The sequence below is a fragment of the Urocitellus parryii genome, chromosome 8 (assembly GCF_045843805.1).
Source record: "Urocitellus parryii isolate mUroPar1 chromosome 8, mUroPar1.hap1, whole genome shotgun sequence".
NCBI classification, from domain to species: domain Eukaryota; kingdom Metazoa; phylum Chordata; class Mammalia; order Rodentia; family Sciuridae; genus Urocitellus; species Urocitellus parryii.
The window spans coordinates 99,616,517-99,677,464 of record NC_135538.1 but is presented as its reverse complement, the minus strand read 5'-3'; the positions used below and the strand labels follow the sequence as shown (position 1 = coordinate 99,677,464).

The following is a 60,948-nucleotide window of genomic DNA, read 5'->3' as shown; positions in this document are numbered from 1 at the left end:
GTTTGACTTATTTCACTTAACACAATATTTTCAAGTTCAGATGTACATTGCTGTTTTTTGTTTGTTCTTTTTGGTTATACATGACAATAGAGTGTATTTCGACATATTATACATACATGGAGCAGAGGTGTATTTCTTAAGGAAAAGAATTATCTTTATTTCTCCTTGACCCCAAAATATATTGCATTGTACCTTATTTTGAGTCAACACACAATAAAATGGAATCATGGATTCATTTGAGAAAAAGCACTGTAGAGTGGACAGGGATAGCGAATCAAACTAAGTATGTTCCATGCACTTTCATTTCTCCTGCTCTCTCATTTTTCTTGTATTTCATTCTCTGCAAGTTGTACACTTATTTCTGTAGAAAGCAAGTAGGTCATCAAGACAGCAGGACACTAACACGGCCCTTCCAAGTAAGAACTTCCCTGGGCAAGAGGACTCTGGAGAAAGCTCTTTCTGCTCTGCAGGTACATCTCTTGTGAGACACGCAGCAGGTAAACCCTTGCATTTACTATGTCATCAGAATCCTCCTCGGGAGATTCCCCTTTTACCTCTCTAGAACTGACCCAGCTCATGCTTCTTTCTTTTCCTCAAGTTTCCTGGTCTCCCCTTTTCATGGAGAAGCCAAATTAAAGTAATTTCCTTTCTTCTGGGGTAATATTGTATTTCTGATTAAACTAAATTCTCAAGAATAATAAATACATAGACTCAAATTTGGATGAAAAATTAATCTTTTCTACCAGAGGGTTAAGCTATAGGCAAAATATTTCCTTCATGATTTCTTTGACAAGTTTTCTTTCTTAGTAAGTAAATTATTCAGAAGAAAATTACCTCTGCCCTAAGTCCTTTTGCTCATTAATGTATTTTGATAACAACAACCTCACTTATCCAGAAGGCAAACAGCAGTGACCTCCACACTCCTGATGAGAGTCCTTAAGTCCAACAAGGAAACTGGGTAACACAGAGGGAAAGCTTATGAAGTCCGTGCACGTAGAGAGTATCATCTCTCAGACAAGCAGAGCTGCCTGGCTGTTATAGCATTGGGTAGTCAGAGGCAATATGGTACCATATATCTCAGTCATCCTGAGGGTGTCATTGGGTTACAATACTCAACACAGCAAGTTCATACAAATGGCATAGGGTCATCAGAAAGCCATGCAGTCAAGTTGACATCTATCTGTAAATTGACCAGATGTCCCAATTTGCTTAAGCCTAGGAGATTTCCCAGGACTTGGGACATTTAATGCTGAAACAGGGAAAGTCCCAGGCAAGCCATGATGGTTGAATCACCCTACCTCTATAAAAAAATAAAAAAATAAAAAGTGTGATATATTTAGACAGATCTTATGCCAGAAAGAAATAAGCATTTGCTAAAACACTTGGCACGCAAGGCTGGTAGACCTCAGTTGCTCACGGAATTCACTTATGTGTAGTAACTTAATTCCTGCCACAACAGATAAAATGGATGTTGCAATAGCCAGTGTTTCCCAAACCACAGAATTCTTCTTTTCTTTGAATTTGAAGCATCTGTGAGAGATGTGAGCAAAACAACATGTGTCAGTTTCTGAATTACAGTATGGCTCCTTTTCTCTGGGTTCAGAAGAATTTAAAATAAATCATACCAGCAGGGAGCAACAACACGAAAGCAATTAATTTTTTTCTAGTTTTAATACCATGTTACTGTCTGAGGTCTGGAAGCCCAACTGAGATTTTGGAAGTATATCTCACAGTTAGTTTTAAAATTATGAGTGACATTGAAGTCATACATTTCTGCAGCCCAGTAGAATACTTGCTTTAGGAACAGAATGTTATTATACTGTCAATTTTATATCTTAAAAGAAATTATCTTAAAACGGAAGAAATGTGTTATGGTTTGGATGTTAGTTGTTCCCCAAAAGTTCATGTATAAAATGATGCAAGAAGGTTCAGAGGAGAAATTATTGGGTTATGAGAGCCTTAACCCAATCATTGAATTAATCCCCTAATGGGGATTAACTGAGTGGTAACTGAAGGTGTTAGGATATAACTGGAGGAGATGGGCATTGGGGATGTGGCTTTGAGGTAGATATCTTGTATCTGGTGGGTAGAGCCTCTCTCTCTTTGCTTCCTGGTCACCATGTGAGCTGCTCCCTCTACCACATTCTCCACCATGATGTTCTGCCTTACCTAGAGCCCCAAGGAATGAAGCCAGCTCTCTATGGACTGAGACGTCTGAAACCATGAGCCCCAAATAAACTCTTTCTCCTCTAAAATTGTTCTGATGGGATCTTTTAGTCACAGCAGCAAAAAAGATACTAAAACCAAATGTTTGCCCCTTTTCTGGCAACTGTTGCACAGTTAATAAAACAACACAGACCCTAGTATCTGATGTGTGGAACATGTAAGCAACAAAAAGTGAAGGAATGCTAAAACTCTAGAAGCAAGATTGCCTTCACACTTAAATAATGAAAACATCAAGTGGCAGATCAAAATTTCCTATAAAACTAAAACAACATAGCAAACTATTCATATAGCCTGTTTGTGATGCTGAATGGTGTGATAGTTTTTAAAAACTGGCTACAAATTCTTTGTCCATTATTTCATTAAAAGATGGGGTCTACCTGTCCATCGTATGAATCTGTCTCACTTAAAATCAGAAAAAAATGAAGATGTGAATTTGGTGTCAACATACCTTATATATAATCAGAGATATGATAAATTACTGTATAATGATGTATTAAGAATTGTAATGCAAAATAAATAAAATTTTTTAAATCATTAAAAAATTCAGAAAAAAGCAGCGATGTCTTGTTTGGCTGTTGTTAATGAAGGTTAAGGACAAAAATGTGTCAGATACTCAACATCTTAAAGACTTCCCCACTACCACCAGTACCAAATCAGATCATCCATCTCCCAGGGTTATTTAAATGAAGCTGAATAGGCTCCAGCATCACAGGAAAAGTGTCCATGTTGCTCACAGGAGCTAGCACATAGTAGATACTCAGTAAATGTCTGTTGGATGAATGAGTGAATAAATGTGACCAGGTATACGCATATGAGATATTCAATGCACATAGTTAATAATTACTAGCCTTTCCTGACCTATATGTTAACCTTTTCATTTATTTTTCACACCTACCCTACCAGGTAGGCTCTACCAGTATCTATTTTACACACTGTTAAAAGACCACCCCACTAGAGAAGGATATCCTTGAGCTTGAGAACCAAAACAGTCTGATACCATTTAAGTGTGCCATCCTTTTATGGAGAGGTTGTACTGGGTCCATAAGCTGGATGTCCTTGAATATTCAAACCAAATAATTAATTGTTACTTCTGATCCCATACCATTAAGCAATACCTGATTACAGTCTGGTTCTCAGATGCAGCTCTAAGGGAAAGATGCACTAGCCAGGATCTCCCAGATCACAAACTAATGAGCAGTGGAAGAAAACAGTAGTTTTTTAGAACTTGGTGATCACTAGAGAGAGATAAATCATAGATCTCTCTTGTTATTCTGGTAAAGCAGATTTCTGAACTGGGCTTCGTCATGAACTTGGGCAATTGGCTCAGGAGAGTTCAACATTGGGAAGGACCTACATGAGGGCCAAACAGCCTTCTCAGGTGGCCAGTCTCACCATATATTAGATTAACCTTTTAATTTTGCTATATTCTATATGATGCAATATAGATGCTCAGCAAAATAATGAATAGATAGATAAATTAGGAAAGTTGTAAATTGTAAAATTATGCCAAGCCATCTGTCATGTTGATTATGAATGAAACACTGTGCTCAGATATTAGTATTTTATTATTACATGGTTGAGATTTTTGATTTTGTAAGGTGTTTTGCTTTCTCTAAGTTTTTCTTTTCTTTTTTGATATATTAACACTTGTGATCCTTAATACAGACCCATAAGTTGTTGTACCACTTTAGAGGTGCCACTTTCTTGTGGCACCAAGAAATATTAGGAAGCTCTTCAAAAGTCACAGTGCTTAGCATCGCATGTCTAGCGATCAAGTCTCTGGATTATTGACCCAATGTGTTATTGCAGCATAACTGATACATGCATCTCCCATGCACCAATGCATTGGGAGCCTTAGATGTAATATAGAGGAGATAGATGACTTAGAAGGACACCTCTCTTCCTCAGCCCCAGAGAGACCCCAGCACAGATGCACTTAGCAATGGTCCTAAAGAACCAATCCTATAATTAGCATATGCTACCATGGTTCTAAAGAACTGACCCCACAATTCACCCCTTGTCATCATTAATTGAATGCACTGGTTTATCATTTAAAGAAGAAACAGATCATGGAAAATGAGAACATTTAATTTTTTTTTATTTTAGCCTCACACAAAACGCATCTTTGAATTAGCATTTGCAAATTTGTACATTCTTTCCTATGGAAGAAAAAAACAAATGGAAAACAAGGAGCCAGGGAAAACTTGAAACGGAAGGCCCAATAAGACTTAGGAAGATTAACAAATGTATTGTGTATCTTTCTACAAGCTCGCAGAAGCAAGAATGGGGGGTGTTCTTCGAGTCCCTCCAGGGGAGGCCTGGGTTTAACCAGCAGCCCTAGGAGCACAGCACCCTGTGGTAGCCAGGCACAGGAACACCCTAACAGTGACAGGTTGTGTCCAGGTCCTCATGACACGCCACGTGCACAGCCAGCCAGCCAGCCTTCCCAGAGGGCGCTCTTCACTGTAAGCCTTCCAGCACTTAAAAGGGACATTTTCCTTTTAAGAAAGATGCTGAGTGCCCCCCAAAATAAATAAATATATATATATATATATAAAGTACAAGGGGAAAAAATTTCCTACTACAATGAAAATCTTTCACAAGGACGGAAGGTGAGTCCCATGCAACAGGACTGAGAGGGGTTGGCCTGTACAGGCTCTATTTGGGCTCCTTGTTCACACCTTTGCTAAGTTCTGTCATTTAGGAGATATTTTATTTCGGTCCATCTCACTCTAAGCCCAAAGTAGCAGTTTCAGTAATTTCATCAGCTGCAGTGTTGACTGGTGGTTTTCATAATCTGGAACAGCTTGGTCAACTTCACTCCAAATATGCAGATGAAAGTAAAGGGTACAGGTTTATGTCCAAGAACTCCAGGTGGAGGCTGTTGATCCACACCATGGCCTCCTGAATCTGACCCTCCAGAATCATCTCTAGATTCCCTCATAAAGAGTTTTCAGATCCACACTGAATTCAATTCCAGATTCCATGCAACCCTTCTCTGCTGCTTCCTTAAAACCCTCTGTGACCACATAGTTCATGTCCACCCGCTGGATATGTAGGCTGTTGAGCTTCCATCCACTCATCTTTTGTGATCTCATCAAATTTTTCTACATAACTCATTTTGGTTTATTTCTTGTGAATCCCACCTCCCACACAGACAGTCTGGTTGGCGGAGACTCTGTGGATGTTCTGGGGCCCATGGAGGTGTGGAGTGGAGGCAGAGAACATTTGATTTTAATGTAATCCAATTAATCAAAAAAGCAAATATTGGTTGGGCACCTAGGATACTACACCGATTACTTGGAAGTCACTATGTAACCTCTGCCCTCAAGAAACTTTCAGTCTAGTTGAAAAAAATCAACAATTATAAACAAAGCCACATATAGCAGGAGAGGGGAAGTGTTATAGAAGGGGGACAAATGACAAAATCAGAGGAAGTAGTGGTCACTGCTTGTAGATCATCAAGAAGGTCTTTGCAGGAGCTGATATTTGAAGGAGACATGGAAGGATGTGTGAGATTTCTATAGAGGGAGAGAAGAGAGGACTATGTTTTCTTGACAGGAATAGAAATACAAAAGTATGACTGAGGCTGCATATTGAAAGCCTGCAAAATAAAGCTGCAGAACTGCAGAAGGATCAGCTAGACTTGTAACACAGCGTTGAAGATTATAGACATTAGAGTTCATTGGCGCTGCCTTGAGACCCAAACCACAGCCCCATACTGTTATCTGAGATTTCTGGGGTCAAATTCAGTAGATGAACTGCCATGAGCTTTACAGACACTGTAGAGTAAATAGAAACAGAAGATCTGTATTTTTATGGATAAAATCAACTTATACCACATTTCTAAATAAGAAGTTGATACATATGGAGAACAGATCACTTACCAAAGAAAATATGATTTGATCTGATCCAGCTCCCTCTCAACCCGAGTTGAAGATTGAAGGCCTCTCATCTAGAGTTTCAGACGCTGCCCTCCTCAGTCTTCAAAACTTGTTCTCATTGTCTATCAGTCTCTGGTTGCAGATTCACTAACTGAGAACTGGTGTGGACCCTTCCCAGTCACTTCTGAATAATGGTGCATTGGCTGCCCCCCTCCCCGCCCCTGGGCCCACACTCACCTTTGGGCTGCATCTCACTATTCCTTTGCGCTCTATTTCCAGTATCCGTCAACCAGCCTCACCAACTCCTGACCAGCATCATAGGAAAATAGTAATAACTAGATGATTATTTGTTATTACCTATAAAGACCAGTTACATCACCTTAAGAAATAATTGATTCCTCCATATCTTTTCAATGTAGACACTGAATATTGACTTGAGTCCCCAAAATAAGTCAAATTAAATGGGCTCAGTGTGGGGTTGGGAGCAGAACCTGGGCAGATTCAAAAAAGGAAAGATTTTGATCATTAGAGATAAATGCTTGTCCTCCTAGTATTTAAAAAATAAAGCAAACAAACCGACCTTAATCAGATAAGGCAATCACAAGATTATTCTAAGTTAAAGCAAATGAAATGTAAGCGAAAGTAGAGTTCATGCCCTGGTAACATGGTTCAGACCTGGAATTAAAACAAGAACAACCAATGTCAGTGTGCTAATCCTTCAGAAATACACAATTTCTCCATATTAATCCAAAAATATTAAACTTCTATACAAAACCACCAGTCTTTATTTATCAATTAATCTAACAAAAACTTAGAAGGTGTCTGAGACAGGATAAACACCTCAGGTGACTGTATAGCACCAGGAGAATGAGAAATACTGACAGCCAGGTGGGAAAGAACAACTTACAAAGAACATTTTTGGCCATTCCATGAAAATAAGATTTTATCCTGTAGTCTTTGGAAAGCCATCCATGTTTCTAGGCCGTACAATGATAGAAGCAAACACAAAGGATAACTCTGGAGCCTGTATGAATTGATGGATGGAAAAAATGGATGGAGAAGAGAAACAAGGAGGTTTGTCGAATGGTCCAGGGGAAAAGACCAAATATTAATACTAATATAATATTAATACTAATATTATAATAATAATAAACCCAAGCAACATCCAGAGGCATCAAGGAGAGAGAACACATTGGAAAGGAATTTCTAGTATAGATCATGAGAACTTGGCCAATGACATAAGGTAGCATAAAGGGACATCAAAGATGAGTGAGGCTCCTATTTTGGGCAACTGGGTAAATGGCAGTGTGGTGACTGAGATCATGGGTGGAGACGTTGATGTCCAGCTCAGATCCCCTTTACCAGGCTGCTGCACCCTTTTCCCAGTTTCTGTGAGTGAGGCTTCCTTAGTTGTTACCTACTCCTACTCTGGAGACTCAGCTCTGGGAGCCACCTTCTCTCAGAATGTGGAAGATCACACCCTTCACTCCAAGAAGCCCCAATCACTGATGTTGTGAAGTGGGAAAGTCTAGACTACTTGCCTCAAAGAGAGATAACTATGACAACACACACTCTCCAGAGCTCCCCAAGGGATCAGTCTGAGGTTAGACTCCGCTAAACCACATGTTTGCTTGGCTTCCTTTCCTTCTTACAGATTATCTCCTTAGGCCACTTCCTCAATTAACACCTTGCCCAAGACTGTCTTTCACAGGCTCTGTTTCTAGGGAAGCCAATCTAAGATTGACACAAAATAACTGGGAAGAGGTCATGCTTTAGAGGTGAGATGATGATTTCAATTTGAGATGTTTCCAGAGAGACTAGTGAAAGAAAGAGAGAGAGAGAGAGAGAGAGAGAGAGAGGGAGGGGAAGGAGGGGAGGGGGGAGGGAGGGAAAAGAAAAAGTCTGGACTCAAGTAGCAGACAAACATGACTTCAAATCTACAGCTTAACTTTTTTAATTTTGGGCAAGCTGCTTAATCATGATTGGCTCACAGGTATCTAGAAGTCTTACCATTTTCAGCACCACTTCTAGGTGGCACCTGGGGCCAAGGTCATTTATCTCCACCTTGAGCAGCTCCATCAGTTCACCTTGGGATGAAGTTCCAATATTATCATTTCTGTGTAGGCCTAAAAGGAAAGTTTTGGGGAAAGCACTGATTCACCTCTCTGCAGCCCTTATTTCCCATCTGCAAAATAGAAATTCCTATACCCCAACTCCAGTGTGTAGTGAACAGGATGAAATGAGATAAACTAGCATAGTAGAGGCAAAGATAAGAAGACAAGTGTAAGCCCAGCAAATGGGGTGATCATTAGTGCTCCCTCCTAGGGAGACGACCAGGAGGTACTGCTGTTCCAGAAGTCTGAACTGACGAGGGTTACTGGGCTCTCATCCAAGTGCTTGTTTCTTTTTCTTCCTTCTTGTTAAAGAGAAGCAAGAAAGAATCTGCCAAGTGTGACAGAGCTTTGATTATTCTCTCTGGAGCCTTCATGTATTTTTTACACCAAGTTGAAGGTGGGAGGATTGAGGACAGGTTGAGGAAGAAGGATGAAGCCAGGATCGCTCCCTAACATTGTCCTGCACTTTCAATATTCTCGTAAACGAGCCATGCCCTTCATCTCAGCGCTTTGATGGCCCTGGGCATGCCTTATTTATAGACAACAACTGCTACAGAACTTCAAAGGGGGCACACAGCCAAGGCAGGGATGTGGAGGGAACACTCTGAAGTGCTAAATTCTCAAATTCAGAATGGAAAGGACAGTACACAACAGCCCTTGGGACCTAACTCTGAACCATGCCAAGAATGCCCACTTGTCCCCTCAGTGCAGTAGATGTCCAAAGTCCTTTATGTCAGTCCCAGAGAGCAGCTGTCAGCCAAGGCAGGTGACACAGTGGACTGTAGTTGACTTTCTGCCATGATCAAACTCTCATATTCACCAGATTAATTCATGGTCCATAGAGACTGTGACTTCCAGAACTTGAACACCAAATTTTCACCTTGGAGTCTTTAAAAATCAACAGAACATCAATGTAGATGACTGGAAAATGGCCCTCTGGAAGAGGTCCATGTCCTAATCACCTTACATAGTAAAAGGGACTTTGTGGATATGACCACATCAGGGGTCTTGGAATGGGAAGATTATCCTGCATTAGCTAGCTGGGCTCAGTGTAATCTTAAGGGTCCCCAAGAAGGAGGCTAAAGATCAAGTGTAAGAAATGTGATGATGGAAGGAGAATTAATATTATACAGAAAGGGATCATAATCCAAGCAATGCAGGTGTCTCTGGAAGCTGGAAAAGGCAAGGAAACACTTTCTCCCTCCAAAATGCCCAAAGGAACCAGTCCAGCCAGCACCTTTCTGTAGCCCAGTGATGCTGATTTCAGTCCTTCAGAATGGTGCAATAGTAGATAAATTATTTTAATGGTGCAATAGTATATCGATTATTTTAATCCACCAAGTTTGTACTACATTATTATGGCAGTCCCAGGAAACTGACATAGCCAGGAAAGACTGTCACTTGGCCTCAATGGAGGACCTGTTGGAAGACATGGTACATTTATCCATAACACAATGGATTACTTAAATCTTCAGTTACCCCTTCAATATTTTACCCTTTCTCTTACCCTACCTACTTCAAAATGATCAAAAGTATTCAAGAAACATGTTCTTCACTGGGGCTAGAATATACCCCCCCCCAAAGCCAATACAATTTCTCTTTAGTTCAGGAGGTGGAGTGGAATGATTTGTATGTATACATGTAGACAAAAGACTGAAAGGGTAAATCCATCAAAGAGATAATGAGTAATTGCTTATCAGTAATATTATAGGCTGTTCTTATTTTCTTCATTTTTTCTTACCTTTATTTTCTCATTTCAAAACAAGTATGTATAATCTGTGCCAAACATTTTTAAGTGACATCATGTACAATAGCACTATTACATTTTCTGTGACTTAAAAATTATTTTTTGGAAGGAACTGCCAAAGATACTTCCCAAGGATAGGACAATTATACAGAAAATTCAGGATCTGACTGACATCCTAGGAGCAATATTGAGCCCTTAAAGATGAACATAGAACCAAACTCTTGTAAGCAAATGCTAATGAGGAAAAGATAACCACCCAAAATGTAAAATTTGAGATTCTTCAGTGCCCAACCTGGTCCAAAAAAAAAAATCTTTCTACCAAACAGCTTCACAGAGTAACATTACAGCAACTTCTTTTAATGTAAGGCAATCTTTAAGAGCATATTCTGTGTGATTCAATGATTTAGAAAGATAATCCATGAAAAACCAAGTCCTGTGGTCAAATAACTTTAGGAAAAAACAAACATAATATACTTCTTTAAAGACTGACAAAGCATAACTGCTTACTAAAGCCTCTGAGAGGTACAGAAGAAAGGAATCCTACTTATTTCATCACAGATCCATCTTTTCACTTGGAACTAGCGGTTCCCACATTCTTTGGGAAATTCTAATATACAGACTCGGATGTAAGACGCCCACAATATGTTATCTGAGAGAAGCAATGTACTCCACAAACACCAGGTGAAATTTCAGGAGTTGATTTTTCTATAGTTTGGTAGAATTTAGTAATTTCTAGAAAAAAAGAAGCTACCTGGTCCATGCAGCTTACTCTTTTGTATACCAATGCCTCTTTTATTCACCTAAGAGCATATGAGATGGGCTGGGAGCACAGATTGGATTACAAACATTTTGGCATCCAGGGCCAATTAAAGAGCTTACAGACCTCCTGAGATGTGGACAGCAGCACCATTGTATCTGTGAACAGGACTCTTCCCATGGGATGCTGAAGTGAGGATAGGCAGCTCTGCTATGTCTTCTCAGAGGGTTCTTCTCAGTCATATGGGGCAGAATGATGTGGCTGAGCAAAGTCATCATGCCCAGGTAACCCATCAGCAGGCATCAATTCCCAGAAGATAAGAGGCATCAACATGGAGAGGGTTGGGTCAAGAAGGAGAACAGATCTCCTAATCTGGGAGGCCTTGCCTTTTGCATCAGATGATATTAGAATGGCCATCTACCAATTATCATAATCATTATTGTCAATATCATCAGCTAGTCTCAGGCACTCATTTTAACAATGAGGAAACAGAGGCCTAGAGACGGAACATAACTTGCCTGAGACCCACAGCTGGCTGAGGGCAAGGTGAGGCCCAGTGCTTGGCCCACCTTCCCTATCTGCTCTTGATAAATGGAACTCTGAGGCTCATTGTGGGAGATTTCTCTTGCAGCTTTGGCGTTGCCTCCTTTTTCAAACCTGAGTCTCACTTTACCCCATGCTTTAAGAATGAACTATTTTCCCCAATTCTCCATTTCAGGAGAAATCTAATAATTTATAATTTAGAGAGTTAATTCTAATAATATAGGTATCAGGGCAGAGAGAAGAATGTGATGAAACCAAAGCTCTTTACCTTGTATCCAACCAACCCCAGAGGAGGGAATCCAGGTAAGAACTGGTTCTTTTAATTGAGTGTGAGGCTCAGATAAAACATTCCTTAAGTTTCACCCTCAATGCCCCCAATTCCCCTAACAAAATGGCCATGCAAGTGAAATATTGGCAAAATGAGTTCAGAGTGTTGACTTAAATAATTCAAAGGCCCATAAAATAGTTCTCAAAAGGAAGGGGTTGGGAGTAAAGTGGAGAGGAGCCATGTCACCTGGCTGGTTTGCCTTGACAAAGTTGGGATGGGCCACAGGCACAAGGAGGAAGAGTTTCAGGCATGGAATATGTGTATAATTCCCCAAGGCTTGGTGTTTGTGAATTACTTGGCTGCCTCCTGGAATCCCTATCCATCCCTTTGGTCACAAAATGCACCATCACCCCTCCTGCTCCCTCGCTCCTAGCCCCCCAGATATGGGATCTAAGAAAGGGGCCTAATATAAATTAGGTAACTTTAACAAAGGGTTTGGGCCAGGATCAGGAGCTATCCCAGGCAGTGATGTAAGGTCATCAAGCCAAATTAGGAATCAGATAAGATTTCCCATCTGACCTCCCATCTCTAAGCAGCCTCCCTCTCCCTTTCCCTCTCCATTCCCCATATTGCTCTGGAAAAGTCTACTAGCAAGTGCTGTTTTCCCAGGGTCTTTAAAAGATGTGCAGATGCACAGCAAAAGTCAAGGACATCTTCTACTAAATGACCTCTTTTTACTCTATCCAACTGTGGATAGAGCCACCTTCAGGGACTGACTGTCCTCCACTATGTGTAGTCGGGAAATTGCTGCAAAGAGGAGGAAAGATCCTAATTTGACTTCTGTACTCTCTTAGTCACTGTCTTTTGGATTCTTCCTCTGTCAGACAAGAAGCAATGGATCTGTTTCTTTTGGAGAGTAGAAGAGAAGATAAATATGAACACACTTTGTAAGTATTGTGGCTCAAATGCAAGATTTATTTGACATTATTTGGAAATTTTACTAAGAAGATGTACTTATGGCCAGGCACAGTGGCACATGCCTGTAATCCCAGTGGCTCAGGAAGCTAAGGCAGGAGGATCATGAATTCAAAACCAGCCTCAGCAAAAGTGAGGCACTAAGCAACTCAGTGAGACCCTGCCTCTAAATAAAATACAAAATAGGACTGGGATGTGGCTCAGTGGCAAAGTAACCCTGAGTTCAATCCCTAGTTACCCACCCCCCATAAAAATAAAAGATGGGGGCGCTGGGGTGTAGCTCAGTGGCAGAGCGCTTGCCTAGCATGTATGAGACACTGGGTTCGATCCTTAGCACCACATAAAAAATAAACCAATAAAATAAAGGCAGTCTGTCCATACACAACTACAAAAAAAATTTAATGGGTATATTATCATGTGCTCAATTAATTTTAATTTTAAAGTGTGAGTCACTATGATTTTGTTAACTTACTTCCATGAAAAGTTGAAGTGAATGTAAGAAATATCTGACCCCCTCCATTGGCCACCCCTCCAGAATTCTGCCTTCCACTCCAGTGCCTCGTGACTCATCACCTCTCTTGGGAGCCTTCTAATCCCCTGCACACACTTGACAGCCATCAGTGTGGCTTCTTAAGGGCAATAGGAGATTCCTGAAACATGATCCCCAGCTCCCTGTCCCAGGGACAGTTGTTCACAGTGGAAAATATCTCCCTGTGGTATTCAGCCTGATTGGCAGTCTCTGCTGAGGAAGGGGAAAAATTTGCAAGGGATTTGGTGACACAGCGCCCTCTTGCCCCACCTGCTCCCTCTCTTCCTGAAGGGAGGCAGCTGCCTGTCCTCAGAGTATGCCATCTCCTGCCCAAGAATTAAAAGATTGGACTGTACTTCCAGGTGCTTTGGAGTCAAAAGCTGCTTGGAGAAGCCACATAGAAGACCCCAGAATAAGCAAGGTATTCATCCATGGCCAACAGCTGTTCCTGAGAAATCTGAGTGGGACCAGAGCAAGTCATGCCAAGTTACTGAGCCCAACCAAGTTTGAAGTTAAATAAAATTTAACAGGATAATCAATTGAACCAGTTTTAAAAGAAAAATTTTTAAAAGCACGGAGGAAGAAAAAGGAATTGCATTGTTCATGTACACCCTTCAACACTGAGCACAAATACATACAGAAGTCCCAGGGAAGAAAAGTCTCATCTGCAGCAGAGTTTGGTGACTGTCACCATCTCCTCATCTCTTTTTTACAGCCAGTGGTTGATGGGGCAGACTCTGTGGTAGTGAAAAAGAACTGAGTTTAAAGACAGAATAATAATAGTAATTATTATTATTGTAAGCATTATAATAATAATTAGTCATCACTCAGTGTCCTTGGGAGATGGGTCCCAGGAACCTCTGAGAATACCAAACTACAGGGATGCTCAAGTATCTTATACAAAATGATGTACTATTTGCATATAACCCATGAATATCCTCTCATATACTTTAAATCATCTCTAGATTATTTAAAATACCTACTACAATGTAAACTCTATGTAAATAATTGCTCATTTAGGGGGAAATGACAACAAAATTAAGTCTATGCACATTTGGTACAGATGCAGCTTTTTTTTCCGAATATTTTCTATCCACAGTTGGGTGAATCCATATTTGAGGAACCTATAGACAGAGAGAGCTGATTGTTATGTATAGATTAACCCTGATGAGAGAGTCACAGGTAGGGCCCAGCAGGAAGAAGAAACGCTTCAAGGTCCCCATTGGAAACTTTGAAGACTGAGTACTACGACATTCAATATAGCAAATGAATCTTCCCAGAGAGAAATAGCCATGTTGGAACTATAAAAATATTTGGTGGGTTTTGGTCTCAAAGGCGTGACCTGATACTGGTTTATATTTATCATCCAATTCCATGGCTTCATGTGCTATCTATGTGCCGATGACTCAAACCATCTGAGCTCCTAACCCGAATCTCCAACTGCCAATACAGAATTTCCACTTGGCTATCTCTTAGACATCGGAACCTAGGCAAGTCCAAAGACTTTGAGCCCTTGATCTTCTGCCTGAAAGCTCTTCCTCTTCTAGTGTTTTCTGTCTCCAGAAATAGAACAACCATTCACACAGTTACTCACACTAGAAACCTTAGATTTGTTCTTGATACAGTTTAACTCCCCACTTCTAATCAATCTCCAAGTCTTACAGATTAGGCTTCTTCACTTTTCCAAATCCACCCCCTTCAAAACCTCACTACCACACCCCTCGGCATGCAATTATCATCTCTTCCTGAAAACTCTTCTTGCAAGATTCCCCCTAACCTGTCATTCAATGTCCACTCTCTCACTCCATTTGTCCCAATCTCTAAATGGTTCTTTTTTCAACAGAAAGCTAATTGACATGCTGTTCTTAGAATCATTTGATGACTTTCTAATAGAGTCCAAAATTTGTAATGGGCTCTCCCTAATTTTTCACTCATTCAGTAAATGTTTATTGAGAATTGTTGTGTGCTAGGAACTGCTGAAGCACTGAAATCCAGGAGTGAGTTAAATAGACAATAATCCCTGCCCTCAGAGAATTTGCAGCCAGGTGACAGAGACAGAAAATACAGAAGAAAAGTAAGCAAAATAGGTAACACTTTAGATTGTATTAAGTGTCAAGGACAAAAATAAAAGTTACAAGAGAGGAATTATTAGGATAGAAACTAAAATCTGTGACAGAGAAATTCTTAGATAAAGACACAGAAGAGTGAGGGAGCAAGTCCATGAAGATATCAGCTGAGAAATTTCCCAACAGAGGGAGAAAAAAGGCAAAGACCCTGAGACAAGAGCCTGCTTGGTATGCTCATCATTTAAAAAGCAGGCCAGTGTGACTGGAGTTAGAAGGAAAGATGAGCTCAGAGAGGGTGACTGGAGATAGAGAAGAGGTTGCAGATCACGTAGGACCTTTAGATCATCAAGAGTTCAAGTCTTTTACTCAGCATGAGATATGGAGAAGGAGGGTTCATGAGTAGAAAGGTGACTTATGAACAACCACCATGTGCTCTGGGGATGGGTTGCAGACACTGGGAAGTGAGTGTTAGATAAGATAGTCAAGGTCTGTGTTCCCACCAAGGTGCATCCCTCTTGGGAAAACAGGCAACACACAGTAAGTGATAAGTGAGCAAGACAATCTCAGATAATGAGAAACAGAATGATAAAAGTAGGTATGATGATGCAAGGGGGGTGATAAGGCTGCCTAGCATCCCCAGATGTTCAGGGAAGGCCATCCTGAAGCAGTAGTGTGTCCAGAGGCTGGAATGTCAGGCAGGAGATGGCCGTGTGGGGATAAGGGATAAGTATAGAGGGACCAAAGTGGGCAGGAGCTGCAGTATCTATGGGATGGAAGGGAGGCCAGTGTGGCTGGAGCAGAGCAGGGAAACAAAAGTGCAGGTGTTGACACAAGAGAAGCTGCAGGACCCATGTAATTTATAGAGGTCATGGTAAAGGTGTTAAGATTTTATTTTAAATAAAATGGAACTCTATTAGAAGTTTTTAAATCATGATGTAAAATTATCTGATATATGATGTTAAAACTAGTATTAGCTACAAGCTGATTGAAGGGAAGCAAAAGTGGTTATAAATCGGACAAGAAATGATGGTTTGGAATTAAGTGTTACTGGACAGGAGGAGATAGATATGCAATATACTTTGAACGACTTGCTGAAAGACTGGATGTGAGAAAATGAGAAGTCAAAGATGAGAGCAACCTGGATTTGGGGCCTCAATGATCAAGTTTTATACTCGGAAATGTGGAAGAATGGGAAAAGAACGTAAAGTGGAGGTGAGAATAAAGTTAGTATTGGCTATGTTAATTTTGAGGTTTTTTCAGACTTTCAAACAGAGTGATCAAGATGGAAACTGGATAATGAAGAGAAAGACTGGGGAGAGTTAAACCTGGAATTGTCTGCATATGGATACTATGTTAAGCTTTGGAACTATATAGATCACCTAGGGAGAGATCATAACAGAGCAGAGTTTGAGGTTACCTGGGCACGCTAGTATTTACAGGCCAAGCAAGAGAAATAACTAAGACAAATCACTGAGAAAATGCAATGAGTGACTTGAACACTGCTGAGATGCAAAAATAGTTCTAGAAAATAGTTGGATTTGGCAATGTGAAAATCACTAGTGACCTTGCAAAAGCAATTTTACTACAGAGAGAATAGAAGCCCAACTGTCAAGAAGAGGAGAGGAAAAACTGATGAAAATGCAGAAAAAGACCATAGATAATTTTGTCCAGAAGTTTTGCTCTGGTAGGTCTGGTGGTTGTTTTAATGGGGATCTTGGGTCATTCTTATATGACAATGGAGAGGATCCAAGAAAGAGAGAAATGGATTATCAATGAGTGGCATAATCCTGGTGCATTGCTCAGACTTTGCACTCATTACTTCCAAGTTCCCAAAGCTGCATTCTGGTTGTCTTTGCTGCCATCCAAAGTGATAGATTGTGCCCTCAAATGGGGTCAGTCACTGGGGAAAAAAGATTGTCCTTAAAAAGATTGTCCAAAAATGATTGACCAGGAGACTAGATGATAGTATGGATGGATCAACTCAAATCCAAGAGCAAAGCTGGGAAATAACTCCAAATTCAGACCACAAAGAGCATGGGTCTGCTATGGCACCAAGGTAATATGCCACTGGTTACTGGTGATTAGTCTACAAAACAAGCCTGCTGCTGACTGTGGGGGAAGCTCTCTAAGAATTGACAGTTCTTCAAGGACAGCCAATAACTAATTCATTTCAATACCTACAGCATCTAGTATAACAGTAGGCATATAGGAACTATTCACTAAAGGATATTGGAGGGAGGGAGGAAGAAAGAAGGGGAAGGGAGGGAATTACATAAGATGTAAGATTACGGCTCTTATTACAGTTCTAATGAGCAGTCTGAGTTTTGAGATGCCTCTTTTATTTAAACTCTTCTGTAGCACCAAGTACACTAAAGCCCTTGTTAAAATTTGAATTTGTTACTAACTACCCCTTCTGAACACATACACACACCACTCACACAAAAACACACATTTTATGCACAGATGATGTTCTGTCTTAGAGGTTGGTGGCAGAGGACCCCACTTGACTTGCAGAGGTAAGTTCACAGGTTTGCTTTTCCTCATCTGCAAAAAGACATTTCTAAGTCCATAAAGATCTACATGATAAGCCCAGGGAAGGCCTTTGGAGAAAGAGGTTCCTCAGTGCTCTCTTGGGAAGGGATGCTAGTCTAATGGTAGAGTCACCCTCCCTAAGAAAAGCTGCCCCACTCTAAGGAAATCCAAGGGAAAAAAATAGCCAGGGATGTTTGTCCCCAGAAAAAAAACCTGGAATCCTCCAGCTCTGAGCTGGATGAAGAAGATAAAGGAAAATGTACGGACTGGGGCTGCTCCTGTTTCACTCCCCCCTCATCACCAGTCACTGGCCTGCTTGGACAAGCAATTTATGGCTCCTGCAGCTGCTCTGACAACAGGTTTGGGGCTTCTTTGGTTTCAGCCATCAGCCCAGCCCCGTGCACTCTCCTATATCTGCCACGGTTTAGGAGGTGTTCTTCCAGCTACTCCCATCATGGAGGGCAGATGTTCTGGGGGAGGGAGAGATTACTAGATTTCTCCCTCTGCACCCTGGCCATCCAAACAGCATAGAGTGCTAGCACTGGTTTTCTGTAGATATCATTAAAAATAAAATAGAAAGACTTATACCAGTAGCATGGTATGGTGCTCCTCACTCTTCTGTTTATTCCATGATACGCGTTTGTGGGAATGGAAGAGAGGACCAGTCGATTCCTTTGCCTGATAATAAAACAGAGATGTCAGTAATGTTCAACTCTTTATCTTAATCAAGTAAACCCTCATAATTCAAGTCATTTACCATGTTTCTTGCCAGATATCATTACAAGATGCTCCATCATCTGCCCTTATAACACCCCTAAACTTACCCCTCCCCTCAAACACGCCAATAATAACAGAGACTATGAAGTTCTCTTCTTGTCAAACCCATCACCTTATCTACAGCCATTATCCCTGCTCAAGCACCAATACCTTTTTCCTGAATCATTATCACTATCTCTGAACTGGTCTCACTTCCTCAAACCCTGAAAACTTCTGAGCAGCCATGCTCAGAGGTGACCCCATGTAGGATGCACTTGTATAACACCCTCCCTTTGAGTACTTGCAAAGCCTGGGACTTGGTTTTGGCCAACAAACTATGGCCAAGGTGGTGGGGTGCCACTCTCTTGATTGCAATGAATTATATAAGAATCCACCTTAGCAGACAGGAGTGAGACCCTCCTGCTGATCTTGAAGTAATGGTTGTGTAGTGAGCTGCCTGTGGTGACCACAGGGCCACATGGAACCCTGGGGTTGCCTCTGGGAAAGGAGAGAAACCTCCAGCTGACAGCCAGTAAAAAGCCAGGAATCTCAGTTGTGCAATTGCAGGCAAATGAATTCTGCCAAAAATATTCTGCATGAACTTGGAAGTGGAATTTTCCCCTAATCAAGTCCCCAGATGAGAATGCGGATCAGGAAGACCTTGATTGCATAGTTACACTCCGCTTGATCAGTGAAGCAAAGAACTGAACCATGAGATAAACATATGTTATTATATTAAGCCTATAAGTTGGTGGTACATTTTTACTTAGCAATAAAAATCAAAAAAACAAAAACAAAAAACACTAATAAACATTTCATTCAATAAAAAGGAGGCTTGGCCATTTACTTCTTCAAGCCCCTTATTCCTTTGACTCCTTCTTTCTTTCTAAGTCAATGAGGGATCTTCCTTCAGCTTGTGCCCCCTGAGCCCTGTCACTCCCCAGAGCTCTCTTCCTCCCCCTGAGGTTTTCATATTCTCCTTAATGTCATCTATTTTCTCTAGCTCTATGCTGATGACTCCCAAATTCTGACCTTTCTCCTGAACTGCCTACAGGGCAGATCCAGCTAGATGACACACAGGGGCATCAGATTCCACCTGTCCAAAAGTAAGATCTTGTCTTTTCTGCTAAGCCTGTTCTCCTCCTCTTCTCCTCTCCCCATATTATGGCCAGGACCTAGAGTAATGCTAGACTCTTTGTCCCCACCACATTCTGTGCCCTCAGTAACCAGGATCCACTTGTCTTCATCCTTTTTTCTCTAACATCCAATGCATTCCATCTTTCCATGCTTATTGCCCTTGTCCTGCTTCAGGTCTTCCTGTTCTGTCTCATGTTACATATCACCATGGCCTCCTAACAGGCACTGTTCTTCAAGTCTTGCCACCTTCAAATTCATCCTCTACAGAACTGCCCAAAGAGGCTGCACAAAACCTGATCTGACCACTATGGAAACTCTTCAATACAGCACTATGTAAAAGATGAAGGAACCCTGAGGTGACCTCTAGGAAAGGAGGGAAGCCTGCCCAACCTAGCCTGCACTGGCCTGCACTGGCCTGCACAACTCGGCCTTTACCTACCTCTCCAACCATTTTGCTAGGACAGATTTTAATAGTTTTCTTAAAGCATAACTAATATATAATAAGCAATTCTTATTTAAAATACACTGTTTGATAATTTTTTGCATATACATCTTGGAAACTATCATCACTATCATATTAGAGAAAACATCTATCACTCTCCAAAGTATATTCATTCATATGCCTTTGTAATCTCTCCCTCCCAGGCCTTTCCAACCTCATCTTCCCAAGAAAACAGTTATCTGCTAGCTGCCACTATAGATTTAGTTTGCCCTTTATAGAATTTTTAAATAAAAGATTTGTCTAATATTTATTATTTTTATCTTAATTCTTTAACTCAACATAATTATTTTGCTATGCATTCATATTGTATTTATCAATAGTTAATCCCTTTTTAAATAATCTGGATAGAAATTCTTCATAAGATATAAAATTCTACAAATATCTTTTTGTTCTATCAACAGGAAAATTCAAAAACACAGACTTTTTTAATTTTGATAAAAGCTAATTTATCATGCTTTTGGTATCCCCCCCCTGCCAAAAAAAAAAAAAAAAAAAACTTTGTATAACCCAAGATCATAGCTATTTATATTTTGTAGAAGTTTTGTAGCTTCAGATATTACATGTAGGCTTATGATCCATTTTGAGTTAATTTTATGTGGTTAGACTATAGATCAAATTCCCCCCTTTTTGGCATGTGCATATCCAATATATCCACTTGTTTCAGTACCACTTATTCAAAGACTAGCTTTCTCCACAGAACCTCCTTTCCACGTTTGTTTTTAAAAAAAATCAATTGTTTATTTATATACAGGCTTATTTCTGTACTTTATTCTATTCCATTGTCTATCTTAATGCCAATACCAAAGCTGATTACTGTGACTTTATAGTAAGCCTTGAAATGAGGTGACTTGATCTTTGTGAATTTCAGAATCAACTTACCATTTCCTACTGGGATCCTCATCTATAGGAATTTTGTTTGGGATCACATTTAATCTCTAGATCAATTTGGGGATTATTGATATTTTAACAATATGGAGTCTTCCAACCCTTAAATAGGGTATAGCTCTGCATTATTCGATTTTTCACTTTCTTTCAGCAGTGATTTCTAATTTCTAGTTGGCAATGAAATCTTTCCCCCTTAGCCTCCCAGGACTTAGCTGTCTGCTCTACTCAGGGAGACCATTGGAGTCTGCACGGGTTTCCCACCTCTGCACCTAGACCTGGATGTCTCAAAGTAATAATTAAATAGTAATCTTATAACTCCTCACTTTTCTTTGTCTCTCAAGGACCACAGTACATTCACGAATGTCCAGTTTCTTTAAAAATTATTTTGTGGGCTGGGGATGTGGCTCAAGCGGTAGTGCGCTCGCCTGGCTTGCGTGGGGCACTGGGTTTGATACTCAGCACCACATAAAAATAAAATAATAAATATTTTAAAATTCTCTCTCTTAAAAAAAAAAAAAAGATTTTGTACCTTCTGTCTGAGCTTCTCAGTTGTTTCAGGCCACAGGCTAAGTCCAGCTGCTGCTACCCTCCCTCACAGAAATGGCAGTCTCCACCGGGCTGGTTTTGTCCCCACGACATACCAATCTGCCTCTGCTTTCAGGCTTTGCCCATGCTACTTCCTCCACAGGTCATGCCTTTTCTCCTTAACACCTGGCTAACTCCTGTGTCCCTCCCCAAACTCAAAATGTTAGCTTCTCTAAGACCATCCCCCTGAACCTCATGGCTAGATGATGTGCCCTCTCCTCTTTGCCCCCATATTGTTGTGTGATTGTGGCTTATTTCCTCCTTTTTACCACTTTATATTATTTTTCTGTTTCTATAATCACCTCATCACATATAAACCCTCAAAGAGAGGGGCCAGGGCTCATTCTGTTTCTGTCCTTGGGGCCTGATGAAGACTTTGGCACATAGTGGGTACTCCATAAGTATTAGTTGACCTACATCTTTGGGACACACATATGACCAAGGGCAGGAAAAGTTTGCCTTCTTCCCTCATGAATGACAGACTCTAGGAGGGCAGGAGTGTTCTAAAAACAACAGTCAATTCCAGTAATTCAACTCCATTTTTGCTCAGTGGAGTAAGTCGCTTCTAGATGCTGGTCCAAGAGTCTTTTCAAAAATGGAAAGTTAATGGCAAATTGTTCTCTAGACACTACCAAAAACGTAAGAGTGCTTCTACTTCTCTTTCTCCACAGTGCTAAGTGGTTTACTAACTTCATCAGTTTTGCCTGTCTAATGTGAGGATATAGTGTTTTACTTCCAAAATTAGATGTCATTGCTTATTAGTGAGGTTGAGGAGTTTTAAATAAATCAAGCATTTATTAGACATTTATTTTTAAACTATGCCATAATTCCTATTTACAATTTCAGTTGTGTGCCTATTTATAACTGTCTTGGCGCATCTATGCCCTGCTCTGGACTGTGCAGGCTGACTTGCAAGGGCTACAACAATCAAGCTCAGATTCCGGAGGGAAGTCCCCTCACCCAGGATGCCAGTTCTCCCTAGGCTCTGGTAAACCGTTCCTTCTCCCTATGCCCCCAGACCTAGGGATGATAATAGCTTCTTGTTATTTTCTCATCCTCTCTGTTCTGCATACAACTGTAAATAGCCCTTTCACTAAATTTTTCTTCACTGAAATCCTTTGAGAGAGAAATTGTTTCTTGCTGGAAACTGACTGATACAATAACATTGGCCTGTTTTTGTATTGTAATTTCACATCATAGTTTATAAGTCTGTAGGAACTCTTTATATATAATGTATTATGCATACAATATACACTACTCTTTGCCTAATATATATGTTGCAAATACTTTATTCCAATTTATTGTTTGTCTTATGGTAGTCTTTGTATTTTTCCTAGATATAAGTTCATGTCTGCAGCACTAAAGCTGAATTTTTTTAAATGCACTCTTACTCTCATATTTGATTAGAAAACTTCTTCATATATCATTCTTAATTCTTTTTCTGAGATCAGGTTTCATGTCTCCAGAAGTTAACACAATTTTGATTATATCAGGCTAATTTAGCAGCCAAGTATCCCAGGCTTCTATTGAGATTTGTTTGGAATAATTCACAGGCTTTGGCTATTGTGACTCCTCTGGCTATTGTGACTTGAGTAAGACATATCTAAGTTCCCTGGCAACCTGTGAGTTCTTGTCTTTCTGTTACCAGTGCATCCCCAACTTCTAGCAACTGTGCCTAGTATGGAGTCATTGTACAATGAATGCATTTTGAATGAATGAGTGACAGAGCAGAGAAATGATGCTTCCTCTCTACTCCTGCTCCTCATTTCTGTACTATTCTGTAATGTACCCATAATACATCAACCTAGCTGATGTTGGGCCAATTTCTATTGCTTATGGAATAAAGCTTTTCCATTTCTTCTAATCCATAAAATGCCCATAAATAGGGCCCATGCTCCCTAAGACCTCCTGGAAACTTTGAGTCCAGAGGTGGGCAGGCCAATTTCACAGGCAGATAATTTGTTTGTCCCATAACAAAAATTCTGATAGAGAACAAACTTGCATTTCTCCTTTTCTTCATCTTAAACATGCAAACTCATTTCCCCTTTGCAGGGGTGGAGTTCAGAATCAGGACAGGTTATCAAAGATAGGGAGAAGGAATGCCATCGTTTGGAAAAGGGTTATAATAAATATTTAGTTGATTTTTAGTGTGGACAGGCTATGATGAGGGGCAAGAGAGAGAGAATGGAAGAGGTAGGGAAAGGACACTGGAACTGGACTGGAGTTTGGATACCTGTGTGAAGCACCCAGGTATCTATAAGCAGGGGCTGTCTGTCATGTGAGTAGAGCCATTCATTCATCAAGCACTGATCTAATCATGCAGGATACATCAGTGAACAAAACTTTGATTTAAATTTTAGCCATCAACCTTTCTGTGCCCTGAAACTTTCCCCATTCACTCTTTAGAAATTAAGTATAAGGGAACATGATGTTGTCAGCTAAAGTCCTCTAATAACCATTCTTCTACCTGTAGGGTTAACCCTTCATACACCCCTATGATATTTATAAACCCTGAAGAGACCTCTCTTTTTTTTTTTTTATTGGTCGTTCATAACATTACATAGTTCTTAATACATCATATTACACGGTTTGATTCAAGTGGATTATGAACTCCCGCTTTTACCCCGTATACAAATTGCTGTATCACATCAGTTACCCTTCCATTGATTGACATATTGCCTTTCTAGTGTCTGATGTATTCTGCTGTCTGTCCTATTGTCTACTATCCCCCCTCCCCTCCCCTCCCCTCCCCTCCCCTTTTCTCTCTCTACCCCTTCTACTGTAAATCATGTCTTCCATTTGTATTCTCTTGACTTACCCCTCCTTACCTCTTATATGACATTTTGTATAACCCTGAGGATCGCCTTCCATTTCCATGCAATTTCCCTTCTCACTCTCTTTCCCTCCCACCTCTCATCCCTGTTTACTGTAAATATTCTTCTCAAGCTCTTCGTCCCTACCCTGTCCTTGTTTACACCCCTTATATCAAAGGAGTCATTTGGTATTTGTTTTTTAAAGATTGACTAGCTTCACTTAGCATAATCTGCTCTAATGCCATCCATTTCCCTCCAAATTCTATAATTTTGTCATTTTTTAATGCAGAGTAATACTCCATAGTGTATAAATGCCACATTTTTTTTATCCATTCATCTATTGAAGGGCATCTAGGCTGGTTCCACAGTCTTGCTATCGTGAATTGAGCTGCTATGAACATCGATGTAGCAGTGTCCCTGTAGCATGCTCTTGTTAGGGCTTTAGGGAATAGACCGAGAAGGGGAATAGCTGGGTCAAATGGTGGTTCCATTCCCAGCTTTCCGAGAAATCTCCATACTGCTTTCCAAATTGGCTGCACCAATTTGCAGTCCCACCAGCAATGAACAAGAGTGCCCTTTTCCCCGCATCCTCTCCAGCACTTATTGTTGTTTGACTTCCTAATGGCTGCCAGTCTTACTGGAGTGAGATGGTATCTTAGGGTAGTTTTGATTTGCATTTCTCTGACTGCTAGCGATGGTGAGCATTTTTTCATGTACTTGTTGATTGATTGTATGTCCTCCTCTGAGAAGTGTCTGTTCAGGTCCTTGGCCCATTTATTGATTGGGTTATTTGTTATCTTATTGTCTAATTTTTTGAGTTCTTTGTATATTCTGGTTATTAGGGCTCTATCTGAAGTGTGTGGAGTAAAGATTTGTTCCCAGCTTGAGCCCTAACAGAGTGAGAAAGGGAGGAGGCCAAGGAGGTCTGGTAGGATACTCCAAGCTGAGGAAGAAGGGATGTGGACAACCCTGGAACAAGTTCCTTTATTTTTAACCAAACAATTCAAAATCAAATATGGTTTGCTTCAGTAGAGTCTTCCATTGCTTGTCTCTTCCAGAGCACAGGCTACATGTCAAATATTTACCTAGTTATTTCCTCTTTTTGTTCACATTGACCACATTGAATCAAAATTCCAAAACCTTCTTCCAGGGTGGTTAGGACAGGTTAATGATTGCCTTCTTACAAAATTACTGACAGGTCGGCCCTTCTCAGAAGCCACTTGGACTGAATCCTCCGCTGAATGTCCAGCTGTCCTGTGGACCCCCTGGATGCCAACCTTGTAACTGGTTTGTGTTCAAAGGGCTCAATGCCCTCTCCTGGCCCTAAATTCTAAAATCTCCCTTAGGTTTTTTTTTTTATTGTTTTGTTTTGTTTTTTTAATTTCTAGACACATTTTTCCTTGGGAGGCTGAACTTCCCTCTCACCAGGAGAACTAGGATATTTGAGATAATACATCTACTGTTCTCTGCCCCAGAGAAACTTGGGAGGGGGTTTCAGCATGAAAGCCTTTTGTGCTTTGGGGGAATTTCCTTCTGTGCAACAGGTTTTTGTTTTAAACATTAACCAGGCGGCTGGGCATTCTTGGTCTTGGGGCAAGGCTAAACTGGGGAAACAGGTGGAAGGGAATGTGGCTTTCTGTCCACCCGGGAGGCCAGACAATTTGCACTCAGCATTGTCGTGACACCTTTATGAGGACCACACTCCCACTGCTCCTTCAAATGATTCCCAGGAGGATTGGGGGTCTACCTCCAATTTTGCCTTGGGGGAAAATAATCAAGGAGAAAAAAGTTTTCTTTGCCTAGAATCATTGCAAAAATAGTAGTTCCCAGCCCATAGGAGAAAGGTGGTGGGGGGAGGGGGAGATGGGGGTGGTAACTCAAGAGGCAACTGGAAGGAAGAAGGACAGGGTTTCACCAGTTGTTGCTCACAAAGAACTAAGGTTTTTTATATGTAACCTGAGTTCCCACAGGGCCCCCACATACACTGGAATGTGGCAGCAAATGTGGTGTCATTAACCCAAGTGTCACTAGCACTTGCTCTTATCTACATGCTCAGCAGAACTTTAGCTTCCTACGGTGCCTCCTAAATACATTAAAATTTCTGAGACTCCTCAGGAAGGTTTTTAGATAGAGATAAACACACCAGCTGCCAACCGGCCTCTGCTAGGTCCTACTGACCACTCTTTGGGTCCAGCTGCAGTAATAAGGGTACCATCGTACTCTCTGTACAACATAACTGATATTCTCATGACCTCATCATTCTATAGATTGAATCCATTTTACCTACATTCAATATTAATAAGATACATACATAGAAATGGGACCTATTTATTCTTATGTGGTAAGACTCTTAGATGTAATTAGTGATGAATTTCACCATTTTTGCATGAACACCTTTAAATCTACAGAATTGGAGATTCTCAAATGTTGTAGGCTCAAAACCTGACAAAATTTTTCTTTTCTTAGCTCAGTACAATAATGATTAAGTCTTAAATTGGAAGGAAGTCAACTGGGAGTTTCAGGAAAAGAGTCCCTTGGTTCTTTAAATTTCTCTGTCCCCACCCAACTCCAAGCAAATATTTTTCAGTTGGTTAAACTAGGGATCTTAAAACTGGAGTACACAGGGGCCTTCTGCAAGTTACAAGGACATAAAAAGTTCTGGAAGAACCACTCTCCAGGTCCTTGGTGCCCATATATACTCACTGCAGAAACTCATCCCTCGCCAGCTCAATCTAGTGCTTTTTCTGTTTCTGCCCTGGCTCTATTTCTTCCACTTTATAAGAAGAAATTTATGACTTTGATTCTTCCTGAGGTACATTTTCCTGAGTTTAAAAAAAAAAAAAAAAAAACCTCTGGGTTGCAAACAAAGCAGCAGTTTAAAAATTTGCAAAACATGCTTCATTCAAGACTCAAAGTACAATTGAGTTGGCTGTCTCTTTTTTAATATATGTCTGTACTAAATCTGGCATTAGACATGAAACTTTAGGCCAGCATCAGGATGTTCAGAATTTAGGCTTACAGAAGAAAAAAAATAGGAGTGATGCCATTTTTTTTTTTTTTTGAGTTGGGGGTTACTAGAGATTGAACTCAGGGGCACTTAATCACTGAGCCACATCCCCAATCCTATTTTGTATTTTATTTAGAGACAGGGTCTCACTGAGTTGCTTAGCACCTTGCCTTGCTGAATCTGGCTTTGATCTCAGGATCCTCCTGCCTCAGCATCCTGAGTGGCTAATATTACAGGCCTGAGCCACGGCACCTGGCTCAATTTTAATTTAATTACTCTACCTCTTTAATCTCCTATTACTGAAGAATGTATTACTCCTAAACAGAGCCACATGAGACTAGCTACAAACAATAGTATGACATCCTTAATTTCCAACACCTAGATTTGAAAAATAAAACTTTTATATTTTTGTTAATGAAAACAGAAGGTATTGACAAAAATGTAAATAACATTTTCATGTGCTTATCAGAGTTTGAAAAATCTACTACAAATTAGTAATGTTCGTTGCAAAAGATAGAAAATTATATGATTGTAGAAAAGCTTATCATATATGTAGATACAGATATGTACATTGTTGATGGTTACAATGATACTAGATGCCAAAAAACATCATTTGTTAACTTGACAGTTTGTTTATTAATTCATCCAACAAATATGCAGAATTACAAAATCCCAGGCACCGTTCACAGTTGTTAGAATGAATTAAGAGCAAAGCAAATACTTCTTCCCTCATGGAGTTTATAATCTAGCAAGGAAAATTAAGGGACTTAATAAACTATAATGAATAAAAAATTACCTGAAAAAAAAAACAGTAGCTTAAAGAACACATTTGTAACAGGTGTAGTAGCACACTCTTGTAATCCCAGCAACTCAGGAGACTGAGGCAGGAGGATCACAAGATTGAGGCCAGCCTCAACAATTTTGTGAGGCTCTGAGCAACTTGTCAAGACCCTGTTTCAAAATAAAAAATAGAAAGGGCTGGGGATGTGGCTCAGTGGTAGAGCACCCCTAGGATCAATCCCCAGTACAAGGAAAAAAAGAAGAAGAAGAAGAACATATTCATTTATCTCCTAGTTTCTGTGGGACAGAAATCTAAGCATGACTTAATGCCCTGCCTTACACTCTTTCACTAGGTTGCAATCCAAGCCGCATCCATGGGTTTGTGGTCTCATCTGAAAGCTACACTGGGGAAGGGTCCACTCTAAGCTCATTCAGCAGCTTTAGGCAGCCGGCAGTTCTTAGAAAGTTGTCTGACTGAGAGCCTCGTTTACCATTAGTCTGCTGGCCAGAGCCCCTCGGTTCCTTTGCACGTGAACTTCTCCCACGTGGAATCTTGCTCCGTCAGTGTGTGCAAGCTGAGAGGGCGATATAGAGATCTGCTGGCGAGATGAAAGTCAAAATCTTACCTAACCTCATTACAGAAGTCACATTCTATTAGTTAGAAACAAGTTAATAAAAGGGAAAGGATTACACAAGGCTGCGAATACTTGGAGGTGAAGATCACTAGGGGCCATCTTAAAGGTGCCCACCAGAAAGGGTAAAAGGGGTTGAAACACTAAGCCAGCGATTTTTAATGGTATTCAGAGTGAGTTGTACTAAACTGACAATTGAACAAAATCCTGATGGAGGTATCAGTCGTGTAAATATTTATGGAAAATGTTTCAGGCAGAGGAAACAGAGAGAAGGAAAAACCCTCAAGTGGAAGAAACTTTGTCATGTCAAAGAAACAAGAAGGAGGCCAGTCACCATGGTGACGGGAGTAGAAAGAGCGAAGGAGCTGGGGTGAAGGTGGGAGGTCAGGGAATGGGGGGACAAGGGCTCATGTAGGGTCTTATGGGCCTACATAGCTTTTTACTGTGAGAAATGGGGACGCATTACAAGGTATTGTGCAGAGGATGGACATAATTTGATCTGCTTCAAATGATCACTTGGGCTGCTCACTTGAAAACAAACTATAAGAGGGCACAGGCCGAAGCAAGACTCTGCCTTCTCGGTATGAAAAAGAAGGCAATGTCTCAGAATAAGGTAAGTATGGTGGAGAGGTGAGAAATGACAAGATTCTAGATAGATTTTAAAGGAAAGCCTGCAAGATTTCATGATGACTTGGATTTGGATTAAAAATGAAAACAGGTGCATTGGATGGTTATAGTCAAAACCACTGAAGGATGAAGTTACCATCAAAAAAGATTGGGAAGGCTAAGATGAATAAGCTATATTTTTTTTCTTTGTATTTTTTCTGTTTAGATATTTATGACAGTAAAGTGTATTTTTGACATATTATACATACATGGAGTATAACTTATTCTAATCAGGATCCCAATCTTGGGGTTGTACATGTTATGGAGTTTTGCTAGTCATGTATTTATATATGAACATAGGAAAGTCATATTCAATTCCTCTACTGTCCTTCCTGTTCCCATCCCTCCTCCCTTCCATTCATTCCCCTTTGTCTAATCCTATTCAACCCCCCCCGCCCCCTCCATTCCTTATTGCATATTAGTATCCACATATCAGAGGGAACATTCAGCCTTTGGTTTTGAGGGACTGGCTTATTTTTAAGCCATTCACTCAGCGTGATAGTCTCCAGTTCCATCCATTTACCAACAAATGCCATAATTTTATTCTTCTTTATGGCTGAGTAATATTCCATTGTGTATATATATCACATTTTCTTTATCCATTCATCTGTTGAAGGGCACCTAGGTTGGTTCTACAGTTTAGCTATAGAATTCAGCTGCTACAAACATTGATGTGGCTGCATCCCTGTAAGATGCTGATTTTAAAACTTTGGAGTATAGACTGAGTAGTGGTATAACTGGGTTAAATGGTGGTTCCATTCCAAGTTTTCTAAGGAATCTCTATACTGATTTCTAGAATGGTTGCACCAATTTGCAGTCCCACCAGCAGTGTATGAATATACCTTTTTCCCCACATCCTCACCAACATTTTTTATTTATATTCTTGATAACTGCCATTCTGACTGAAGTGAGATGAAATCTCAGTGTAGTTTTAATTTGCATTTCTCTAATTGCTAGTGATGTCGAATATTTTTTTCATATATTTGTTGACCATTCATATTTTTTTCTTCTGTGAAGTGTCTGTTCAGTTCCTTTAACCATTTATTGGATGGGTTATTTGGTTTTGTTTTTTTTTTTTTTTTTTGGTGTTAAGTTATTTGAGTTCTTTATATATTCTGGAGATTTTGTAGCCTCTGTATTCACATCATTGTTTCCTTTGCAGTGAAGAAGTTTTTTAGTTTGATAAGATCCCATTTATTGATTCTTGATTTTACTTCTTATGCTCTCCGAGTCTGGTTGAGAAAGTCAGTTCCTAAGCTGACATGATGGAAAGCTGGGCCTACATTTACTTCTAGTAGGTGCAGTGTCTCTGGTCTAATGTTTACATCCTTGATCTATTTTGAGTTGAGTTTTGTGAATCGGTTTTAGAATTGAAGATTCCAGAGATGATGAATTTGAGTTTTCCAATGGGATTGTGGCAGGCGAATGTGTGGTTCAGAAATATAGAAAACAGAGCTCTGGCAATTAAACTGACTCTGTATTCCATCACCCTGGTGCTTCATTGAAACATCACTCTGCTGAGCAAAAAAAAAATTGTATTGTAGCAAAAAAATTGCAGTAGGACTATCTCCCTTTCAGATTAATGGATTCCGGGATACTTTCAGTGACTCCCAATTAATAATCCATGCCCACCGTTACACCAAAGGAAATAGAATTAACTGTTGAAAACTACAGTATATTTTTGGAGAAGTGATTTTCCAACCTTTCTCTTTTGTTTGTGTTGATTTGATTTTTCTTGGAAAAAATGAATGAGAACATCTATTTATGGGACTGTTTCAATGCCCAGGGGGTAGCCTGGGGGCTTCAGTTCTCAGATTCTTGCTTTAAATCTTAATGAAACCTTATTTTACTTATAAACAAGCTTGAGTTGGCAAAAAAATTGAGTACATTTGCATAGAACATTGGTTGTTGCCTTCAAGATAGCATATGTTACAAAGTGAGGGGGATTGAATTCCATGTTTTTGAGGAAATTCACACCTATTTATTCTTGCATTTAAAACTGAGAAGGGAATCCTGGAAAGGCAAGTAGTAATATATTAATAACACATATGTTTGCATTGAAAACAATAAAGACAGATAAGCAACATTGAGTAAGTTTATTTTGATTGATCAATTTGACAACTAAGGACTGACTTTCCAATCAGGTTATGATGGCAGGCATTACTCAAAATGGAATGAACTGAATCTATGCTTCCAAGTTTTGGGTGCATATATATTTAAAGCACATAAGATTTTTAAAGTAGTTTTCAAAAATAGAGAGGCAAATTATGCATTAATACTAACAAAATTTAGATTTTTCCAGAATTTTGAATTTATTATAGTAAACAGGATGTGAGAGACTAACTGGTACCATTAACCTTCATGAGTCCTGGTAAGGCCTTCTCGGTATTATTCCAAGAAATTATAAATATGAATGTCTCAAGATCTGCGAAGGATCTGAGATTTACCTTACTTACCAGCAAATAAGCCAACCTGTAACTGATTTATGAATGCTGGCACAAGGTGTGAAACTCCTGGGTCCAAGATTACAACCTTTATTCTTGTCAGCACAGCAGGACACACAAGCAGGATGTTGGTTTGTATCCATTTCCCATGTCCCCTGTGTCCCAAGAGGGTAACAAGGTCGACTTAAATGGATGCTATGCACACCGTGGGTTTGTATCCCACTGCACTGGAGGAATTCTCCACTTTTATAGCAAACAAAAGTTAGTCTCCTGTCCTTCATCAGAAAGAGATGTCACCTTATCTCAAGTTGCTCAGAGAAATGGTCCTGGTAAAAAAGGAGAGAGCCTTCCATTCTTGGCCTGCTCAGCAAGGATGAGCAGGGACAGTCAGGCTCATAGTGGATCACGTCTCCCAACAAAACACTCTCAGAATTGGGTAACAAGTTCATCTGCAAGTTGTCCATTTCCTTCTCTTAACTGTTAACAAAATTGAAGAACCCTATCAAGTCATCAGTGATGGATCATAAATAATAATAATTTTGATAATAGAATACTATATGATTTTTTTTCTTTCTTTTTTCTTTTTCTTTTCTTTTTTTTTTTTTTTTTTTTTGGTGCTGGGGATTGAATTCAGGAGCACTCAGCCACTAAGCCACATCCCCAGCCCTATTTTGTATTTTATTTAGAGGCAGGGTCTCACTTAGTTGCTTAGTGCCTCAGTTTTGTTGAGGCTGGCTTTGAACTCGTGATCCTCCTAGCACAGCCTCCTGAGCCTCTGGGATTACAGGCGAGTGCCACCACACCCGACTACTATATGATTTTTGACCCAAAAAAAAAAAAAAAAACCTCAGATGTGTTTCAAAGTTAAAATATCACAAAAAAATTCCCTCTATTCCCACCTCCTTGTCCATGTGAAAAGGTGCTCTCAGTAATGACATCCATAAATGGAACAAAAGAATAGAGTTGTTGCTGAACTAATGGTGATACACACTAGTAATATCCATCTCTACATGTATGAATGCATGGAAAAATAAGAGCCATATCTATTTCATGAGAGATATATTTCCAAAAAGTGAATTTTTACCTTTAATAATTATTTCTAGCAATGCATATTTGCTATTTTGAGTAATTATGTCCTAGTGATAATCATAATGATAATTCAAAGCAAAAGGAAAATTTTAATACTTAGCTTTAGAATCACAGGAAATTTTTAAAAATTGCCTTTAACTAGAAATTCTTATTCTGAAGTTTGATTTCAATATTTATATATACATTGGTCATGGAGAATTCTAATAGGGTAGTAAATAAAATATTGAGTGAATTTTGTTATGGGAAATAAAATGGTAAATTAACACAGGTTCCAGAAGAAAGAGGACTATTGCAAATTTCCAACCATTCAGAGGAGTTGCTTTTGTCTTTCTTTAATGAGAGGGGTGGGTGTCAAATTGCTGTCGATTGGATTTCATTAGATAGATTTTGGAAAATGATATAATGTTTGAACTACAAATGTCATTATTTACAATACACCAGAAAGTAAGTCCTTTGAATAATCATAATTAAAATATGTTAAGAGATACGTCATTTTTAAAAATTAATTTGAGCAGTATGCAAATAAGACCTAGGCTGTGTTTTTTAAACATAATAATCTGAATGCAGAAAGCTGCAGTAAAACATGAAAGACAAAGGAAGCAAGGTCTGTTCTGGAGGTTAGCACCTGTAAGAGCATACAACAGTGTTCTGAGGACTAAGTGAAAAAAAATGTGTGAAAGTGTGGAGTTTTCTCAAGTAGGGACCTAACAGAACTTAGTTTCCCTTACGTTTAAATAAATCCTTTTTCTGATTTGAAATCACATGTCCTCTTGTTATTTAGGAGTACATCACATACTGGTAATCAATTTTCATTCACTATCTCTTCATAGACTAAAGAGAGTTAAGTCACCTTTCTAGCTTCTTTAAAATTCCTAGCAAGCCTCAAACATGAAGAAGAAAAGAAGGTTGGGAGGAGAATGAAGAAGGAAAGGAGAAAGGGAGGGAGGAAAGAAAAAAAGAAGGTACGTTTTTGTCTTCCAAAACCAAGCAACTGGATTAACTTTTGTGCTGATTTAAGCACACATTTAACCAACTGAATTTTTCTATCATTTACACCTGTTTCTGAAATAGCTTCAACTCTTTTGCCTTTGACCCACTTTGATTCAGCCCTATGTGGAATCTGTGCTCTTGGACTCTTCCACCACAGAGCTGGCCATAGAAGCAGCTGGGAAAACCTCCCAGGGAACAGCTGGTGTTTAAGGCCCCACAACTTGGCCATCATCCAGGGTGAATATTGGTTTTTTGCAACAATGGGGTTTTGGAGACACAGTTTAATAAAATACACTTCATATTTGTGTTGGATTATAGTACTGACAGGTAACTTTCACAATCATCTCATTTGCTCTCCCTGGGTCATGAGAACAAATCTGGTGGGCTCTGTAACCCTGTGAATCACATCTGCAGAGTTCTGACCCTAATTCTGATGCCTGTTCCAAGGGTGACATTGGAACACACACAGACACACGCATACTTTAACTCTCAAGACCCCATTTCCTTACTGTAAAATGAGAAGCCTGAATTAGATCCCGCACCCCTTTAAAATTTACAGTTATGGGCAAATGCCTAAAACTCAAGGTTCAACTTTACCTACTATGGGATTTACCTTTATAACACAAATGGGCCTCTTCCCTATAACACACCAAGTATTGCTTATCATGTAAAAAAGATAACTAAAACAAACAAAAAAACCACAAACTAACTAAGCTACTTTCTTTAATTCTCCCAAGAAACCTAATATAAAAGGTCATTCATTATTACCTTAGGATTTTCAAGAAGACATTATGGTGAGAATCAGTAATTGCTGGCAATCATACAGTAAGTAGCAACTCCCACCTAGGTTTCAGAAAACTAAAACATCTTAGGGGAGTTGATTTTTTTTTATATAGGTGTATAGCTCCACAATAACTGGCAATCGGCAACTGGTTGGTTGGAAAGAGGATAATCAACTAGGGCATATGATGCTTCATTTGATCTCTGATCTAAGCAAGCCAGTCCATACGGCCACACCTGCCTCTAGTCAGATCTGAAATTTCAAGAACATTTTCAAATTGCTAATTCCTTAAGGGCAGAGATGATGTCTGACTTCAAGCCTTCACCTCCAAGTGGCTCTACCCTGTGTGTGCCCTGCACATCCTTGTTGATTTGTTTCTCCCATACCAGGGTGGGTCTCTCCTTGACAACTGGGGACCTCATTTAGCCAAGCAGCTGCCCACTGGCGTCTAATGCCTGCAATATGTCGTTCTGGCAGCATCTCAAAGGATTTATTATTATCATCCCATGATTTCATTATTATTATTATCTCCCTTATGAAATTCAGTACCCAAGCCCACTATAAAGCATTTGAACAATTTTTAACAAGGAACAGTGTATTTTCTGCACACACACACAACCCTACCCAGTTTCTACTTAATGTAGAAGGGCCCCATGAGGAGAATAAGTCACCCTAAGTAGTCCCTCACACTACCCACCGACCTTGGGAAGGAGAAGGCTCTTTGAAGTCTCTCTACTGAACAGGAGGCAATCGTAATGGGATTGAAATGCACTGACCTAGGAGTCAGGGGACTCCAGTTCTGTGACCAAGAGAGAGTTTCCTTGCTAACCTCGGTTTTGGTTTCCTCATATACAAATAAGGAACTCCCTGAGATGGTCCTGAAGAAGAATAAGCCAGTCTTTTTCAGACTGGGTTTAATTTTACCCTTTTCCTGGCTTCTAGAGATTTCCACAGAGAAAAGTGCTTTTTAGGAAAATCTTAGGAAGAGACTCTCCCTTCCTTTTCCACTGCACTTATCAACTTGGGTCATTAAAAACCAACAAGACTTTAGGGAGAATAAAAGTGGTTTGTATCAGGAAAGTTGGGATTCCTGACCCAAGACATGCTGAGGCACAAAACAGAATTAATTCTGAGTCCTAAGAGTGGGTTTGATCCCATCTCTTTCTGGAACTCGCCATGAGGTTCTCAGCAAGTCCTCTCACTGCTGGGTACCCAATTCCTCATCTTTCAAGTCTGAACACCAACAGCTCTCTGACTTACCCACCCTGAATAGTCCTGGAGGCTTATGTTGAGCTTGAAAATGTAAAGTACAATCCTACAGACAGATAAATCATTAAATTAAGATCAGTTCCCTCTTTTGAACCCAGGAAAAGCTCAGAAGAATTAAAAGATTGACTCAACAATTAAAAGATGCCATCCTCCTACCAGTAGGGTGGATGCTGGCTTTCTATATTGAGGAATTTTAGCAAACCCTTTGATCCAGTTTGATCTTAACAAGCTCTTTTTGGGAGCCCACTGTGTCCCTTACATTGTACTGGAAATGAGAAAAGAAATCAAAATAAGTCAAAATTTGACCTCCAGCAGTTTAGAGTGTTATAAATTCTAGAACTTATTTTAAAACTTCTGAGACAAATTTTAAGACCAGTGTAAAAACATGTGAAGTATATGTGGAGCCATAGCAAATGCATCCAGCCAAATTGGGATCTAAGCCTACTGTCAGGGGAAACGTGGAGGTGACCCCAGCTTAGGCCAGGCTTTGCAAAGGCAATCAGGAATCGGTGGGGCCAACCATTTTCTCCATTCATAACAGCAGGTCTTCAATAAAAAATGCTAGGAACAAAAGATGAAAAAATTTATTTTAACACTTTAGGGATTGGAGAAAAATCTCTATTTCTCTCCCAATATTCAATAGCAACAAATATCAGGCTATGGTTATCCAGATAATAATTATCAAGGAATCCAAATCCCTATTCACTTAAGTTGTAGAAGTTATATCAACATTAGAGCATTACTTTTTAAATGAAGTTACCAGTGATTGTGTGCTCTCAAGGAACTCTTTCACAATTGAGATCTCCTAGCATAAGCATATTTTCACAAAATGGCTACTTTGTTGTCCAGACTGAACCCTTCAACAAGCACTGGGTCTAGCCACAAGCTGATCAGTATTTCCTGAGCAGACACTGTGCATTCCTGCCTCGATGCTTTTGCCAAGTGTTGCTCTACCTGAGAGAACTCTTCCCACCCCTCCCTATTGTATATAAGTCCTCCCTACCCTCAGAACCCAGCTGAAACCAAGCCTCCTTCATGAAAATTTTACTACCTGGTCTACTACCTATCATGTCTGCTTCTGAATATCAGTAGTCCTTAATTTCTGTTCTATCAATTTACAGTTATCATATCATTTTGTAAGTCTCTCAAGGACAAGGAACATAATAGACACTTATTTCTATTTCTAGTGTTAATATGGTGCACTGAGATTTGGCAGGAACTCACTAATTATATTATTGAGCATCAAGTCCCAAACTACCTTTGTTTCCCAACTCTATGACAACCACCTTCCCATTTGAAAAAAAAAATGGCCAAAATCAGTTCTAAGCAAGCTAAAAACAAAAACAAAAAACTGTTGCTTAAATGGTATGTATTGATACAACTAAAAAACCAAAAAAAAAAAAGTATTAAAAGATGGGGGTTTATTCATTTAAAAAAAAACGCATTCCTACGCTTTAAAATAATTCATGCATCATGTCAGTATATTCCATAAATAGAAACATTAATATGGATTTGTCTATCTGAAAAAGGATTTAGGAAAGGACATTTCTCTTTGCAATGGGACAGCTGAAGAGGTGTAATTTAACAACTTTCAGAGGCCCGTCACCGCGGTGATTGAGGTGGACAGACGGCATGGACATGACCAAGGACCTTAAAAGACACAAACAGGTGGGAGAGTGTGCTGGGGGTGGGCAGGAGGCCGGAGAGTACATAAAGGAGGAGGCTCGCCCTCAGAGAGCAGACAAGAGAAGGCAGGGAGTGGGACTGAGGAGGAGATCTAAACCCAGGTCCCATCTGGACAGGACACAAGTCAGAGGTAAAGCTGGAACAAATGATAGAATTAAAGAATGCAAGAGAGAGAGAGAGAGAGAGAGATGTGGAGAGGGCACAGGTGGGGAAAAGCAGACCATACAGTGAGGAAGGGGAATGCAAATAAAGAAAAGAAGATGGTTTCTGGGTGTGATTAGAAGAGAGATTAAAGAGATAAGAGTGAAAGGAAAGGAGGGAAGGCATAAAGGGAATAAGTAAGGAGACAAAATAAGTAATAAGCGCTCAAGTGCTGATCTAAATGCTTAGGAAGTCACCAGGCTGTTAGGAGAGCCGGAAGAGCCACAGCCATACCCAAGAGGGGACCATCAGAAAGATAGAAGCAGGCAATTTAAGTAGCTAGCTACTGGGGCAAAAAAAAAAAAAAAAAAAAAATGAAAAGAAAAAAAAATAGAAGATAGAAGAGGTGAGAAGCAGGAGAGGGAAAACCCAAAGGAGACACTGGCCCAGAAACCTTTTTAACTTTCTGTAAGAATCTTCAAGGCCCCAAACTAGGCCAAGATTCTGACTGACATTTCTGAGCTCACCAGCTGCTGTTTCCTTGAGAGGATTCTGACAGGAAGGCACAGAAATGCAAGCCAACCCTGCCAGCTCTGGAAATAAATAAATAACAATCCATGTTCTAAACACCTCCATGGGGGCAGAAGCCTGCCGGGAAGGAAGCCCACAGAGGAGGAGGGACCCGCCCGGTGCAACTTTTCCCCAGGTAGGTACTGAGCCATCCCGCATGCTGCTTTCTCCTCTAATCATCCCCTGGCCGTTCCTGTCTTGCCCATCTGTCTTTCTTTCTTTGTGAATTTTTTGGGAAGCCCTGCAGGTGATCCGCTTCTGTCATCTGAAGCCAGCACAACAGAGTCTATAGGAACAGGTGAAACTCCAAGTCCTGCATCTCAAATGCAGGGGAGGACAGCGAGAATCCAGGTCCATCAGGCAGAGCAGGCAAAGAGAGATGAATGAGAAAAACAGCCCCCACCTCAGTGTCGTGCATGAGAGTGACTTCTGAGCTAGTGCTGAGGAGGGATGTGCTTTCTGTGCACTGGGGCCAGAGGCAAAGGCTCAGGAGGAGCAGGGTGGGCCTGAGAGATGCAGGGACAATGAAAAGCAGCCTAGGGAAAGACAGTTAACCTAAAGAAGGGCTACCAGTGTCCGGAGTGAGTGATGAGAGATTGACAGCATGCGACATCCAACTTGCAGCTTGCCTTTTATGTGCTTTTGCAAAATATTTTAAATGTACGCTAATTTTTTTCAAAGCAATGTAAAGGAATTTATTTTCCATATGTCATTTACCTCAAATATTCAATTGTCGAAAGAGACTGGGTTTCAGGTAACTTTACAGACCTCCCTACTAAGTCACTGTGAACTGTTACGGCTTATTTAAGAAACAAAGTCCACGAGCCATGTATTAAAAAAAAAAAAAAAAAACTAGGACAAGAATCCAGTGCCCCTGATTTGTTTCCTGACTTTAATCAATTTCTAATCCTCATTCAGCTGAATAGATACACTTTTTTAAAAGTAAAGAAATTTTGGAGAGAATGAGATTCATTGTTATTCTGTATGATTATGTTGTTATATCACCATTATGATCCTTCTGCAAACATTATATGAGGTCATGTGAGCCAGTGGCCCTCTGCTGGGCTATCTTCTTAAGAAATCCATTCATTTCATGTTGTACCTTTTCTATAGCAAACACCACTAAAGATATATAGGTAAAAATTGCACTTAAAGAGTTTTTTCCAAATAGCACGTGACTGCTCAAGCCAAAATCCTTGGCAACTTCCCAAACAGCGTTTCCCCGTCTATGGAGAGCTGTCTGTCTGTGTCTGTACCACAGATGGTGAAAGCACCCACAACAATACTCTTCAAAAAGGCTCACACCTTCCTGGCTTCCATTGGCTTTCACTTCTCTTCCTCTTCTTTCTCTTTTTAGGAGGCTCAGAATGTAAGGCCAATTCCTTGCCTGTGGCCTCCACAGCATCAGAAACATAGACCATAGACCTAGGGTGTTCATTCTCCACGTGATTCCTGGCCAGCACCTTGATAGAAATGCAAACCCTGGATCCTACCCCAGGCTTCTGGAATCAGAGACTGGTGGGGACTCAGAAGTTTGTGTTTTAGCAAGTTGTTAGGTGATTCTGGTGCACTAAATTAGGAATTTATGATTTTTTCTTAAAGTGCTGTTTCCTGAATCCACAGTGTTCAGTCTCCTCACAGGTATGATAATGATTGCCAACAGGGATAAATTAAAGGAGACCCTTCAACAAGTAGTAATTCCTTGGTTCCACTTCATTATTTTTTTCATCTGTAAAGTAAGAATGTTTGGACAATAAGTTACTGGTTATGTGCTTAAATCAATATCTGCCGCACAGTAGGTTCTCCACAAGGGTGGTGAAGATTTTTCTGCTTTCCACTTATTATGAAAAAGGCCTTCACCAGGTTGTTGAGAAACAAAAATAAAACAGTGCCTCTAAGAGGGGAACTAGATATGTACAGATTTCAGGCACAGACAGAATTAGACTGCAAGGTAAGAAGTGACATATTGTATGACCAATTATAAACAGTAGGAATGAAGAAGAGAAAACTTGCTGATGGAAATGTTTTATGACCTGAAATATAAAGGAAGAATAAATTTATGAGGATGGGTAAAGGGAAAATAACATCCCAGGTAGAAATTGAGCATCAAGAACATTGAGAAGATAGGATATTAGTGATTGATGAGGTCTCTCTGCTAACATATGTTAACTATTCACCTTATGAAGAGGACCCTCCCTGGTTTGGGGTCTAACCATTCACTCCCATGTTTGCAGAGATTCTTCCTTTAATCCACACTAATAATTTCCCTTATGCTTCTATGAAGAGAGTCCTTTTAACTCCTCTGGCCACTTGAAATGGAATAATAATATGGCAGTGGCTGCACCCATGCCGATTCCTGGGTTCTCCCAGGTCACTTATTAAGGCAAGTTTGAGACCAAGTTAGAGAATCTGCACAGAATCCTGTGATTCCAATGTTCACTCAGGCCTGAAAGTGACTCCATAAGGCAGATCTTCCCCAAATTTGCTGAGCATAAAATTCATCTGGGAGTTCCCATAAACAAGGTGAATCATTCCTGTGGAGATTCTATTTCCATAGCTCTAGGGTCTAGGGAACATGATTCATAGATATATCTTTGATAATATTTAACAGGATTCTTACTAAGCGCCTCAGTGGCCCTAAGAATCAGACAAGGTTGGGAAATACTGCATATTAGAATGAATGCATATTTTGGATTAGAGAGAAACCTCAAGTCATAGGCCTGACATTCACTAGCTATGTGATTTTGTCAAGTTTTATAACCACTCTCTGCCTCCAAATCAATTAACCTGCTTGAAACAGTTTTGTCATGCATAATAAAATGTACTTCGAGGGTTGCTGTAAGCATAATACTCTAAGCAAATGGCTCAGTGTAATGCTGACTCCCTCTCCTCCCCATGCCCACCCTCCCCTGAAGTTCCAGCTCCAGTTCTCCTGGATGAGTAGCAGGGCAAGGACAAAAGTGGTAGTGAAATGTCACCGATACTCATACTCGCCTCTCCTGAGAAAGGTGGCAGAATGCCTGCAGGGAGCAAAGGTGGGCTCTTAGAGCTGGCATTGCTCCTGGCTGTCCCGGGGAAGTTAAAACAGGACTCATGATCAAATCCACATTCATAACTGGTCAGTTCTCTAAAAATAGCAGGGCATTCTGGCTGAGCTCCAGGAAAAAGAAGGTCCTACCCTGATATACTACCTCATGTTTGCCTTAAAAGGAGGCAGCTCTACTCTAGGTCCTACCTCCTTAGCCAGATGATGGTAAGTCCCAAACAATTTGGCTTTGACTTGCTGAACTCCAGAATAGCTTGTTTCATGGACAGCCACCAAGAACACCAGGAGTAGATATCAGAGCATAAGGTCACAAGTCATTAGATTTTGGAGTGGGTACATCTGTGAGGTTATTCCTCCTGCAGACACTAGCAGAGTTCTGATCCTAATAAAAGCATACTGTTTTCAGCTGTTCAAAGCTTGCAGTTTGGACTCAGAGAAGAAACAGGGAAAGCTAAGCTGCCCACATTAGAAAGTGAGCTACAGGTGATGTCCTACATAGTCCTGGTTTCCTGTCTTCATCCAGCAAAAAGACTGACGAGTTAAGTCAGATCTCTCGCCAGAGGGCAAATGTCTTGTAGTCAAAAAGGGGCAACCGAGCATCTCACCATATGTATTCTTTCTAAAGTACCTGAAAACCAGACTGAGGTCCTGAAAATTCAGCTCCTATAATTACTCTTGTTAGAAATGATACTGGTGGATAACCTTCCTTAAAGAATTATTTTCAAACATAGGAAAATCCTTAAACTTTTCTTTTTAAAGCAGCCAAAATTGTGGAAGGAATATCTTTTGATATTATTTAAGCTTTCCCAAGTATCTTTGAATCACCCCTTGCCTGGGAAACAATTGTTATTTTAATGAAAGCTTTTAAGTTAGATTAGATCAATTGTAAAGATTTCCAGGAAGTGTTGCTGAGTTGATATTAATTAATATATTAAGTAGCATTAATAATGAAGACCATTTATTAAATTTCTAATACATGGCATTTTATAGAAGCCTATCTCATGGACGTGTCCTGCTGAGTACACACCATTATTACATTATTCCATTATATATGAGGCAACTCAGGCTCAAAGATGTTAAGCACGTTGCTCAGGGTCACAGATGCCTGTGCTGTGCTCTTCCTCCCTGCACCCCCTGCAGCCAAAAACCCTGACCACAACATTATGTTAGTCTCTAATTCAAACTTCTCCCTATCTCATCCTTGATTTTTCCCAAATCCAAGAGGCTCTGTAAGGACCATCAATGGGAATTCACCATTCTCTTGTCTCTGTAATGTCATGTTTGGATCATTTGTGTTCAAATGCATAGTGTTCTGCTCAGAGAAAGAAAAGAACAAAAGCCATGACTGCCATTTATGCTTTTAATACTATTTTTATTGTCACTTAAGTTCTGATGGTTTTAAATGGTTCTTGCTACCAAGGAACAAGAAAACAGATAGCTTTATCATTTAAGGCTTTTGAACAATTTTCCAGTTATGACGAGGCAGGGCTGGGAGGTGGGGAATAAATCTAGTTTTCAACAATATATTGAGTGACATTGTATGTCACCATTGGCCTATTCTCTTAAGAGACAGCAGACCTTCACATATGTTATCTCATTAATCTTCAGGCTACCCTTTGGTGGGCAGATGGGGTTACACCACTGCTATTTTCAGATAAGTGGCCTAGGATCTGGGACAGAGATGAGAAGAAAGGTGGTCATTTTGCCAATATCACACTGCACACAGTGGCCCGGTGGCATGTCACATCTCATGATTCTCCCCATTAATGCCACCTACCAAAGTCAGACAGCAAACTAAACAGTGTGGAAAAACCTACACCCAATTATGTATCAATGTCTTTCACCCTATGCAAAAACAGAGAAACATCTTCCCTATTCTAGAATATTCTCCCCCCCCCCGCATTTTTGCCATTTCTGAAATGTGTTCATTTTATTGTAGGTTTTTGTTTTGTTTTGTGTTATATTGTTTCCAGTCTACTTTCCACTCTGTTTTCAAATATGTTCCATAAATCTTCTTCCTAGCATCTTAAGTTAGATGCCCAGGGAAAGCAGAAGGAGGGTTTAGACAAGACTTTCACTATAAATATTCCCACTTTAAACTTTCTCTTGACTTTCAGAATTCATTATACATTCTATATGAATAAGAATTTCGTTTACAGGACTCTTGAACTGTCATGTAATTGGTTACCCACATTTTATTTTACTTTGTTTCTTGCAGATTTTGAAATGAACTTTTAAGTAACTTTTTGATCACATGAGGTTGGGTTTAACAAAAACAAAGCAATTCTTATCCAAATGTTGGACACAGTCTCATAGGACAATTAGCACTCTCTTGGCTATTTCAAATATTTTCCCTGAACCTCTTCTCCATTTGTGTTTAACATGAGTTCATCATCTCACCTGGGATTCAGCCTGGGTCATGAATAGCTAAGTTTCTTTTTTTATTATTTATTTATTTTATTTATTCATTCATTTATTTGTAGTTGTAGATGGAAAGAAATGCCTTTATTTTGTTTATTTTTATGTGGTGCTGGGCATGTGCTCCACCACTGAGCCACAGCCCCAGCCCCAAATAGCTGTTTCTTGAAGCTGGCTCTTCTAGTTCTTTAGACCATAAAACTCAAGGGTCCCTCTTATCTATCCCTCTTATCTTATCACATGTCATCCCTTTGGAGGATTTTTTTTTTTTTGGTGAGGGGGCAAAGAAATTTGTTAAATTATGCAACATAATAATTAATATTTTACCTCATATACACTGCAGTGCTTCGTGGCCTGTTTCAAAAGCTTTTGAATAGTGACAAAAGTAGAATAAATAGAAAAGAAATATGGTATAACTGTTAAAGATATAACACATAACAAAAGTGTGTCACAAACTTCTTTGCTTTGGAGGATCTTGATCTGACAAATCTATCTAGCTAAAATGAACATCGACTCTACTCTTAGGTTCTCTGAAAGACAGGAGACATTTACATTTTCTCCAAGGCACAAAACAGCTTCTCCTTTGACCTGAGGACCTCCCCTCCCATCTGCCCCTGAAAGTGTGCTGATACCTGACCACGGCCCCCAAATTCTCACTTTTATGAAGTTTGTACTTGATTCTGGGAGATAATTGTTTTCAGAGCCAAACCTGATATAACCACTGAATTTGATTAAATGAGATATTGATCATTCCCTAGGTCAACCAGAAAGATTTCAAGTGGGATGCCAAGGATATTTTCCAATATTCCTAAAAAACAAAATATGATTTCTAAGTTACCACTATTAGACCTCAAAAGCAAAGCTGCAGAATGTACAGAGTTTCCCTCCCTCCTTCCTTCCCGCCTTCCCTCCTTCCTTGCTTTCTTTAAATACCTCTTACCTTCCATACCTCTCTCCATGGGTGGATCCAACGCTGCCCTCCAATCTTATTAGTTTTTTAAAGGAATTGTCTTTTGCATATTTGTAAATCATTTCTTTTCTATGACCTTCATGTTTCTCATTGGTAAAACCAGATAAAACAGCTACTACTTCATAGAACCATGAGCATTCAGGGAGGGCACCTAAATCAAGCACTGAAGATGATCCTGCCATAGAATACATGCTTGAGAAGAGTTAGTTATTACTGTTATTAGATGCCATTAACCACATTGCTAATGTTTCTTGGGGGTCTAATTCTTCCCGTAGCATACTTCTCCTTGTTTCCTGGCAGAGAATTAGATGCCATGAAGCTCAAAAATTCCATCTCTCCCTCAGCCAAGAGGGTGGCAGGTCCAGACCCAGTGTGACTCAACAGCTGTCCCCACAACCCCTCCCGAGGCTCAGGCCTCACAGACAGTGGGGCAGGTGATGGGCTGGGGGAGCAGGAGCCCAACAAAAGATCCTTCCACAGTGAACAATGGTGCTTGGATTGCTGCGCCTGCCCGCCCCCAGCAGCTGCAGCCCTCAATGAGCTCCCAAGCAGGCATACAGTAGAAAGTACAGTAGGGTAGGGTGTGGGTGTAAGTGGCTGGCTGAGCACAAGCAGAATGTGTCTGGGTTGGAGTTACTCTTTTTGTTAATCTTCCCTTTCCTGGATTCCAAACATTAACAAAGAATCATATCAAAATGTACAATGCAACAGCATTGAGTTAGTTAATAGCAAAAAACAAAGAATTTGCTACGCTGTAACTGTGCCAAAATGAGTCAGTAAAACTTGGTGCAGTTTATCTCTGAACAAAGAGCAGGGGAAGAGATCCCGTCCCCACCAGCACTGCTATTCCTCACAGATTTATTCCAGTATGGTGTGGGGGAATTTAGGATGGATTAGTTCCCAGCGGTCTTCTCTCTAACCGTTCCCCACCTGGGCACCAGGAAAGATGGGAGTGGCCCACTTCTGAGATGCGGAGGGCTTCTGGACCACACTGCTTCCTGAGGCCACATGCTTCTTTATATCCCCATACGGATTACTTTGCTATGGAATGTAAGGAAGTGTGTGGTTTTGGCAAGTGCCTCTTCGCTCGCCCGGCAGCCCCACCCACAGCACAGGCCAGGTGACAGCTCCTCATCCAGGTTTTGTGCCAGGAGGTTATCTGCAGTTCCAACCAAAGACCCACCCCACGGCTCCCTGTCTCCTCTTGAGACTTCTCTCTCCGTGCAAGGTCTCAGGCCCCTGGCTGATGCCCCCTGAGGCCTCTCTGTGACCAGCTTTCCACACCACCCCTCCTCTGGTCTGCTTGGTGAGGAGAGGCCACATCCCCCAAAGACTTCTCCCAAGATCTGCCCTCACCCCTGAGTTCCTTCCTCCCTGAAATGGAATGTTTCTACTAACCAAACCGAATCGTGCTTCCTTAGTCACCATCTGTATCACAGGTCTATGGCAGTCCGTCCATTTCTAAGGGTTTTCGTTACAGACAGAGGGCATGAGGCTCAGGAAACCACAGCCACAGTGAGTGATGCCCCCCTCCTCCCAAGTCTCCTGATCCTGCCCTGGTGTCCTTTCTACTTCATTCCATAATCCTGGCACAGAGTGCTGCTTCTAGGAGAGGCTGTTTGAGGAAAAGGTTAGATGCTGAAATAGTGGCCAAATAAATTAATAAAAAATCAATGGCCCAGTTCCTTTCTCCTCTAAACCTGTACCCCGGTGTTGTCAGCTCTGACTCTCCAGGGACTGAGCCCACACCAAAAAAGACTTGGGCTTGTAGGGGAAAGCCCTGAGCCAGGAGACACCACCGGACCTGAGATTCACACCATTAGCCGCTGCAGTTTCAGAAGCTGGTACTGAAGATGGAGGGACCCACACACACACTAGAGCTGTAGTTCTGGGCCGGCTTTGTGCATCCCATGACTCTCCCTCCTTGTTTTCAGTCTGAGCGTGTGTGACATAAAGGTTGGGGCCACATGAGTTTCTAAACAGAACCACAGAAGGAAACACCACAGGATTTGCACGCAGAGACACACAGGAGGGACTTGTAAAGTGGAACTGAGTAACACAGGACAAGCTTTAGATCTGGGATCTCTCAATAGATTCGGGCCTTTTGGCATTTTTATGGTTGTCACGCTTGCAGGGTTCCAGGCATCCAGAGTGTGGAGACTAGAAATGCTGCTAAAAGTCCCAGAGCAGCCCCCCACAGCTAAGAATTGTCCAGCCCAAAATATCAGTATGCTAAAGTCAAGAAAGCCTGCTTTTGACACTGATGCTTTGAATAAATATGGTGTATGACGCTGGTATATTACGGCACTCTGTATTTGCCAAAGGAAACTGCTGTTCTTTATTCTATATCTTGGTCTTCATGTTTATAAAAGTGGAGCCTCAGGTTGTGCATCTCTCCAGTGAAAACCCTTCCCTTTTCTAAATCATGCCTGAACTACACATTGCTTTTCTACCCTGAAGGGTGATCTCATGTCATCTGCTCAGAAATGGGGGGGGGGAGGGGGCAAGTTGTATGGGTGGGTGTGTTGCAGGGGGAGGGGCAGAACATGAGCGAAGAAGAGGCCAGAGATGGTGGAGGAACTGTGTCTGGAACTGAAGAAGTTGCCCTGAAAGAGGCTTGTCCTCCTGCACTGGATCTGGCCTTTCTCAGTCCTGATTTCAGATTGCCTGGCTGCTCCCTGCCCTGCAGTTGCCACTCCCTTGCTAAGAGGAGGATGGCCAGAGGACAAGCAGGCCGTTAGCCTATGTCATGGGGAGGAGGAGGACACAGAAGGTAAGATGCTGACTGCAGAGTCAAGAGGATGCATGCAAAAGAGAAGGGAACTCAGTCGAAGACAGAAGCATCATTATCACCCTGTACAGACCATTCTAGAATCATGCCTTATTCTGTGGTACCCAACTGTCTTATCACCATCATCACGGTGTGCTTTTTTTTTTAATTTCCCTTTGTGTGTGTGTGTGTGTGTGTGTGTGTGTGTGTGTGTGGTTCTGGGGTTGAACCCAAGCCCTTGCAGCCTGGACAAGTGCTCTTCCACTGAGCTGTATCTTCAGCCTTCACAGTGTGCGTATACTCATTTCTTCAGAGTCCTATTGAGAGCCATGATGTCTGAGATACCTTCTTCATTCCAGACTGGGCTCCCAAACTGGAGTCCATCGGGCAGAGTCCACTTGGCTGGTTACACCACTTCTAGATTTCCTGATTTATGGTTTTAAAAATGTCGGGGATAAATAAAAATCCTTGCAGCTGAGGGAAAGGAAACACTCACCGAGCAGCCAGGAGTTGAAAGTGGAACTCTTGGCTTCAAAAGCAATTAGATTTGATTCCAGGATTTTCCCTCCATCCTGCTGGTCTCTATCGTGCCCACCAGGGACCCCATGCACCTTTGCCTTGTTAAACCTCATGACACACAGGCAAGTTTGGCATGATCTCTCATGGCATAAATGGAATTTTTGGTGCATTGTAATGCTACATAATAGTGGGATTCATTACACCAAACTCATACTTGCACACAAGAAACAGACTTAAAGACACTATATAACTTTCTAAAAGGAAAAGAAAAAAAAAAAACAGGGAAGCATCAGTGGGATTTGAACCAGATAAATGTGATTCCACGGCCATGCACTTTCTATTGGATGACCCCTCTCCTTATCAGGAAGAGGAGGTAAAAGGGCAGGGAATGCCTAGATCCCAGGGAGAGGACAGCTTTCTACACTCATTCAAACTCTCCTCTCTGCCCTCCTCTTCCCTACCTTCTCCAATACCTTATGGAGACAGCCAGCCTGCCTTTTGGGGGGACTGTCTCCTTAATCAATTCCATGCCCTAGGAATAGGGAGAAGCCAGTGGGTACTCCTGCTGCTCCGGCTCGGCCAGTGGTTCTCAAACTTCCTGCCCATCTGCTGAAGGGCCTGTTTCTAGCCCAGTCCCCACATGTTTTGGGCCGGTGAATGTTGCCCTGTAACTTCTCACATCCTGGGATCCAGGAATCTTTAAAATCTACATGAATCAAAAATTTCCCCACTTCCCTTGAAAAACTGCTTATTCAATTTGTCAAACCAAATCTCAATGTCTGTGGCTGCAAGAATGAAGAAATCAATTGCAGTTATGTTCAGATAGTAGAAAATCATAAGGCAATGAAAATTAGTAACTGCAGCTAACACACTGATATGCCTGAATCTTACAAATGTTTTAAGTAAAAATATCAAGGCCACTTAGGATATCATTATATATTAGAATATTCATGAACCTTTTTTTAGGAACGTGTGCATAAATGGTAAAAACCATGAAGAACAACATTTAAAGTATAAGAAAAAATAAACTTCGTGTTACTGTTATCTCAAGGGGAAACATAAAGAGATAAATTGAGAAAAGGATTCAGGAAGTCTAAACAGTGTAGAAGAGTAAAAAAAATAAATAAATAAAGCTCCTTTTTTTAAAGGTTCTTGAGTATTGCTTTTACCACTATGTGTCCTTACTTACATTTGTGTCACACATATCCTTTTATGATTTTAGTTTTATAATTACAGCTTTTAGACATAGTTAGATTATATTTTTATTCAAATGTGAGATATTTAAAGAACATAAGCCGAAATGTTAATTTATTTTGGAAGAGGAGAGGAGAAAGAATTATGGGAAACTGTCATAATTTTATATTGTTTTTGCTGTTTGTAATGTCTCTATTTGAAAAAAAAAAGAATAAAGATTAAAGAATGGAAATAAATTGAAGTCACACAATGCAAAATATAATCTATGTGTGATTTCTGCCGATCATGTGGGAGGATGTTCTGGGCGCTGGCTCCCAGGGTGAGATGCGTCCTAATGCTGGTTCTTTCTGTGTTCCAGGCATGGACGAGTGAGGCTTGAACACCCCAGGCTATCTGCACATGAGAAGCTGCAGTCACCTCCCAAGGGAGCTGCCCCCTGCTCTGGCTGGTCAAACGGAACCAAGTCCGTCTTCCTGAGAGGTTTGGTCCCCTTCAACCAGCTACAGCAGGGCTGGCAATGTCGGTCCCTGGAAAAACAGAAGAGAGTCACCTGGGGCTGAAATTACCTACTAAAACTTTCTTTGTGAAATCGACTCTGGCTTTGTCATCACACGCCCATGTCCCCCGGAAAGAAGAAAGGAGAATCCCTAGCATCAAATGTGAGCAAAGGTTTCATACTCAACACACAGCTCTATACCTGTGCATCCACAGCCAGATCCACTCACGTGCCCTTGACACAAAGTTCTTCATGGCCTTAGTCATGGAGTTGGTGCCAGCCAGGGGAAAAGCACAAGATAGGGAAGACAGGGCTCCTGTCCACAGGGGCTAGCAGCCTGAGTAAGGAAATCAGGCATACTTCTTAACAAGTCACCAAATATGCCCGGGACACTGTCTATCATAGAGCCTTTATTGACTCACGCAGCCCAGGATATCTATTACTGAGGAATAGGCACCTGTTTTGGTTTACTTATCTGTTGAATGGGGATAATAATACCTACCACATATGGCTTCATGTGAAATGAATATATGGAAAGGAGTTAGAAAGCTCTCATAATTGTTCCCTGTTATTAAGGAGGAATGCTGTTTAATTTCAAATTTCTTTTTCAAGATTTATGTCTTTAATGGTGTACTCAGGAGTGTGCCTGGAACTTTGTTAATATAGGATAAAATTTTTTTTAATAAACACATTTGTTCCCACACTATACTTGAACAAAGTGTGTCATAAGAGTGCCCAGAGCCCACACAGTGGCCACCCAGGGAACCAGGTGCTGCCTACTCAGGCTTTGAAGTAAGGGAAACCTGAGTCTGAATTTGCCCTTCACAGATGAGCCGTGGTATATCCCCTTTTATGGCCTCACTTTACCTGGCATAAACTTTAGTTTCCTCCTCTATAAACTGGGGTCAATGATACCTACCTCAAACTGGCTGAGATTTTAAGAACACAGTCTTTGTAAAGAGCCAAATATAAGCCCTCAATAAATAGTAGCTGCTAATATTTGGCTGTTGTGTCAATGGCACAAGGACAGACAATGCTGTGTCTGGCACTCGCGCCTGTGAGGGAAGGACCAAAATAAATAGATAAATATTCCAACTGTTAATTTTACTTGCAAGTAGCATGTTGTCATCATATTATGTATTAATAGTATGTAGTAAGTTTTACTAAAAACCAACCTCACACATGCAACTGATATCACTACTTGAAGAAATATCCTGCCCAGAAAGGCTTCATGGATGAATGCTACTGAGATCAAATCTGTAACCACGTATCCTCCTGAACAGGCAAAAGCCATGTAGTGCATATCCCAAAGATCAGCCCAGAATGTGATTTAGACATGAGTGTTGGAACTAAATACCTAATTCAAATCTCAGCTCCTCTACTCACCAGCTATGTTACCTTGGGCAAATCACATGACCTCTCTGGGCCTGTGTCTTTGTTGATAGAGTAAGAATATCCATAATAGTTTCTACCTTCTAGGGTATTTATAGAAATAAAATGAATTTACATGTAAAGGCCTAATTAAATTGGGGACATACTAAGTCCTCAAGAGTTTTTATCTTGGGCACGGTTACTGAAGTGTTCCTAAAATTAAATTGGTGTTTAATAAAAGCTTATTTAGTAAATGATCATCTTCTTGATTTGTTTATTCTATACACAAACCATGAATTGTGTAATTTCTCTTTCAATTATTCCTGCTGTTTCTTGAGGTAAGCCCAATGGTTCAAGCCAGTGGTGAGGGTGGGACGGAGCTCCCCTCTGCTTGCCCAGTTCTTGGGGCCTGGTGGGGAAGCTGCCCTGGGAGGCAAGGATATGCCTCCAGGAGTAGAAGCACTGTGACCTGGAAGCACAGTGAGCATGTATGGGAATTCTTTGCATTATTTTTGCAAATTTTTATTAGTCTGAAATTATTTCAAAATAAAAAATAATAAAAATTTTCAAAATCACCAATAATACAGCAAAAAACAAAAAACAAAAAACGCCAATTCAAGTGCAGCTAGAGCTGGGGGACACCTCACCACACCCCAACGACCAGGTTGTTGGGAAGTATGATTCTGTACCTTTTGGAAGTCAAAGGACTTCTGGAAAGTACTAGAGCACATGGGGTGACTGCTACCACCCAAACTACCCCAACCCTTCAGCAAAGCGTTTTGGGGGACCACTGGATGGAAGTGCTTCCAGTCACGGCCTCCATCCAGTCAAGAAGGCCTACGGGTCCCCCGCAGGAACACAACTTCAAGTTTCTAGTTAAGTTTCATAAAACCAGGTTGGGAGCAAATGCATTTCGGCTCCCACTCACCACTGAAATGATGACGGAACCCTTAAGAAGATGTCCATTTTCTGTTGATTTAAATGGTCTTGATATCAGTACCCAAAGTTCCCAAAAGACCAAACCCTGCATTTGAATAAGAAATCAAGTGCAATCAAAAAGAATTGGGCATTCTGCCCCAGGGCTGCTGTCACTCATCTTGCCACTGCCCCCTTTTTGAGGCAGAAATGTAGGTTAAGCCACCCCAGCGGGGCATGTGGTTTTGCTATTGCTGTGTGTCCCTTCAAGTGCATTCCTGTATCATCACCAGCCCTGTGCCAGGAAGAGGCTGGTAAGAGTGACGTCACGCTGTTGAAACACGGTGACTCTGGGTGATCTTCAAAGCAGATCCCACCCCCACACCAGGCCAGCGTGATCTAGGAGGGAGAAAGTAGCTGCACACAAATGCTGACACACTTCCCCAGGAGGAGGTGATGGAAATGGCTCTGGGCAACCCACCAGGCAGAAATTCAGACAAGTGGGAAAATCCCATCCGATGCGGTTCATTAAACGTCTTCAATGTTTTTTCATTAGTAAATATTTCTAAGCAGTGAATTTTTTGAGTAGAGACTTCTAGCAATACAGTAATCCATTTCCTCATGAGTTTTTCTTTGGGGAAATTAATATTAGCTACATGTTCCTCTACCCCCAGAATAAATTTCAGATTCTTCTTCCTAGATGGCCAATAAATGGGTCTCATGTTCTTGAGTTTTTAACTGAAATATCAGAAATTCTTGTTCTCTTAATAGAAAAATCATAAATAAAAGCACACTAATGGGATTATATTTACAAAAATATAGAAACACATGGATGCACACCCAAACTTCCTGATTCCCCCCACCACCACCAACCCCCCCCCCCCGCAATTTGGTTCAGGGAGCCATGCCCAAGTAATTTCTTTGAAAAACAATTAAATCCTTCCACAGATATTAGGTTTCTCCGGAGAAATAGAACCAATGAATAGGATGAGGGGGTGGGGATGAGGTGGGGGAGAAGGGGAGAGAGAGCCTGATTTATTTATTTTAAAGTAGTATAGCTTTATTGTGGGATGTGGCTTTTGTGGTACTGGGGATTGAACCCAGGGCCTTGTGCATGCAAAGAAAGCACTCTACCAACTGAGCTATATCCCCAGCCCAAGAGTTTGATTTATTGTAAAGAAGTGGCTCACACAATTAAGGAAACTGACAAATACCCAGGAAGGTCCACCAGAAGCCACAGACCCAGAAGATCCAGTCCAAAGTGAGTCGGAAGGAGGAATTTTTACAGAGTGTCAACCTTTTTGCCTATCCAGGCCTTTGACTGATTGGATGAGGCCCACCCACACAGTTCACCAACTTAAATGTTCATCTCATCCCTCTAAGAAACAACCAGAATAATGTTTGACTAAATATCTGGGCTTTTCATGGCCTAGTCAAGTTAACATATAAAACTATAAACAGCACAGCTAGTTTTCTTTAAGTTAGCAAAGAGGCAGAATAGTATCTGTTTTCTCATAATTCTAAAAACACAAGAGAAAAAAATTGTTTATTTTCAGTGTTGCTATTTAAAATTTCTTTACTTCCCCCTTTTCTCATATTGGCCTGAGCACCCAAAATATTAATGTGACTATTTTGATACAACTGTTGTTGACATCAGTGATGTTTCGGTATTTACACTCATTTTATGACTCTTTAGAAACAAACCATTCACATTTCATCTTTTTCTCATTACCAAGTTACGTATATAAGCATGCTCATCCCTCCCCAGACTTAATTCACCCCAGATTCCATCCCATCTCCAAACTTCCTCCAACCCCAGACTTTTAACTCTGACTCTAGACAGACAGGGAAGGACATGGTGAAGATGAGTTGAGCCTATTACTCAAACATGTTTTTATTCTTTAGTAAGAACTAAAGGTTCATGCTTCTTTCTTCATTTCTCATGGAAATGTACCAGTAGCTTCTTCACAGTGGCTTTTAAAAATATTCCTTGTCAGCACACACAAGGGCTTGGGTTAGGCCCAGGAGCTACCTGAGGAAAGAGGTCTCCCTGATGTTTGAGGACCTCTGGAGAACAGCTGGATCACGGATTCTGCCAGTGGTATCTTTTAAGGTAATGTGCATATTTCCTTTTTTCTTTAAACTTCACGGAGGACTACTGTTCAAGAAATTCTATCCAGGGGCCTAAGCTCATAGTAATGCCCGTGTAACGGCCTGACCCTGCCGGACTCAGCTGTTCAGCACATGTGACAGCCCTCGTGGCCCCTTCTCTCCCCCTCCCTCCCCCTGTCTTTCCATATCCTCTTCCAGAAGCAGCAACTGTGGGCACCTTGGAGATCTGCAAAATGCCATCCCAGAAAAACAGCCACCTGTCGGGCAGCTTCTCCCAGGCTTCAACCTCTTCAACCAAGGGTACTTGATGAAACCTGTTAACCAGAGGGACCCTTAGCTCTGCTTGACTCATCCAGACTGGAATGTTCCACTGTGGCATTGGACACCTGCCAAATAAAACACTCTCCACCACAAAGGAACTCTCCTGCCTGTGGCAGTGGATAACACAGATTCATATTCATTATATCATTCTCCAACCACCCCCCTCGATAAAGTACAGAGAAAGGAAGACAAGGAATTCTTTTAAAAATAAGCTATTACAGACATTCCTTTGGCTTCCAGCCTTTCCGAATGGTGGTTCGGTCTCCCTCAGTGAAGCTTATCCATGTGCTTCATCTGTCACCACAAGAGGGCGCCAGGCATGGGCAGGGCGGGAGGCGTGGGAGGGTGTGAAAGAGTGGAGAAAGAAGGATGGGGAAAACTTTAAAAAGAAAGAAGGGGAAAGGACACTATAAAAAGAAAATGCTAAGAGCAAATACCCTATTTCTGAACTGTATGTCTTTTGAATAAGCAGTTATGTACTTTTAAGTTTTTAGGAAGGAAATCACTCCTTCCTCAAACTGCAATTCTTAAATCTCCAACCATGGAAAGAAAAGTGTTTTTCAATGAACGAGGAAGATTCCAAAACAGACTCAAAGGGATTGATTTGGGTAAAACTTTAGAAAAGAAAAACCCTCCAGGCAGAGTGGCACACGCCTGTAATCCCAGCGGCTGGGGAGGCTGAGGCAGGAGGATCAGGAGTTCAAAGCCAGCCTCAGCAAAAGTGAAGCACTAAGCAACTCAGTGAGACCCTGTCTCTAAATAAAATACCAAATAGGGCTGGGGATGTGGCTTAGTGGTGGAGTGCCCCTAAAAACAAAACAGAAAATCCCACTGGAAAGAATAAAGTAAAAATTTGCATGAGCATTACTACTTTCAGGTATCCCCCTCTGCTGCCGAGTTACGTGTTACTTTCCCTTGCTTTTCTTCACCCTACCCTACCTGCATTTTGCTGGGTTTCATGGGAGGCCGCTGCCTTAATTCTACACCTCTTAACAGGGCACAGGTTCAAAGATGGAGCCTAGGCTGTGGCATCACTGATAGGAGGGAGCCTCAGTTCCCTCCAGGCAGGGATCCCACCCAACCCAATCCCTTGATGATTTGCAGATCTTTCCAGTCAGAGCTGTCAAGCTTCAAACTGGCTAAAATAATGAAGGAACTGAATAGCAAGTCTTCCCTTGACACTTTGAGGGGGAAGAGGGCAAATAAAGTCAGATCAGGAAAAAACATGAGTATCCTGGTGTTACAGAACTGGGCCTTCTGAGAACTGATGCAACATGAAGACCCCCTTTCAAACCCCTATTCTTGCAATCAAGTTAGAAAGATTGCAGACATGTTGCTCAGAATAACAAAAATGAGCTTACTGAAGGGATAGGAAAGGGAAAGGGGACAACTCTCAAGGGAGAGGGTAGGTCCTCTCAGAGAGGAAAGAGGTAATGTGCCTCTCCTGCATTCCAGTTTTATTGAGAATCCCAGAGAAGTTTCCCAGGTCCACCCCTTGACTTTTGATTGACAGCAAGATGACACCAGATTTTCAAGTACTTATTGCCAGGACAATTCTAGGTCACCTTGACCCATGCAGACTGGTTCTCATTGGATTCTTAACCATACATTCTTATAGATTTTATGGTTAGGAGGAAACTATCCTTCTTTCCCAGAGTTTCTGGTCACAAAATTCTCTCCCTACAGGGTAACTTGGGTTCCTTTAACAACATTATTTGGGGCCTGCATTTCTCCTGTTGTCGAACAGGTAGATTGCTGACAAACGTGACATATCTTGTCCACTTAGGCCAGGCAGGGCTACAGGTAAATTGCTTCTTAGAAAAGAAAGCATGTGGAGGTCAGCACAGTAGGTCCTTTTTATAGAATTATTCCCTTAACTTCATGTTCCCACCATCCTCATCTGTGTTACCACCCTAACACGGGGAGTGAGAGCTGAGATGAGTATCAGTTGGGCCCTCTGTAGAGCCCTTTCCTTCTAGAACACTCAAAAGACAGATGTGTCCATCATTTATGCCACTCCTACTTTCCCCAAAGAACACATCAGTAGACTCTTAGTATTGTCATGTTGACACTTTATAAAGGACTTCAAAATCCATGACATAGAAATTTATAATTTTGCTGAAACAGGAATTTGTCCTAAGTCTGACTGTTATGTAGCAGTGAGTCATTTAGGAAGTGAGCGAGTCCCACTAGCTTGCCCTACCCCCAGCTTTAGGGGTTCTCATTTGATTTACAGTATCATTTAGCCCTCATGACAACCCTGCAGATTATTGTCTTTATCTCCAGTTTGAAAATGATGAATCTATAAAATCATATGCTAGTGTCAGGTACTTGAAAGAAGGTATTCTCCAAGAGTTTACAGCATTTAAAGATGAAGTGTCAGACAGCAGACAGAATGATCTAAAATATGCATAGAAAGGAAGTAATCCATAATTTGGGAAAAGGTAGTCCCTACAGTCAGGCATTAAGCCTATCCAGGAGCTTCCCAGTAGCCAAGGCAAAGAGGAAATACAACATAGTTCTACACATGCTAAGTGTTGACCTATGATGTATTCAAGTGCTTTTGGAATTTCAATCTTCATGCTACTGCTTAATGAATCATCGGTACTTGATTACTAGTGGAGACATAGTAAAAGATATTTCCCCAAAGAGTCAGGGAAACATCATAGGTAAGTTTCAGTCTCATGATCACAATTGCCTTATTGGAACTGGCATCAAATCTCACCATCTGCCCTCTACTAATACTGATGTCAGCTCTACTAGAGCATACATTCTCATCAGTAAAATTATTCATCTCACAGGACTACAAAAATGAATTTTTAGAATTGTTTTCATAAAAAAAAAACAGAATGGTGCTAAATGTGCAAAAAAATATATATATGCCTCAAGTAATGGCCAAGAAAAGGAACAGGCCAACTCACCAATAACCAGCAGGCCAACTGATCACAAAAGTCTCCCAGGAATATACTTTCCTTATGAATAAATCTTTCTTGCAATCATATTTGTGATAAATAGAACAATGAAACAAGAAAGTGTTAAGTAAATGTAAAGGCTAACCCCCAACCCACCAAAAAGCCTAGAAGTCTCCACAAGTGGATGCTATCAAAGCAGTCAGTTCCCATTTTAAAAATGGTTTACAAGATAGAAAAAGTGCAAGCACCACCCATTATAAGAGACTGGAGTGTAATCTTGATCCAAGAAACACTTATAAACTGTTTAAACAAGAAAATTCTATTCACATTTTTGTTTATGAGTATGGATGTGATAGTTCTGGAAAAATTATTAGCTAGCCAAATCCTAAGAGCAATAAAACAATAATAATATGACCAAGTAGACTTTTCACCCCAGAAATATTAAAGAGAGTTTGACATTTTAAAAATCTGTGAGTGTAATCTACCACATTAGTAAGGAGTAAAATTAATGTACAAGGCCTTGGGTTCAATCCCCAGCACCAAAACCAAAAATAAAATTTAAGTGACGGGCTGGGGTTGTGGCTCAGTAGTAGAATGCTCGCCTAGCATACATGAGGCACTGGGTTCGATCCTCAGCACCACATAAATGTAAAATAAAAATATTGTGTCCACTTAAAAAAACTAAATAAAAAATTTAAGTGAAATTAATAGAATAAAAAAAGCAAAATCATCCATTATTTTGATAGGTACAGAAAAGACATTTGACAAGTTTCATCAACTATGTATAACTTTAAAACAACTCTTAATGAACTAAAGTGTATTTCAACTTGGTAAAATATAGATACCAAAAGACAACAGAAAACAAAATTTTGTTGAAAAGCTTTGGTGCATTTCCTTAGAATCAGGAGCAAGGTAGAGAAACCTCCCCCACTACACCATCAAGTCAAATGTGGCACTGATGATCCCAGACCAATGGAGAAGGATTTAAGCATTGGAAGGAAAGATATCAAGCTGTAATTATTTGTAGATATGATTATTTCACACATAAATACCAATAGAGTCAATACAGAAACTATTTTAAAAGAACATTCAGCAAAGTGGAAGAACATTAGATCAAGGCTTAAAACAAACAAACAAACAAAAAGGAATAGAGTGCTGGGGCTATAGTTCAGTGGCAGAGCACCTGCCTTGCATGTGTGAGGTACTGGGTTCAATCCTCAGCACCACATAAACATAAACAAATAAAGATATTATGTCCATCTATAACTAAAGAAATATTTTTTTAAAAAAGGAATAGAATTTCTAAATCATCAACAATAACCAACTGCAAAATGTATTTTAGATACATTTGATGTTACAAAAAAAAAAGTTATCTTGTATTCCTGAGACTGTTTCTTCGGGGGGAAAAAAAAAAAACAAACTTTTAAACTCAATACTTTTATATACAGAGAATGATCTGAATAAGTATATCTGAATCGTTGATATCATATAGAAGTCAATTCTCCCATTTAACCTGTATATTTCATCTAATCAAATAGAATCATGCTTGAGTTATTTTTTAAGAACCAATTATATTTAGTTAAAAATTAAGAAAAGAATAAATATTAACAGTTGGTTAAGCCAACCTGAAAGATATGTTTCATGCTCTACTAGATAGCAGCACCTACCAGAAAACCATACAAAGTTAGTCCAGGTAGTATGGATGCAAAATAGAAAAACAAACTAGTGGAAAATATCAGAGATCTTAGAGACAGACCCACATACATAAGGAACCATAATACATAAACTTTTAAAAGAGCTCTTACATCAGTGGGGAAAAAGATGGAGTATTTAGAAGACAGCATAAGAAAATTAGTTCTGGTGAAAAGAAATGAAACCAGATTCATTTAGTTTCCAGGTAAAAACTCAACTATGAAAAGTAAAGCTCTAACATTAACAGAAGCAACTACAAAATACTTTGACACTTAGGTTTAGGAAAATACTTCTTAAAATCATGAAACAAAACTACAGATGGATTTCCTTGCATCAAAAGTATGAATTTCTGTTCAATATGGGACATCCATGAAAACATTAACAGACATACCATTCATGGAGAGAACTTTTCAAAATATAAAACAGATATTGCAGGTTTAAGCAACTAATACTGTATTTGTAATCTGCAGTAAATTCCACCATTCAGCGATAAAATGAAGAAATCCAAAAAGCTAACAAGATGAAAAAGAGATGTTCAAAGTCAGTTGTAATCAGAGAAATGCTAATGAAAACAATAGTGAGGTATAACTTGACACATATTAGGTTTGCAAAAACATTTAGAGCTAGATTTAGGAACCCTTTTCTACTTCTGGCAGGAGTGAAAACTGAAGGGAGCAAAAACAACAGCTCTTTATGATTCAGAATTTCCACTTTATGAGTATAGATTAAATTTCCACTCAGATATGTAAAAGAGAAATGCACAAGGGTATTTATTATGGTGTTATTTGTGGTAGGGATGGAGGAGAAGTCGTCAATGACCCGAATCCATCACTAGGAGAAGGACTGGGTGAAATGTAGAGAATGCACACTATGGCGTGAGAAAGAATAGTCAAGGTGAACACATAGCAACCTGGATACCCTTACTGCATCATTCCAGGGTAAACCAGTAAGAAATCACATGAGTCCTGTAACAGTATCATTTGGTTAAGCTTAAAAGGAATGTGTGTGCACAAAACAGTATTATTTTTCAAGAACTCATAGACATAAAACCAGACACTAGAGTTTACTTTAATGCTTACCTGGGATGGGTGGCAAAAGATAGGAAAATATTGGAATAAGATGAAGGAAGGAGATGGAAAAAAAGAAGCCTTGAACAAGCCAGTGTTCATTTTTAATAAATTTAAAATGATTAGCTCAAGCCTACAACCAAAAGTGGGGAGGAGTTGTATTCATGAAGAATTTCCAAAGGACCCTTGAACATGAAGACTTCTTATTAACACAGTTTTGTTCTATTAATAAGCCTGCTGCCTGCCACCCCTCCCTGCCTCTGCCCCTCAGTATCCAACTGTAGCAGCAGGATCTGAGGCAACAGCATATCTATCATTGCCCGAAACAGTTATGAGAGTAAAATGAAAGTAGGTTGCTCAAGCTGACTAGTTAAAAAGAAACAAATAAATGTGATGCATTGATCAACTGACTAATTGGCTTTGGGGACATTGATTAGACAGAGCAATCAGGAAAAACGAGATTCTGATTCTGACTTACTTTCGGTAACACTTTGAAATAGTGTGATTTTCCCAGCCTCAATTTCTGCATCTATAAAATGGCAGAAAACAGAAGTGAAAAGACAGTTAACTTTATAAGTAAATGAACATTCAATGAGCACATAAGATGGGAATAAAATTAAGCAGTTTCCAACATAACAGGTTTCTTCCCTCAAGGACAGTTTGCCTCCTTCAACAGTTACAAGGGGGCTGGGGATATGGCTCAAGCGGTAGCGCACTCGCCTGGCATGCATGCGGCCTGGGTTCGATCCTCAGCACCACATTCAAAGATGT

At 40.4% G+C, this 60,948-nt stretch overlaps 2 long non-coding RNA genes across 2 annotated transcripts; one reads left to right on the top strand and one right to left on the bottom strand.

Annotated features, from left to right (window-relative positions):
* Positions 1-6,117: 6,117 nt before the first annotated feature.
* Positions 6,118-18,860, bottom strand: LOC113191218 (uncharacterized). The gene is made up of 5 exons (XR_003301870.2): positions 18,793-18,860; positions 18,230-18,319; positions 13,682-13,780; positions 6,348-6,415; positions 6,118-6,242 (listed from the first exon to the last, which is right to left on the bottom strand). It is a non-coding gene; the product is annotated as an uncharacterized LOC113191218 (long non-coding RNA).
* An 18,862-nt stretch (positions 18,861-37,722) lies between these two features.
* LOC113191211 (uncharacterized) lies at positions 37,723-49,884 on the top strand. The gene is made up of 2 exons (XR_003301869.2): positions 37,723-38,510; positions 49,650-49,884. It is a non-coding gene; the product is annotated as an uncharacterized LOC113191211 (long non-coding RNA).
* The last annotated feature ends 11,064 nt before the right edge of the window (positions 49,885-60,948 follow it).